At 44.1% G+C, this 72,089-nt stretch overlaps 1 protein-coding gene across 8 annotated transcripts; it reads right to left on the bottom strand.

The window, feature by feature from the left end:
- Positions 1–20,227: 20,227 nt before the first annotated feature.
- Nudt7 (nudix hydrolase 7) lies at positions 20,228–34,568 on the bottom strand. 8 transcript variants are annotated; one of them, XM_063278139.1, is made up of 6 exons: positions 34,412–34,568; positions 31,512–31,665; positions 25,764–25,868; positions 24,538–24,696; positions 21,384–21,458; positions 20,228–20,887 (listed from the first exon to the last, which is right to left on the bottom strand). In XM_063278139.1, exons 1-6 carry the CDS (start codon positions 34,516–34,518, stop codon positions 20,525–20,527), a joined length of 963 nt encoding a protein of 320 aa, XP_063134209.1. In that variant the 5' UTR covers positions 34,519–34,568; the 3' UTR covers positions 20,228–20,524. The 8 variants fall into 8 exon arrangements, with proteins under 8 accessions (XP_063134209.1, XP_063134210.1, XP_063134211.1 ...); XM_063278140.1 differs by lacking the exon at positions 21,384–21,458; XM_063278141.1 differs by lacking the exon at positions 21,384–21,458 and having other exon boundaries at positions 24,598–24,696.
- Positions 34,569–72,089: the final 37,521 nt, after the last annotated feature.

Here is a 72,089-nt window from a genome sequence, read left to right as displayed (position 1 = left end):
TTGGAAATTCCAACAGTAAAAAACTCAAAGGAAGATGTTGTGAGACATGAATTTGATGCTGCCTTTTATGCTAGTTGGTTTGTTGTCAACTTGACATGAACTAGAGTCATTTCAGAAGAAGAAATCTCACTTGTCCTCAAATGCTTCTATGATGCTGGCATATAGACAAGTCTGCGGGGTGCTCTTTTGACTAAGGATTGCTGTGAGGGGCCCAACCCATGGGAGGGGTGCCACCCCAAAGAAGGTGATCATGAGTGCTACAAAAATGGAAACTGAATGAACCATGAGGATTGAGCCCTTAACAGCAGACCTCTGTGCTCTCTGCTTCAATCCCTGCCTCCAGGATCCTGCCTGGCAATCTTGTCCTTGTATTTAGCATACAAACAGGAAACAAACAAATGTGGCTTCTTTGGTAGCAAGCTTTTGTCATAAATGGGTCTGGTATATCATCTATCTTCTCCTTCTAGGAGGCCTGATGTTGTGAGTTCTCCTGTGGATTGAAAATAGTTTTATAAATATGTATGTTGAGTACAGATAGAGACTCCATGTTATTGTTCTCTAAGGAATACAGCAGAATAGCTAGTTAGATAATGTCCACATTGTATTAGGTGTTACACTCATCAGGGTTCTCTAGGGGAACAGAGCAAATAGAATAAATAGACACTAATGGCAACTTAGTAGATTAGCTGGCATGGTATTCTAAGTAGCCCAACAATGGCCCCTTCACACTGGAGAATCCAAGCAACTGATAGGTACTTAGTCCAGGAGGCTGGAGGCCTCAGCTACCCTAATCTGCCACTGAAGGCATAGAGAATACTTGGAGAGCTGCTGGTCTTCAGTTCACATCCAAAGACTGTGAAGGTTGGTAATTGCAAGGAAATCATCCAAAGCAGCAGCAGCAGCAGCAGCAGCAGCAGCAGAGTGGGTGAATTCACCAGCAAGAGTGAAAGCTAAGAGCACAAAACAAAAAAGCTTCCTTTATATCTTTTGTTTGTTTGTTTGTCTGTCTGTTTGTTTTAAATCTGGGCCACTACCAGAGGTGCTGCCCACATTTAGGATGGGTGTTCCTATATCAGTGAACATCAAGACTACCCTCCAAAGGTATGACCACTAGCCAATCAGATGTGGACAATCCCTCATTGAGACACTCCTTCTAGGCGATGACATCAAGTTAGCAAAATTAACCATCACAGAGGTAAGTATTCTAACAAAAAATAGTTCTGGGACTCTGGGCATATGATAGGCAAATACTATAATTCTATATAAGGGACTTGAATAGCTGGATTGGAGTATCTATGAGGGACAAAGTGGGGTTGGATCCTTAAAATATCTGGTCCCAGAGGCCAAATAAAACTACACATTCAAACGTGAGTCTTTTTTTTTTTTCTTTTCCGGGGCTGGGGATCGAACCCAGGGCCTTGCGCTTCCTAGGCAAGCGCTCTACCACTGAGCCAAATCCCCAACCCCCACATTCAAAAACAGTACAGATTTCATTTGGATAACCTTATGCCCCCAGGGGAACACTGAACGTCAAGAAGTCACCTTACAGCATCCAATAGGGCTGTTTCAGTCTTTTACCTAAGATTATAAAGACTATGAAATAAGAACCAAGGTAGGTGGAGGACAGAACTGAGTTGGTAATGAACTTACCTAGTATGAACAAGTCCCTGGGCTCCCTCCCTAGCTCTACATAAACTCCACACATTGTTATCCCTGCACCCAGGAGGTAGAGGCAAGAGGATCAGAAATACAAGGACATCCTTGCCTACACAGTGAGTTTAAGGAGAAAAGGTAAAGCAGCAGAGGGAAGTGCTGTTGATTTTATTTGTTCTTTGTCTCATTTTAGACCCCACTTTACAATAGTTTATGGAAGAGGAAGTCATGGCCAAAGAGTTGTTCATCCATGCAAGCAGAATATGTAAGTCTTTAGAATCAAGGTGTCTAATTAAAACATGCATTTCTTGCTTTGCATTAGCGATCTTCCAAATGAGAAGCAATACTCTGGGTACTGAAGGTTCTGACTACTTTACAGTCATAATATTTTCTTATGTCACTCATAATCAGTCACAATCTAAATCCATGTTGTCAGGTCTGGACACTTGAAACTGTCAAGTTGTTGTGTGGCTTTCCGGGTGTGTGTGGGGGGAGATGAAAAGAAATACTCATCCCAGCTAAGGCAATGACAAACCAAAGGATGGTGTCAGCCCAGCCCAGTCAGGTAACACGTTTATAAGGTATACTGTTTTATAAGTATATCAGTGCTCAGATGGGTCAATGACAGCTCATGGAAAGTTGTATGCCTGAGAGTTCCAACCCTCAGTCAACCTTTCACCTCCTGTATACTCTAACATATCCTTTCCCAAGATGAGTTCAGTTAGGGGCAGGAAGGAGATATGTCTGAAATCTTGGGTAAAGGTCTGGTGTATCTGGTCTGTTGCTACTTTGTGGGTTCTTCTTCCTTCCACCATTCTCCACCTCCTTTTCTTTGGCCCTTTCAAACCCATAACACTAGATAAGAGAGAAAAGAGGATAGAGAGAAATGTAAAGTGATCCCTGAATAAAGTCAGGGGTTAGAGAGGGGGTGATGTTATCATTAGACTACTTCCTGCTGATTAGGGGCATGGAGTTCCTTGGGGAAAGTTTGATCTTCACTATGAGGATAGCTTCTCCTTCTCCTTCTCCTTCTCCTTCTCCTTCTCCTTCTCCTTCTCCTTCTCCTTCTCCTTCTCCTTCTCCTCTTCTTCCTCCTTTCCCTCCTCCTCTTTCTTCTCCTTCTCCTCTCCCTACTCCCCCTCTTCCTCCTCCTCCTTGTCCTCCTCTTCCTCCTCTTCCAGTCCCTCCTCCTCCTCTTTCTGTTCTGCACATAACTACTTAACAAACAGTGACCAACATCAACCAGCAACCAACCAACAACTAAACACCCACTCAACAACCCACACCCACTCAACAACCCACACCCTCTCAGGGGCCCTAGCATTTATATATCCTCTGAAAAGTCCTCGGAATTCCAAATGTCACACACTAGTCCACAGGAACTATCTGCAGCTGACAGAATCATGCCCCTGCCAGAGCACGAGGCAAATCATAGTCACCTGCTGTTCACAATCTGAAGCAGCCCCACCCATATCTCATACCTAGGATTAAAACAAAAATATATTCTTATAATAGTTCTGTGTTTTTTAAAAAAAATCAGAATTCCAAAATTGTCACTACACTCTGATGATCCTCCCAACCTCCGAAGAAGAAGTGGCGTTAACACCCTTATTGCCATTCTTATCAGCATGGTTATCAGCTGTACATCTCTGCCTAGCTCTTTGCCAGGACTGCAGGGCAAAGGTATTCTATTCAAGGGTTATCAGCAATCATTTCTCCAGCATGTCCTCATGCTACACATAGAGGACAAGGTACTGTACCACAGAAGCAGACTGGACATTTTTTTAATAATTGAAAATTTTCCACCTTCTTGATGAGCAAACCTAAGGGGATGATCTTGGAATATATACCCACAGTTGCAAGACAGGTGAGCAGCAGGACTCTCAGAGCCTGCAGTGGTTCAGACTTGCAGTTCTATGAGGATTCTTATCCCTTAAGGTTGTGCCTACAAAACAGCAAAGAAAGTCAAACCAGCACAGTCTCTGTTGAACCACGAGGTGTTGTGTTCGACCAGGTTCCACCCAGTGTGACTTATATTCTTTTTCAATGGATATTCTCCTAGGGAGTCTGTGTTCTCTTGGTAACTCATTTGTAGCAGAGTTACAACTGAGTCCCTCTACATTCCAACATGCCTGGGCATTGATGGATCTGTGTGTGTGTGTGTGTGTGTGTGTGTGTGTGTTTGCTTTCTCAGCATATAATTCTGTCCCATGCAAATTAACTGATAAAATGAGAGGCCTGAAAGAGGGCGAGATCTCTGCCTCACACGTCATTCTTGCACGTAGAAAGTCCAGACATCTCAGATGTGAACTAAAGACACAGCAAAGTGTATAGGGGTGTTGTTAGGGATGTGCAAGGAGCAAGAAAAGGGGAAGAACAAATGAAGCAGTCTCATAGCCATGAATCTTTTATTATGTCATTGCCCAGACAGAGAAAGAAAGTGTGTGGAAGGTATCACTACACCAGCAGGATCCAGTAGCTGAGAATTAGGGTTTTAGAATTTGAACTCTATAATTTTGTACTTGCAATTCTCTAGAGGAACAGAACTATAGAACAAACACTTGACCATTTCAGCTGTTCTGACCTGAACATTTAGATTGTGGCTAAATAGGAGTGATTATTTGAAGATAATATTATAACGAAAAAGTAGTCAGAGCTTTCATTTCCCAAGGCATTGCTTCTTGTTTGGAAGACTGCTAAAACCAAACATGGAATGCATGTTCTGTTGGAACACAGATTCTAAAGACCTCCTTCCCCTGCCTACATGGATCGTGTGGCTCTGTCCATGACTTCTTCTGCCCACTTCATTCTAGAGTGGTGTCTAAAGACAAAGGAGGAAGGAAATATACCATGACACACATTGACCGAATGCACTCTTTGCTTCTTCTTGTCCTCTCTCAAACTCATTATATAATGATCTTCCTACTACTACCTTCTGATTGGTGCAATCACAAGTATGAGCCAATAATCCTAGTTATCCCTGGTGCATGCCGGGTAAAGACTCTAACAAGTGAGTTCTATCCCTGGTCTACTCTAATCCTTCACTTAGTTGCCTTTGTGATTCTATGTACAGGATGGGAATGGTTAACCATCGATTACTTTTCAATGGTCCTCCCAGAACATATGGCTATTCCATTTTAAATTTAGAGATACAAATATAACAGGGAGGCTTTTTCTGTAGTATTTTATACTTCTAAAAGTATTTCATAATTTGTTTGGTGTCTATGGTGTCCTGGGTTTTTCCTACTCTCTATAAATGAGAGTAAATGACTGAGGATAAATGAAATTGACAATTGATGTCGACAATTATGAAATGTAATGATACATAAATGATTCTAAAATCAGCCCAGGTCAGAGCAAATAACTTATCTAACCTTTTAGTTTTAAGAGGCAGGGGCTCATGCTGCCTGTACATACTACGTAGCTAATTGACCCTTTAATTTGTGACAATCTTTGTCCCCCAGCCTTCCTAAGTTCTGAATTTATTAGGGTAACCCACATCCAGCTAATATCTGTTTTTGAGCAATGCTTTATGTATAGCAATACAAATTACATATTAACCAACATTATAATAGAATATTTGATATAGTTTTAAACCAAGGAAAGAAGGTGAAAAATTTCAAGTTATAAAGCTCTACTTGTAAAACAAATACTTTTTTTAAAAGGTAAACATGACAAATGCATTCAGTGAGTAGTCGTGTATAAGGCCTAGCACATTAATTGATCAATTGAATCAAATAGAAAGTTCAACTTCAATACTCTTCAGGCCCAGCTAATATTTTTGAAATAATTAGAATAAAAGCCATAGTATTTGGAAATATTTTACCTGCTTATGATTATTGGGGTTTTTTTGTTTGTTTATTTGTTTGTTTTTGAGACAGAATTTCTCTGTATAGTCCTGACTATCCTGCAATTCACTCTGTAGAACCGGTTGGCCTTGAACTCAGAAATCTGCCTGCCTCTGCCTCCTTAGTGCTAGGATTAAAGGCATGCACCACCACTGCCGGATTACTTAATTATCAATATGATTTCAGTATTACAGGGAACTACTTCTTTGTTGTAAATGATTTTGACCTAGTTTCAAAAAAAAAAAAACCCTAAAAATATAAATCCCGACTCATTTACCCATTCAAAGACTATTTACATTCTTAGCAGAAAGCAAAATAGGATAAAAGGTTGCCATGGTCATAGGGATTGTATTGTGGTGGGAGCATAAGTAGTCAAAATAACAGATATGCAGAATGTAGGAAGTTTAAATGTGCATATACAATAAAGCGATGTCAGAATAAGACTTTCTCAGCATGGACAAGTGTATCAACAAAGGAGGAAGGAAATGGTTTAAACAGATGCTGCCACAAGGAGACTGGCGCCAACCATGAGTAAAGACCATTCTGAGGAGATGGGACACTGAAAAACTGCTGTGGATCAGACGAGATCAGCACGCTTCTGCAGGATTCAAAGAGCCAGCAGGGCCAAGACTGTGTCATCTTGTAAGGAAGAGAAGAAGGTCAAAGTCCATTTTCCTACAACCTTTAAGACACCAGAAGTAGCACAAGGTGTGACAAGATGCTGTGTGGCCTCGAGTGTTGAGTCGAGTATGCAGTGCAGATGATAGTAGGCTCTGGGGAAGGTAGGCTAGCAAACTTGTAGGTCTGAGTAGTAGAGGATGGAGCAGGTGCCCACTGGGGCACGGAAGGAGACATCTGTGTGAATTGCAGTTGAACTCGTGCTAGAGAGCAAGTAGGAGAAATGGAGGCAGAACAAACTGAGGCGATACCTGTGGAAACACAGAATGAATACTTTCTTTGGTGAATATTTGGAGGCCAAGAGAATAACATGTTTGAGTGTCTCTTTCAGCACTGAGCAGAGTATAAAAGTGCTTTCAGGTAATAACAGTATTTTCCATTTATTAAGAACCTAAGTCATACTTAATACTGGTCACCCCCTTTCTTTCATGTGCAGGTGGGGCAAGGATACAAAGGTGTACATTGAGTGAAATTCTATCCTCTTTATTTTGCTTACTAAATTACCAAATGGCCTGTGCTTTCCATATGGCCTTTGCCCCACTGTGGATTGCATTGCCAAGGAAACAGATTGTTAAGCAGAGGCTCTGCGGCTAAATCCTATTAAACATGCTATAATTCAAACGAAATGCGCAAAGCCAACCAGCACCTGGCTTTGGAACACTGGCCTCCAAATGTCTCCTTCCTAATGCCTAGCACTATACTTAATAAGATCCAACGTTTAGACGCCTGCTTAATGCTACCCAGAGTTCTAGGCTTGCACATTCCTTCCTCAAATCCCTGCTCTGAATGTCGAATTTTTAATTAACCCCACCAAATGGTATTTTCACATAATAAACCCTTGGCATGCTGCTGGTTTTAAGTGGTAGGGGGAAAGGAGAATTCATTTATTCATTCTTTCTTTCTGTCTGTCTGTCTGTCTGTCTGTCTTTCTTTCTTTCTTTCTTTTGTCTCAGTCACATTTTTTCCTATGTTAGACACCAAGGACAATTGCCTCCAAACTCCCATAGGTAGTCAAAGGTAGCTGGATAAATCCAGAATGGGATTTTAGCATCGGTGTAGAGGCCACGTACTTCAGATTGACTTCATATATAAGGAGCCGGAGGTTCAGTGATATAGGTTTATTTTCTAAGGTCAACAGCTTATTAATGGATAGCACCAGAGGCAAGGTCAGCTTGACGGGCTGAAAACCAAGTGCTGTTTCTCTCCGTCTCAAGGCTGTTTCTTCTACCTCATCTTAAAAGTCACCCTCCCTACTATTTGTATACATGTTTCACGGTCTGTTCTCTCTCTTACCTACAACGTCTGCCCCCTTGTCTCCCTCACAGACTTGTCCTTCCCCCTCATCGATGCTCGGATGCCCAGACTTCTCCACTGCCACAAATTATTTCAAATCTCACATCTATCACATGAAATCATTCGCTTCATTACCGTGTCTCAGAGTAAGGGCATGAGTGTGCCTTCCTATAAGCTTAGTCACGGGGAAGTAGAGGCAGGAGACTCAGAGACTCAAGTCAAGTTGCCTTTAGTTGCATAGGTGAGAATGGTGGTGGGGTCTGGGAGAAGCTGCTGCAGGGGGATCAGAGGCATGGAATGAATTTGCTTATGAATTGCAGGTAGAAGAGGGAAACATTCAGTGGAATACGAATAGGAGATGTGAAGGCCAGCCTGGGCCACAGGAAACATTGTTCAAAAAAGCCACATATTTGCACATCAAATTATATTTTGCATAAGTATATTTTCCAATCCAGTGCTCATGGGTTCTGAGATAAGCCTGTCCTCACTTGACCCTTGCCATTTCATTAGAAAATATCCAGTGAAGTGAGAAAAATGTAATTGGAACCATTGTGGCACAAACAAATGCTTATATTACGGCAACTCAATGCTAAGCTTACTGGATGCAGAGAATGAATCCTCACGGGAAGGAGATACCGCATGTTAAACAGATACACTCCTTCAAAGGAACTGAGTATGGTGTTAGCAGTAGATGTAAATAGGAGAGGAAAGAGAAGGGTAAAGATGTCATTTCTGTCCAATCAGGACCCAGCATCCCTCTGGGACAGGACATTTTGATTATGAGAAAGCATGATATTTAGATGTAAGTTCTGTTCTTGTACAGCGTTATATACATTAATGTTCCTGGACCTCTAAGTCATCAATGAGTTATATAAAAACACATTAATGAAATCAAGGAGAAGTGGTGTCTATCTTGGGTTTTGGTTGACATTAATGTAAAGGGGAAATGAAAAGTATTTGAGATACAGAACGCTGAGGTAAGAGCCACTGAAGCTAGAAATGAGACTGAAGGTTATTAAAGAAAGAGAAGCCCTGAAGCATTTGATAAATCTCAAGGACACTGAGATTCACATTAGAGTTATAATAAGGATGAAGGTCAAGTTCATCTAGAACTAATACGGAACGCTTCCCAAATCTACATCAAGTGTGCTAGTTAACTGTCACCAAGACAAGATAACCAAGAGATCCTGATCTGCATAAGTGGAGGAAAAAAGCTGAGCCTAGCTTGAGTTCATTGTTCTCGTCTTCTTGACTAGATATGACGTGACAGTTACCTCAAACTCCTGCTGCTGTTATTTTCTTGTCTAGAACTGGGTGACAAAATCAACCAAAATAAAAATGGCTTTCATTGGAGTATTTTACCATAGTAAGACATAGGCACATAGGAGGAAAGAACCCTGTTTACCTCGTGGTACCTGGGAAGCAAAGAGATAGAGGGAGGGATCAGGGTCCAAATATCCTCTTTAAGACCTTGCTCCAAATGACCTAGTTTCCTTCCCCTGGGCCTCATCTCTTAAAGTCTCCATCAGCTCTCAACGGCATCCCAGGAGGACAATAGAGCCTTTAATAAATGAACCTTCAGATCCAAGAATCAGACGGTTCTAGAAGGATGTAGTATAATTTTCTGTTGCTGGGATAAAACACCATATCTAATTGCAACATACAGAAGAAAGAGTTTATTTGGGCTTACAGTTCCAAGGAGGAAATCCATAATGGTGGGGGAGGGGTGAAGAAGCTGAAGCAGAAAGTTGACGGATGACACCTTTACCTGAAAACATGAAACAGAGATAGCAAGTTCTAGTGGTGAGAGGCTATAAACTCACAAGTCCCGCCCTTCCTGTGACATACTTCCTCCATGAAGTCTCCAAGTACTAAATATTCTACATCCTTCTCAACAGCACTACCAACCAGGGACCAAGTGTTCAAATACAGGAGCCTGTTGGGGACATTTCTCAGTCAAACCACCACAGATGAGAAGATCTATCTCTTTTCTTCTGGCAGGCCATTGCACACAAAGAAAATGAAGTGTGAAAATGGCTGTGTTACAAGATAAGCACTGGTTAAAGACAGAAGTCGCTCGTTCTTGTCTGCCTTCTAAGAAGCACTTCACATAGAGTATTTAAGGGAGGTAGTAATGGTTGATGGTGGTGTTTGGCAGCCTGAGGTTGACTTGTACTGAGTGTAGTCTGCTGGGCAGATCTTGATTGAGTTTTGCTTAGTCCACCGACTTAATAACAAATAAAACTTGCCATCTGATTAAAAATAGCTATCTCTCATTAAGTTGTACTTTTAACATTTAGCTAGTATCACTGGTCAAACATAGGGCCAAGGCTTAGAGTACAGTTGTGGATCAAACTAGAGAACTGATTCTGCTATTGTGAAACTTGAAATCTGGAGGGAGACGGCTGTGTCAATCAAAGAAATGAATAAAGAGTATCATACCATCCCTAAGGCAAGACTTATGAAGGATAAGTCCATGGTACCAAGAGAAATTGAACTAAAGAAGCTGAGAAAGGGCATTGATCATTAAAGTAATGAATTACAAAGAGACAGGGAAATGTGAAATACTTCTGGGTTTGAGGGACCAGCTTGTCTGGGAGTCCTTTGGTGTCCATGAACTGAACCAAGGCCAATTCTGATGGGGTGGGATTTAGAGAGAGAGAATGCATGGTACACAGCACAGCACACAGCAGGAGAGTCATGGGGGGCGGTGGTGAGAGGAGAGAATTTGTAAACCCTACCAGTATTTCTAATTACAACCCCCCCCCAAAAAAAACAATGTGACCTTTGGGTCACACACACGCATGCATGAGCGCAAGTACACACGATGTGATCCTATGTAAATGTTAAAAAGTAACGATGTCTCAGTCTTCCTAATGCTGTGGCCCTTTAACTAAATTCCTCATGTCCTGGTGACTTCCAACCATACAATTATTTCATTGCTATGTCACACTTTTGCTCCTCTTACAAATCGTAATGTATCTGATATGCTAGATATTTGATATGCGACCTGCCCAAAGGGGTCACAACCCACAGGTTAAGAACTGCTACTATAGAGGAAAGACAGAATTAAGCAATAGCTACTGGACAGATGTCTGCAGGAATTCCTGAAAGTTTAACCTCTGTTGATTCAGCAAAGAAGGGACACATGAGGATAGGACTGTCAAAGAGTGAAGTGTGTAGGATTTGGTGACATATTGGATACTGAAGGATGGGGAAACTGAGGAAGTCTTGAGTACTCATAGTCTTGAGGGGATATGTGCTGTTACCATGGGTACAATGATGTCCAGAAATAAAGTCTCAGACCCATGGGAAAATGACAGATCCTTCCCTGGGCTCAAGGAAATCTCAACACTTTCCCTTCTAGTCTGAGTGTGAATATTGATGTAGTGTGTAGAAAATGTCCACCATAGTGTTCTCTACCAGATGTTTTTGGCTTAAAGACTGATCCCGTATCAAGACTGCTCCTACTGAGATTGGCTAAGCCCTTCTCCTCAATTCAGCTTTCTGCAGTCATCCTGCATCTCTCTCCAGTACATAATGAATGCTGAGGTTCAGGAATTCACACCTCCTCCACCAGAGAGGCCTGCTCACCCAATCCCAGCTTCTCTGTGTGTCTGGACACTGATGTTGTTATTGCTTCCAGACATCTGGCAAACAGGCCCTGGTGCCACTGGATTCTAATCCCCAAAAGATTTCTATAGAGTTAAATCTGATTAACTGAGTTTAGGCTCCATGGCAGTCTCTAGATTGTCCACAGTGGTCCATTGCCTGCTAATCCCAAGACGGGGGAGGGGGATGCAGTGATAAATAGGGAACTATTTAGGAAAGGGAGGGGAGTGTGCAGTTTGTTCTAATGAGTTACCACAAAATCAGTGGCTTCACTGATCTTCCACAAAAATCTGTAGTCTTCACTCTGGAGGCCAGAAATCAGGCATGGAGACATCTACAGCAATCCCCCAACACACACCACCACCACCACCACCACCACCACCACCACCACCACCACCACCACCACCACCCACCCACACACACACACACACACACACACACACACACACACACACACACATTCTCTAAGGGATCCTACTGCCAGATCCTGGTGGCTGCTAGCATCCCCTTGCTTGTGGCATAGAACTGTGATTTCTGTCCTTGTCTTCATGTGGCTTTCTTTCCAGTGTCTTGAGCTTGCTTCTCCTTTCATTTATAAAGATGATGGTCACTGAACTTATGGACCCTTCCTCCTAAAAATTAGGTCAATTACATCTGCAAAGACTGTTCCCAAGTGAGATCACATTCACAGAGTCTTAGGTCCTTCCTCAACCCCTTATAGTTAGCCTTTGTTCCTCTTTTTGCTTCATGTTTGACTGTATTCACATGTGTATTTTTATAATATATATTTTAACATATATTAATATATAAATTATAATTATATATTATATAATATATACTTTAATACACATTAATATAAAATATATAACAACAAATATATAATATATAATAACATATAGCATATAACATAACATATTTATGATATATATTTATAACATAATACAATATTATTATATAATATATCAAATAATACAGCAATGTAATAAATATAATTATATATAATATAATATATGAAATAAATATAAATATATATTAACTATATATGTTCAATTTTATAATATTTAATATAATATAATATTTAAGTATATATTGACATATATACTCTGTCACATAGGATTCAGATTCTTCCTGTGGCATTTATTTAACTTGTGATGGCTACATGCATGCTTACAGCAGGTTAAGAATGCTCACAAAATGTCGCCACTGTCTTCAGTTGATCGCTCAGCCTGATGTAGGGCTGTACAAACTGATAGTGGAGCAAAAGAAAAAAAATGTCGGTCACTCCCCGGGAGGCCTTCCAGGGGCCATGAAATATAGCAAGTATAAAAGAGAAACTTAAGGCAGGTAGGAAGAAATGAAATGGATCCAGAGTCAGAAAGTGCATGGGAGTTAAGCCAAGATGAAAAATAATCAGAAGCTTAAAGTCTCATAGTGACAATAAATGAAAAGAAAAACGGCACGGCCCTGCCGATGACGCCATGATGAAGTGTGGAATAAGTCCTCGAAGATGTGAGAAGAGAGAAGTGGAGTCAAGGGACATCTGACCAACTCCACTGCCATAAAATAGAAATTTATGGACTTGAGGATGAGACTTTAAGAAGATCTTTAAACTGCTTCAGAAAATATTTCTTCTCCTTCCAGATTTACAATGTTAGAATCTCTAACGGGGCAGCACTGCTTGGAGCAGAGACACATTTACGCCGATTCTTGACCACCTGACCTTTCACCTCCGGCTGGCGGGGCTCACGCCAGAGCCTTTCTCAAGCACGCATCATCTCTGGTATAGTTCAAAGTGTTGGGAAAACAGGATAGATTTGCAGCACTTATTTAAGAAGGTCCGAAGAAGTCATCAAATGAGGGCGTTGCCCTGAGGTTTGCTGTGGCCGTTTACTCGATGTCAGGGGAAGTCAGTCTGAAGGGTCTCCCAGGACAGAAACCGTTCCTTTTGGGGTTGTTGGGAGAGAAGAAGAGCCAAGCTACAATACAAGTGAAGCATGTCAGACTGACACACAGGTCCAGGGCTGTCCACGAAGTAAATTAAACTGAAGGCAGTTAAAGAGGTTGTGGATGGCATGACCTGCTGTGGCTGGGTCAGCTGAGGTAACTGGGGATGGCTGGTGGGTACCCAACCGTCCCATAAATTCACTGAAAACTCAATCCACTGGGATTGAGGGGGAAGCAGCAGCAACTTGGGTGGTTAATCACTGTGTTTAAGGGGTGGGGGACACTTCCTCATTTCAGTTTATTGTTAAGGTTTATTTTTTTATTTTTTAATTCTCCTCTCTCTGTGTCTCTTCCTCCTTCCCTCTTCCTTTCCCCCGTCCCTCTCCCCCTCCTCTTTTCCTCCCCTCCCCTCTGTGTTTTCATGGGAGTGCCAGAAGAGGGTATCTGATGTCCCAGAGCTGGACTTACCAGCAATGTGAGGTGTCCAGCGCAGGCATTAGGGAGCAAACTCAGCTTACCCTGCTGAAGCTGTACTTGTTGCTAACCACTGAGCCATCCCTCTACCTCTGACCCCATCCAGATCCTTTAACCGAAGCTCTGGTGACATGAATGAATTGTGAAATTAGCAAGTGTGCCAGCACTGTCTTTATTAATTGGTATGTTTCATTTTAATTAAAACCACCCCAGCTAATTACTCATTTCACTGGGTGTTAATGCCAGCCAAATATACTGGAGGACATGGGTTTAGGCGAAAAATAAGCTCCTCTGCACTCTTTCTGCTTCGTTGACTTTTCAACGTGTTTTCCTTCACACGTGTGGCGATTCTGGAGAAGTGTAAATTTAACCTTCTAGTCCTTCATCATCATGGAGTAAGTGAGCAGAGCAGAACAGAACATGAGCTTTGAAATGTGCACATTTGGTTCATGATGTTGACTTCACTCTTTATGAACTCTGACCATAACCTTCCAGTTTTGTCATCTAGAAATAGAGGCCTGTGGTGGTTTGAATAAAAATGCCCCCCACAGGTCCATAAGGAGGTTTGGATTTCCTTGTTGGAGGGGCCGACTTTGGGGGTCTCAGAAGCTCAAGTAGGTCCTGGTGGCTCACAGTCTTTTCCTGCTGCCTGCTGATCCAGATGTAGGACTCTCAGCTCCGCCTCCAGCACCATGCCTGTCTGCATGCCACCATGCTTCCTGCCATGATGATAATGGACTAAACCTCTGAACTGTAAGCCAGCCCCAATTAAAATTTTTCCTTTATAAGAGCTGCCATGGTCAGGGTATGTCTTTATAGCAATAGAAACCCTAAGACAACACCATATCTGTACTTGCTATAAAAAAATAATGTGAGGGTTCAATGAAGTCACAAAAATACAGGCTGGACATATAACAAGTATGGTGGTTTCGGTCTAAAACTGTCTTCCACAGGCTCATTTGGGAATGCTGGCTTCCCAGCTGGCTTGCTACTTTAGGGAGGTATAGAGTCTTTAGATGATGGGACCTCCCTGGAGGAAATATTTCACTGGGTGAGGAACGGGAAAAGGGGACAGTGAAGTTTATACTCAACTCTTTATTCTCCTGCTCCCTCTGAGTCCTTATGGGCCACCACATAGACAGCATACGTATAAATGTCCACTGCCATGGACCAGGATTCTCTACCAGCCTTCTCCACTGAGATAACTAGCTGGGACCCTCTGAAACCAGGAGCCCAAAGACATCGTTCTTCTCTCAAACAGTGAGGTATCTGGTCACAGGTACACAAAAGTAACTTTAAGAATCCGTGTTTAATGAATCTCAGTCTCCATTAGTAGCCACCCTGCCACTGGCTTGAATGTCATCTCACTATGTCTCGCTTAGTCACCACAGTCTCCTGAAGGCCTTTGCTGTGTTCCCAATCCAGTCTATCATGTGACAGCACTTACCCAAACCTTCTATTTCTTGTAAGTGATAAACCCTTGAGGTTAAGGCTGAAATGAAAAACAGTATTTTTTTCTTTCAGCGTGTGTAAACTGCATTTTCAATGGCTATCAAGTTAGGAGGATATAAATACGTATTAAGCCGTTAGGATGGGGCTGCAGAACAAATAAAATCGTTAGGTGTTTTGATTTTTACCTAGAGGAGCCTTGGGAAAATTACTGAGGTATGACAGGCTCTGAACTGAGAAAGTTCTAGAACCCCTAGGGTAGGAAAATGGTGAAGCTTTAAACTAGAAGAACATCAGTGATTATTGCCATTGTTGTTTACAGGTTATAATTATGGAAATATTATAATTAGCTATTATGATTCTAATTACTTTGGAGACCGAGGCAGAAGGATGGCAAGCTCAAGACCTATTTGGGCAACAGGATGACTTCAGAGCTAAGTTGGGTTAAAGGGTGGCAGGAGACGTAGTTTAGAGTTTAGTACTTGACTAGCAAGTATGAGAGCTTAGCCTCAACCCTATAACCACAAAACAACAACCATATTAAATGACTAATAGGAAAATAAGCTGTTACTCACGCCAGAGTCTTGTGTGTATTGGTTTATTTCATACCTTGACATCTGTGCTGGCTAGTTGGTTTGGTTTTTGTTTGCCTTGCCTTTTTTTGTTTTTGTTTTGTTTTGTTTTGTTTTGTTTTTGCCAACTTGACACAAGCTAGAATCATATGGGAAAAAAGACCCTAAGTTGAAGAATTAACTCCATTAGTAGGCCGTTCTGTAGAGCGCTGTTCTTGACTTATGATTGATACGTTCAGCTCAGTATGGATGGTTCCAGCCAAGCAGGGAGCCCTGGGTTATATAAGAAAGCAGGCTGAACAAGCCATGGAGAACAATCCAGTAAGCACCATCCCTCATGGCCTCTGCTTCAGTTCCTGCCTCCAGTTTCCTCTATTGGGTTCCTACTCTAACTTCCCTTCGAAATATACTGTTACTTGAATGCAGAAGATGAAATAAACCATCTCCTCCCCAAGTTGCTTCTGGTCAGTGGTTGGTTTGTTTTTTGTTTTTTGTTTTTGTTTTTTTTCACAGCAACAGAGAAGCAAACCAGGACAACATCCCTAAACAGAATGTTCTTCCGTCAGAGAATGGAAAACATGCTTGGGTCATGGGCTGGTGGTGAGAGAGTTGATGCTCACACTTGTGCCTTCTGTCCTTTACCAGAGCTGTGGTCTACAGAGTTGTGGAGTTGAGGTTGTCCGCTTGACCGGACCATGTACAAAATCAGAGAGTGGAGACAGATGTTTTGAGTTATGTGAGCACCCCACACTGACTCCTGCATGCCACAGGGTCCTAGAATCTTGGCATGTGACCCCGATGGGCAGTGACTTCTTTTAGAAATGTGGACTAGGGCACTGGTCTTTCTGAGCCATTTCAAAAAAAAAAAAAAAAAAAAGGGCATGAAGCTACAGGTTTCATAATGCGATTTTTGTTTAAGCATATCATAACTTTCTTTGACCAATTCACTTGCATTACCTGGTTCTTGTCCTGTCCTGCCTCTTCCAAAATATCCCCGTCTTAGTTAGGGTCGCCGTTGCTATGACAAGACACCATGACCAAAGCAACTCGGGGAGGAAAGGGCTTTTTGGGTTTACACTTCCATATCTCTGTTTATCCACAAAGCAATCAGCACAGGCAATCAAACAGGGCAGGAACGTGAGGTAGGAGCTGATGCAGAGGCCGTGGAGGGGAGCTGCTTAGTCACGTGTTGCCCATGGCTTGCTCAATCTCAGTTCTTATAGAACCTAAGCCCCACCCTCTCAGGATTGTTCCCACCTACAAGGGGCTGGGCCCTCACCCATCAATCACAATGAAGAAAATGCCCTACAGGCTTGCTTATAACCTGATCCTCTGCAGGATTTTTCTCAGTTGAGACTCTAAGCTGTGTCAAGTTGACATAAAACTAGCCAGGATATATACCCACTTCTATATATATACCCACTTCTATTCTCCTGGGCCTCCCTCTTTCTTACACACACACACACACACACGTGCACGCACACAAGCGTGACCATCTTTTTCTGAGTCCTAGTTCTCTTTGCATCGTGCTCTCCTGTTTCATCCATTTTCTTACCAACGACACGATCTCATTCCTCCGTATGACTAAAATAAACACCCCTGTATGTGTACAACCACATTTTCTTGACACGTTCTTCTGTTGATGGCTTTATAGCTTGGCAAACAGATTGCTCTTCTCTGTCTACATCAGTTCTAACAGATGGCTCTCATGACAATCATGGCAGGATGCAAAAAGAAGGCCCAGGTCGTCCTGGTGATGAGGTCCTCAGCAGTGTGTGCACCTGCTATTATTATCCTTGAGGCTAATCCGGTCAGTAGCACACTACAGTGTTAGTAGACTCCCTGAGAGCCACACCGTGCCAATAATACAGTAATATGAGAGGGGGAGGGGATAGGGGGAGGGGCAGGAGGATAGGGGGAGAGGCAGGGGGAGGGGAAGGGGAGGGGGAAGGGAGAGAGGGAGGAGAGGGAAAGAAAGTGGGAAAGGGAGAGAGTGGGAGAGGGAGAGAGAGTGGGAGAGGGAAAGAGAGGCAGGGAGGGAGGGAGGGAGGGAGGGAGGAAGGGAGAGAGAGAGAGAGAGAGAGAGAGAGAGAGAGAGAGAGAGAGAGAAATTGAGTATCTGGAGTTCAGAAGCCAGTCTTGGGCATCATTTCTTAGGTGCCAGCCAGCTCGTCTTTGTGTACATATGGGCATGGCATGATGGGGTACATTTACATGCACACATTACACATGATTGCACATGGAAAGCCAGGTACTGACCTCCAGGCGTCCTTCTCAATCACTTCTGTTTTATTTCTGGTGGTCGCTCACAGAAGCTGAAGGTCATCATTTCAACTAGATTGCCTAGCAAGCAAGTCCCTGACATCCATCCCCCTTCTCTACCCCGAGCAGTGAGTTTACAGACTTGTACTGCCTTCTCCAGGTTTTCCATGGGTTCTGGGGATCTGAACTTTGATGTTTATTGCTTGGGCAACAAACAACTATCTTAACAAAACGCAACCATCTTCTCGTGCTTGGGCAGCAAACCTGTTACTAGCTGAACTGTCTCTTATATTCTGAGGCAAGGTCTTTCTTCCAGTGGCCTGGAGTTTACCCATTTAGTTTTGCTGGCCAACTGAGGCCAGTGAGCCTTCTGAGGCTCTGCCACTTTTACCTCCCTAGCTCTACGATTACATACAAGTGTCCAGCTTTTTAAACAAACAAACAAACAAACAAACAACCCACTCATGATTTCTAAGAATAGAACTTTGCCCACAAAACTCTCTCCTGCCCCCCAAACTTCTCTTGATTTGATCTAGATTTGATGTTTATATTAGAGCCCTGAGCATAGCTATAATAAAATATTGATAAAGGACAGGAACCATCATGCTGCTATTAATAAATACTCACTCTCTAACTTGGGTGCCTTTAAGTTGTCGAGTTCGGCTGCCCCAATGCCTTCCAGAAAGCAGGCAAGGCCCGTGTAGTTCACATCAACAGTGTGAAGGGAGGCTTTCTGCACTGCCAGAGAGGTCAGCCATCTAACCAGCAATTACACTGCTGTCAGATTGTAAATACACATTTGCAAATGCCTCTGTAATTGTTCAGAAATGGCTCAGGCTTGCTCATGCAGGGCTAGTTACAGAATGTTAATGGGGATGCTCACCCAACATCTGCTTTCCTGGTTGGATCCAGATTTGCACCATTTAAACATTTATGAGCATAAAATAGTGGACTGGGTACTTGCCTCTGCCAACTTTGAGAGGGAAAAAGAAAACAACCAAAACTTAGTAGCAATGGACACTTCTCTGGCAGATTGACAGGTTGAGGAAGGGCATCAGGTTTCAGTTATAGTTATGAAAATCTAATAATACAACGCAGTAGGATGTGAAATTAGCATCGTAGAGTTGTGGTTTATACGGCTGCACTTACCAGCCTCTCTGACCTTGGCAGTTAATATCCTAATTAAACAAAGATATCCCTGCTGGGAATGAGGCCTGGTCTGTGGCGATGGCCACTGAGGAGACAGGAGACCTGAAAGCATGGTTTGGAATGCTTGTCTCTCTGATTTGAGATTTGTGCATGAAATTGGTGCTTTATTTGACGTCAGCACACTGGAAGGTGGCTGGTTGTATTTGGAGGCACGTGGGCCTCTCTTGTTCATCTGTTTCTGTTGCTTGGGAAGTCATGCTCCCTCCCACACACATCACAGAGTTTTCACACAGAGTCAGAGCTGGGACGTCAATTTTGCTTTCAATCCCTTGAGCTTGGATGAATACTCATTTTGTCATTCTCAAGTATCATAGTATATAAGATAAATACATTTAGTATATACATAAATGTACATGTATTTAGGGTTGTAGCAGTATTGCAGTGAAAAGGCCCAAAATTACAATGCAAAAAGATGAGAGAATTTTACCACTGTCATCCATCACTGACCCCTGTGAAGGGCTGCTTTGCTTCAAAGTCTCTCAGAGAGCCAGGCACTGACCATTCTTTGCTTTCTGCCATTCCCTTAGGGAATTTCTTCCCCTACCTGGTCACGGTTGGGTTATAGACATATCTACACTGAATCTCATGAAAGACAGAAAGTGGGGCTCCAGGGGAGCTGCCTTTCACTCTTAAATCGAATGTAACTGGCAAAGTCATCTTTCTCCCTGATCACATTACTTCAAACTGAATGCCAGGGGTCCACTTCATGGCAAAAGATTCTGGGAAGACTGCTGACCCAGCTTAGCCCCTACTGTCATGGAATGGGGGGAGGGTAGTGTGTGTGTGTGTGTGTGTGTGTGTGTGCGTGTGTGTATGTGTGTGTGTATGTGTGTGTATGTCTGTGTGTCTGTGTGTGGACATATGTGCACATGTGTGTGGAGGTCAGTCTTATATACCATTCCTCTGGTACTACCAACCTTTATTCAAACAGAGGCTCTCATTAGCCTGAAGCTTGCCAAGTAGGGTAGACTGCCTGGACAGAAAGCCTCAGCGATGCCTGGTTCTCTGTCCCTAATGCTAGGATTGCAAATGTACACCACCACACCTGGGTCATTGTTCATGGGTGCTCAAACTCAGATCCGTATGCTTGTGAGACAGGCACTATGTTGGTGGAACTATCTCCCTAGTCCCAAGAGGGAAGGTTTGAATGGTTAGCCAGAAGTTTTTGCCAGATGAAACGATGGATTAAGAATATATTTCAAATACTTTAAAATAAGATGAGTGTTGCAAGCCTTATATTTGACAAATATTTATTAAGTGCCTACTATGTGACAGACACCCATAAAACAACTAAAAATAGCGACATTTTAATGGGTAAAATTAGACTACCCTGCTCGTGCTTTTTTTTCCAGTTCTGAAAGACTTATAGTGTTCAAGGTGAAAAATTGGCTACTGGAAACCAGGTAAGGCCCTCACAATCACGGTGTACGAAATATATTCACACCTGTCAGATACCACTCGCTAATGCTGCTGTTCTGAGCATAAGCTCATGCAAAAACCTCGTGTATGTTCTTTTGGGTTTCGGTGACTTCACAATTTGCTGGAAGAACATCTATGAAGAAAGGTCTTCTCACAAGATGGTATCAGGTCATGGAGATCAAATTCGGTCTCGAAGGAAGGACTTTTTTCAAAAATAATTAAGGCAGCCAGCACAGCCAATTTTGAGGTCATTCCCTTGATGAGGTACTTCGAGCCAGTCTCAGGGTCTGTGTATTCAAAGCAATGCAAAACAAAATGGTAGCCAGAATGTGTGAAGTGACTCTGGTAGTAGACTTGGGGACAGAGGAAATAGTCCAAAGGCACGAGGAACACATCCTTCACTTCATCAGCATTAGGCTGGGCCTGGAAGTCGGGGTCTAGAAATCCCACTACGGGCGTTACCAGGTCATTGTTCTGAAAGCGGACACCAAAGTTCATAAATTACAAAGTATAATGATACAATTTCAAAGATTAAACTCAGGTCAGTTCCGGGAGAGGGAAGACCAAAGCTATGCTATATGGTATATGGTGGGCGGGGGTAGTGATCCAGACACAAATATGTCCCCTCTGGGAGAAAGATCCTCCACCTGTGTTGGCATCTAAGAAGACTCTGAAGGTGTGTGTGTGTGTGTGTGTGTGTGTGTGTGTGTGTGTGTGTGTACACATGCAAACGGTGGTATGATTGTAATGACTATGAAATGGTGTTATTTAGACCATGACCCCCTTGACTTAGGAATCACATTTGTGTGAGTATGTCTACTTTATAAATCCCACCATGCAAGTAAAGATACAGGAGCAAAGCAGAAGCACTATCTAAAAACAACTCCGAACTCCACAGTGGCTACTTCTCACTGACGGACACTTAGGTTAAACTCTGATGGAAGTCATACATCGGAATGATGTCACATACCCTTTCCTCTTGCTGTGGACAGGGGAAGGATGTCACATCAACAGAAAACGGCACGATATTACTTAGGGCATACTTCTATTTAGAGAAAATAGATACAGAATTGCTTACAAACTACATTTTGATAATATACATATTTGTGCTATGAAGATTTATTTAGGAAGTACAAATGCTTACAAATGGCCCAGAATTTCTACTGAATGGAGGGTCTTCACCTCTACTGGAAAGTCTGAAAGAGGCAAGGACTGAACACAGGTATGGTCGTCTCTAGTTTGAAGTTCCCGGCTCATTAAAAATGTACTAGGGATATCCAGAGGCAGGTACACTGTGAGATGGGCATCTAGAGAAAGGTTAAACAGGCCTATGGGAACCTCTCATAGGGGGATACAGCCAAAGAGTCTAAGAATGGAAACAGGTCATACTATTAACTACACCCAGGGTAAATGACAACCTTCAGATAGAGAGGAGGCAAGAGGGACATAGATCTTAAATGGCCTTAGGGCAGTAAATCTGAGGTCATGGGTCACCAAGACCCTCTGCCTTGCTGACTCTTGCATAAAGGCACACTCTCAGAGGTAATGGGGTTTCTTAGAGCAGATACTGAGCCAAAGTCTTAGATACAAGCAATTTCTTATCAAAATGCTGCCAGGGGAAACTGGTGAGAGGCTAAGGAGGGTGTTTTGGAGAATACTCTGGCTAGAGACAAGGAGTCCCTTGATCAGCCTCAGCCACTGGTGGAGGACGGCTTTGCAGAGCACCAATCCAGGGACTTCTGACCCTCTGTGTGTGATGTCCTTCAAGGTATCTCTACCTACCCAATGGTGCATTCTTAGCAGAGAGCTGCTGGCTACCAGAAACACAGAGAGGGTTGGAAGGATGGATGAAGAGGTCTCAAAAGAACTCCAACAGGTCATGTCAGAATGAGCTGTTTTATTACGGTGACCAAAGCAATGGGGAAAACTAACCATGGGATCAGTACCTCCAAATCTAGGAGTTGAACTATATCTTCCTTCTATGTTCTAGTTACATTTCTACTGCTGTGACAACACTCTCTCCAAAAGTCATGCTGAGCAGAAAGAGTTATTTGTCTCACAACTCGATCATAGTCCATCACTGAGGGAAGTCAAGATAAGAACTCAAAGGAGGGCCTGCTTGCTATTCCACACAGCATTACCTCTGAGCAAGGAATTCAGTTCACAGCCAAAGAAATAAGTCAAGAACTGATGATGCTGTCTGCTGGCTCTCGGGCTGGTTATGCTTAGGTAGCTTTCTTAGAGCCTAGGATCACCTGCCTAGGGGATGGTGCTGCCCATAGTGGGCTGAGTACTCCTGCATCCATTAACTACAAAGGCATGTCCTACCCTGACACATACATACATACACACACACACACACACACACACACACACACACACACACACAGAGAGAGAGAGAGAGAGAGAGAGAGAGAGAGAGAGAGAGAGAGAGAGAGGCGCCAATCTGATCTGATCTAGATAATTCCATTGAGACTCTCTACCCAGGTGATTCTAGGTTGTGGCAATTTGACATTAAAAACTAACCATCATATCCTGTAAGTTGCTTAGCTCAGGTAATTGTTAAGAGCAATAGAAAGCTGACTGAGACATCTGTGAACTCCCTTATTCTGTCCACCCATGTATAATTCAGTAGCTCTCTGGGATAGTGGAAATGAAGCTACTCTGATTTGAGGAACTTTTACCAGTATTAGCTTAATCAGTCAATAAAGGTCTAAAGCTCAACTCCCCAAAATAAGTTGGGAAATTTGCAGAAAATTGAAAATCACCCCATGAGAAAATGTGACTGAAGAGGAAGAAGCTGCCATATTTCCCTCTCACTAATGCTCTCTTCTCTCTGCCCGTGTCTCCCTATCTCTGTCTCCCTGTCTCTGTGTATCTGTCAACTGGATATAATCCGAAATGTAGGATGGGGCCAAGGGCAGAAGGGAAGACAATAGGAAAAGTAATAAAGAAGGAGTGGGTTTAGATCACAGTAATGTTCTAACCTTGTTTCTTAGTACCCCAATGTATCCCAGCGGTGTCAGGCATTATGGGAGATCCTGGGTGTCATGCATGACATGAAAACAGATGGCTTCTAATCTGTCATTGTTTTAGACACACAACTATAGTGATAAAAATGATGCTGATATACGAGTTAAAATTGGCAAGTGACCCCTAAAGTCCAGCAGTGCAACAGCCAATGGCTATCCCAGCTCTAGGCTTCCCCATGCTGCTTGGTTTATAGGAAACAGAAGTCCTTAGCTGCACGGGAGTGCAGGGCAAACAGCGGAGGTTTCTAGGCAGCTTGTCAAATACTCTTGTTCTTCTCCCAGACTCTTAAAACCTAGTCTAACCAAGAGGGGCCCGGGGGCTGGAGAGCTGGTTCAGCGGTGAAGAGCACTTGCTGGTCCCATAGAGGGCCAGAGTTTGGGTTCTGAGCATCCTTCTCAGGTGGCTCCCAACCATCTACAACTCCATTTCTAGTGGATTTGACACTCTTTTGGTCTCTGTGGGATTCTGGATGCCTAGTCACCGGTGCTACTACATATACATAAATAAAAGTGAAGTCTTTTTTTAAAAACTTCCTTAATCATGAGGTATTAGAACTGAAGGACATCCAGTATATCTTAAAACTGCCATGATAACATCAAGTGTGAGAGATCCTTACAGATCCAACGACCACAGCAACCTGACAGTCAATGCAGGGGGTGGTATGTAAGGTGAGGCCTCCAGTCCTGCGATAAGAAGACTCTTTATCCCAAGGTATGCGCCAAAAATGAGTGACATTAAACAGAAAGCACTGAGCCCCTCCAAGGGGATGCCATTTAGTGCGCTGCATGATAATGCATTATTTCCAACTGGGTTCTTAAAAATCGATGTGTCCTGGAGAAAAGTACACACCAACAGAACATCAGCGGAGCAGTTCTGCATACACCCAGAGTTCCACAGCACCAGTCTGAAAAGCACTGGGGTTAGCTCCGCTCTTTCTTCTTGGATGCGTGAGAAGGTCTACAGAGCTCACAAGGGGCAGAGTCCACACAGGGACCCAGTTCTCCTGGCTCTGCACCCAGTGCTCTTGGGAGTTGTGTTTGAATGAATGTGGAAGCCCCTCAGAGCCCAGGAGGGCCCACTCGTATCCTTACATTAATAAAATATGGCACCAGGTGAGAGACCACCTCCACTTGGTGGGGATGCAGCCCCACCTCCTCCTGGGCTTCACGGAGAGCAGTCGCTGTGTCATCTGCATCCACTGGGTCCCTCTTTCCTCCAGGGAAGCAGACTTCTCCAGGTGCCCTTCTCAGCTGGGGGATTGAAAGAACGAAGTTACAAAGCAAGAATTCAGTTTTGGAGCATTTAGTCATCTAACAAATATCAGCTCAGCATCTACAGAGTCCAAGATATGTTTCTCCTTGAGTCCTTAAGACAAAACAAAACACCAAACCACCAGGACTGGTGAGAAGGACTCAGCAGGTAGGACACACATGAGTTTGAATCCCAATCCAACATGGTTGAAGGAGAAAAGTGTGATGCTTGAAAGTTCTGGTCTGACCTCGCATGAATGCCATGGTACACGCACATTCACACTCAGTGCATATATATGCGCATGCAAGCACACTCACAAAACTTACTTTATTAATTATTTTGAACACCAATAACTTTATTAGAAAGGTTGGACAATATCTGTTTAGAAAAATCCCCCATCATGAGATTATAAAAACATTTTTACTCAATATTAATATTAATTGAAGTTGCTCCTTATTCATTCATGTCGTGTGTGCGATACTTTTTATATTTTACCACGTATCCCTTTTTAATATATCTAGTACATATAGGTCATGAGACTATCCCTGATGCAAATGATAATTTAATTATATGAATAATGTGTATACTTGAGGAAAAAGTATTACTGCATAGAAAGCACACCTCAACATGCAGGTTTGTTTTGTGTGACAAACTCACAAGTCCATAAAAGTTTTGCTAACTTCAACTCATTGATATGTTTTAAGTGTTATTTATTCAAGATATTATATTGATATAAAGTATATAGAGCATAATTCTCTTATATCCTCTGCCCCCATTTCTCTTCCTACCTATTAGCATTTCCTTAGTCTCCCTAAGCAGTTTTCCTTTTCATCATATAAATGTACACACACACACACACACACACACACACACACACACACAAATCCGTGCGTGCGCACGCCACGTGAAGAACTACAAGAAAATGAAAACAGTACATGGTTAAGTCTAGTTTGCACTCATTTTTCTCCCAAATGGTATGCTTTCTTAAAAATATTATTTCTTCTAATTTTCTCTTGATATATATATATATATATGTATATATATATATATATATGTATATATATACCTTACATTTTTCCTGATCCATTCCTTCTCCGATAGCCATCCAGGTTGATTCTGTAATTAAGGTACTGTGACTCGTGCTGCCAGGAATATTGATGTGGAAAAATCTCTGCCATTCATTAGTTTGAAATACTTTCATTAAAAAGAGTGGAACATCTGGGTCATATGGAACACCATTACACATGGCTTAATTTTTTTTTTAAACCTCCAATACTGACAACCATAGCGCCTAGACTAATTTATGTTCCTACCAACCACGTACAAAGCTTCTTTTCCTCTCCCAACCCTACCCCCTTGAACTGTTAGAAGAAAATGTCAATGAAAATATTTCAAAAAATGAGGTTGTGATTGAGGAGGACATCCAATGTTGACCGCTGGCTTACACACACACACACACACACACACACACACACACACACACACACACAGAGAGAGAGAGAGAGAGAGATCTTGCAGTAATAACCTTGCAGACTTCTCTCATGCCTGATTTTCCTCTACATGCCTGTAAAAGACAACATAAGCAGACTGACACCAATGAGAGCTGTAAAAGCTAAAGGAAACAATAGTATAAAGATGGCATTATCAACAGATTATTTCGTTAAATCCTTTATGGGTGATTACCATACTCAGGGCATGTATTGCATAATTCTATAAGCTGCTATGTTTGGGGAGAAAGATTGAGATGGGTTGTCAGACAGCCCAGTCTAGCCTCAAATTTGCTATGTGGTCAAGAACGACCTGGATCTTTGACCTTCCAGATTCATTTCCTAAGGGCAGAGATCGGATTGCACCACCGTGCCCTGTTTTAGGCAGCGCTGGGGATGAGACATAATGGTGTGCTTGTTGTTGTAATAATGATGTGCAACCATACCTAATACCTAGTTTCAGAACACTTTCCTATTCCAAGAGGACACCCATTAAGCTTTTTTTTCCCTACTGCCCAGTCTCTGATATCTGTCCAGATGAATCCAGTTTGTTTCACAGGAATGAAACCACATGGCATGTGACCTCATGTGTCTCAGCATCTCCTTTGTGACATTTTCCAATGCTGTATCATTGATCAGTGCTTCAGTTCTCTATGACTGAATGGTATTCCTTTGTTTGTATGGATCACAAATTATCTTTGTCACCACACAATCTATTTATTAAGAGTTTCTAGGGCCAGGGGGATGGCTCAGCTGGTAGAAGGGTTTGCTGTGCAAGCCCAATGACCTGAATTGGATCCCTAGAATCCACGTAAAAAGCCGGATCTGACAGCATGCGTCTTTAGTTCCAGAACCCTTAACATGCAGAGGCAGGAGAAATGTCTGGAAGTCTGAACTTTCCTCTATTCATCAGTAATTCTTCTATAGAATGTGAGCCTGCCTAGCATAAGCCCAAAGAGTGGTGTTTGGGATCCCATGGCTGGGAACGTAAGAGATAAAGTCATGAGAGAACCTGTCCAAGGACAAGGTAGAAGGAGAGAAGTGACTCTCGAAAGTTACCATCTAGCTCCCTTACAGCAGGCCATGGCACATGCATGTCCATACTCGTACATGCACATATTGGATGGATGGATGGATGGATGGATGGATGGATGGATGGATGGATAGAAAGACAGATAGATAAATGACAGAAAGCAAGATAGATAGAAGAAAGATAGATACAAAGAAATATAGATAATAGAAAGATACAAAGAAAGATAGATAAAAGATAGAAAGATAGAAGAAAGAAAGAAAGTTACAAAGAATGATAGATAAAAGAAAGAAAGACAGACAGACAGACAGATAAGCAAGCGTTTGGTAAAACCCAGTATGGCCGAGGATGCATCATGATTGGTACCATATATTTCGCCATCTCCATTTATTTTTGCTGACTCACATGAAGAATGGGAAGTTCTCTTTTCTTGTGTCTGTACCCACATCCCTGAATCCAGGCCTTTCTGGTTTTAGGACCGTGTGTAGCACCCCAGTCATTTCTTCCTCTCTCATCTCTGAGAGGGGCAGCCCTCACCCCTCTCTTCCCAGCTGGCCTAGTCCAGTTTCTCTTACACCCTCACCTATCCATGTCATTGTCCTCTCCAGCCATCTGCTGCGAGATCCTGACACAGCAGGGCTCTCGGGCCAGCTTCTTGCCAACTGTGTGCAAAGATCATGGCAGCGTTCACCTCTTAGAACCACAGGGTGGTTACATGAGCTGAGGCTGCCATGAGTGGAGTTGTGACTAGCTCCCAGGCAGGATGATGTAATGAGGTCCCCTTAAAGTCAGCTCTTGATGGCCAGAGTTCAACCGAGATGTCTTGTTGGCATTTTTAGCAACTAGGGTGACAGAGCTGTGTAAAGAAAGCTAGAAGCCTGCTTCGGTCTGAATAGCTGAATGTTGAAACCCTCAGTTACAAGGCAATACCATTCAGAGTTGGAGCTCTTGGGAAAACAGCTTGAACAAAGCCCTACCAAGGAGTGAAAGCATTTCTAAAGGAAGGGCACAGAAACCTATTGCTCCTTTCACACCATGAGCACACAGGGAAAACCATCATATGTGAAGTAGAAAGAGAAGGCAGCACTGGGTGCTCTATCTGCCGATGCCTTAATACTGAATTTCCCAGCCTCCACAAGCACAGGAAACCTTTGCTGTTCATAAGCCATCCAGTACAAGGTATTTTGTTACAGTCCTGTGAGAGGGCTAAGGCTGTTACGAGCTTTATTTAGTTTTCTACAGTTGATTACTCTGCGTTAGCAAGCTTGTTTCTTTTACCCATTCATTCATTTTTATTTGGTGGTGCTGAGGGTTGAGCCCAGGCTTTGTGCATACTGGGGAAGTGTTCTGCCATTGCACTCTACCCCCAGCCCTAGGCAACTCATTTGAAAACCTGAAACATTCGCAGTTTGTCCCTGCTATAAACGAAGAGTTCTACAAGATCTGCTTCGGCAGGCATGGCCTCACGCATCCTCTCATCAATGACAGACACGGGAGTAGGGAGAGGAAGGTGGGACCATTTTCTGTCATCTGCAGCATGTCTTACAGAAGACATAAGAACACAATTCCTGTTACATCACCTCTAAAACGTGATTTATTGTTTGTGCATTCAACACTAACAGTAGCTGGTGACAGGGGCATCCTCAAGGACTTCTTGGGCTTGATTGGAATGCAGACCTGATTTAAAATGTGTTTTGAAAGCTCTTCAAAGAGACCCAGAACATGCCAATTCAAGTGACCTTCCACCTCAACTCCAATTAATAGGGAACGAGGACCTTTTGGATTCCCGAGAACTCTCTACTCTTCGAAAACATTCTCCTGCGTTGAAGCAAGCACATTAAAAAAAAACCCAACCCAATTCTTCACAGGTTGTTGGGACCAGAAAGGGCTCTATTGACACTTGGGAGCTCATAATCTTTTCCCTCTGTACATAGTATAAGCTGCATGGATGTCTGTTGGGTGTATATGTGTGTTTGTGTGGGTCCCCATGTTTACATGTGCATGTAGAGGCCAACAGTCATCTTTGGGTACTATTCCTTAGCTGACATCTACAATGAGTTCTTTTGTTTGGTTTTTATTGATTTTATAAGGTTATACTAAAATTAAATCACCTCTTCCTTCCCTTTCTTGTTTCCCCAAACCCTGTCATATACACTTTTCCTTGCTCTCTTTCAAATTCATGTCTTTTAAAATTTTTTCCTATTGTTACTTTGTGTATATATGTTATCCTAGCCTACTTGATAAGCCCGGGGTCAGCAAGAGACTGTCTCAAAAAACAACGTAGCTTCTGACATGACTAAGAACTCTTCCCAACATGATGGCCTAAACTTGAGTTGACCAGGGATGGCACCAAGAGATAAGCCAAAGAGGAGTGGGCAAAGCCCAAGAGGCCTCAACTCTACACAGAGAGCTGCAGACAACTAAGGAGTAGTGGGAAGAGGGGAAATAGTCCTCCCCAGAGAAGAACACATCAGTTGGTTACCCAAAATCAAATGGTCAGCTGTCCAAACATGTATGAGTAACATAATATGGACTAAGGAGGTTGTATTCAGGAATACACACACACACACACACACACACACACACACACACACACACACACACACACACACACAGAGCAGGGGCAGCGGGTGTTCATAAGTACTTCATCTGTGCTTAGGAGCAGGAGCAGGGCTGAGACCAGGTCCCCATTTCTCCAGTTCCGGCTGAGTGTCCTTCCCCTCTGAGAAGCTGGATTTTGATCACTACGTGGACTTGTACATCACTTACTTGTCCTACAGTAGAAAGGATCACCACAGTTCTCTTGAAATGAGGTATTTGAGGGATAGAGAGACAGCTCAGCAGTTAATAGCACTGGCAGCCTGGGTTCAATTCCCAGCACCCACATGGCGGCTTATACCTGCCTGTAACTCCAGTCCCAGGGCTTCTGACACCCTCACACAGATGTGCAAGCAGGCAAAACACCAATGCCCATAAAATAAGAGTAAATTATATTTAAAAAGTATGAATCAGGGCATTTATTTACACACATTCTTTATTTACATATATATGCTGTCAGTGAGACATTTTTTTAAAAAATTATTCCACTTGAAAGGCCATGCTATTTTGTGGTCTATTTATTTCTATCTTGGGATAACCTTGAAATGGCCATTTCTCCAATTCTCTCTGGTAAATATTTCCAACAGTAAGGAAGGGTAACTACACGGGAGAGACAGGAACATATGGCCTGGTACGACTGTAGATTGAGAGGGTTCATAACTTCAGCCCTGCATTCAACATGGGCAGCTGGCTTCAGGGGTAGGCCGCTAACCACATGTTCTAGTGTACCTGAGGTGGATTAGTCTAACAGACTCATTGTTGACGGGGTAATTTTCCACCCCCATTCTGCCAGGATTACTGACACTGTCTGGAGACATGACGTCATCACACGGATGTGCCTGTGTGTACTGTTGTCATGGCAGAGGTCAAGGCGACCCTAAATATCCCACAGTGCCCGAGAAGGCTCCTCAATACAGAGTGGGTTGGACCCAAAGGCTGTTTAAGCACCGACATTAAGAAACCCTCGTCTAAAAGTGTTTTCTAATTTTATAAGAGAAATCTCTTTTTTCTTCTTTCTGAAACCTCGTCCACAAATGCTGTGTTGGGTTGAGGAGGAGGTTCAATGAGTAAACATGTCTGAGTGTCCACGTTTGTATCTCCATTTTATGAGGTTGACACGGCTGTGCATATCTGAACCTCGACTTCTCTGGTGGGGTGGAGAGAGATTGTGGCACATACGAGCCATGCCTACGCTAAAACCACAGGCTTCAAGTTCAGTGAGAGGCTCTGTTTCAAGGTAACGAGGCAGACAGTAACAGAGGAGGCCACTCGTTGTCTTCTCCTGGTCTCTATGATCATGTACACACACACACACGCACGCAGGCACGCACGCAGGCATGCAGGCGCACACGCGCACACATGCACATTAAAAAGTAAACACCAAAACTTAAGTCAGCACTTGTGAAGCAGAGATAGGCAGTTGGTCATAAGTTCAAGGCCAGCTTAAGCTACAGAGCAAACAAACCTGTGTCTTAAAATCACCAAAAAAAAAAACAAAAAAAAAAAAAAAACAAAAAAAAAAAAAACAAAACAAAAAAAAAAAAAAACCACCAAACACAACCCCATTTCATCCTGTGCTTCCCTTCACCACCCTGATTTCAAAAGTTCATTGGATCAAGGCGGCCTTGAATGAGGACGAAGTAACAGAAGGGTATGTTTTAAAAAGCCCAAGATGTCACAAGAGCTTCTTGTCACCTACCTTGTCTGAGCGGACCGTGAACAGCAAGTACAGCTTTTCTCCTCTGGCCAGCAATGGCAGAAGAACAGAATACTTACTAGGGGACAAGTGGGAATATCTGGTCCCAACATCAAACTTTTTCAAGCGAGCCTTGGCATCGTCAATCAGATTGTTTCTAAGAGGAGGACAAAACAAAACCTTGAGTAAGCAGAACTGTGGCACCAAGCACCTAGCCCTGCCAATCTCAATCTCTCTCTCTCTCTCTCTCTCTCTCTCTCTCTCTCTCTCTCTCTCTCTCTCTGTGTGTGTGTGTGTGTGTGTGTGTGTGTGTGTGTGTGTGTAGCTTGGATTTCATTTCTGAGTCTCATTATAGTTTTCCAACAACCTGGCAGAAATCTCACTACTTAAATGGCATGTGTTAGCAAGACTGACAGAGGCAAAATAAAACAACAAAAAAACCCCCACCAAGTCCATGTTGCATACATGAGTTGGCTTTGAAAGTCACACTAAATGTAAAATTGCAGTGTAAGCCTGGTTATGCAGGTAATGCCTGCATGTGAGAGGCAAAGGTGGGAGAACCTGCAGGGAAAGGTTATCCTCAGTAACCCGGTGAGTTCAGGGCCAGCCTAGGACACATGGCACGTTACCTCAAAAAAACAAACCAAACCAAACAGCAAGTACATATGGTAAAACATTCCCCCGATAACCCGACACTTGAACTTTGATATCTGTCAGTAAACTGGATCTCACTGTAGTCCCAGCTATTTGGGAGGCTGAGGCAGGAGGATGACAAGTCAAGGCATCCTTGGTTTATAGAGTAAGTGCAAGGTCAGTCTTGAACTCTAGAATGAAAAAATATATATATATATAATGTGGGGCTTGGGATGTGGCTCGGTTTAGAGCATTTGCTGAGCAAGTGAGGCCCTGGCTCTGTTCCTAGTCCTTTAGGGGAAGAATTATAATTGCTACAGGCAGACAGGACAGGTGGACCAAAAACTCTCTATGAGGCTTGCCTGGTCCTTCGGCTGCCATGTTCACCAACCCAGATACCCTGTAAAAGTAATTCTCAAGCACACAGCCACAGGATCTGCTACAAGGCTGTTCCCAACAGACCTTGGGACTTATCCCCAAAACCCGACTCAGTCACTTTGAGGTGAGGCCTGAGGATGAGCGTTTTATTCAACTTCCAAAGTAGCAAAACTCCTGGCAGCTCAAGAGACTGTACTTAGAGAACCATTACTGATTCACAGCCACCAATGGTTCCGTTTTCATGTAGCTCTGCCTGAGTCCCTCGGACAAGCTTTGTGCTTTATGCTGCTGGTCTGCACGGTGTGTTGGATGGTGACCTTGTTCAGGAGGACTCAGAGCTTGGGAATGTGACTTTACTCAGAAATAGGATCTTCATAGTTGTAAGCAGTTAAAGCTCTCGAGGTAGTGTTACCCTGAATTTAGGGAGAACTCCCAATCCAAAGACAGGTGTCTTTGAAGGAAGAGGCTATACACACACACACACTCACACACACAAAGAGGGGGGCAGAGACAGAGAGAGACACATAGAGACCCCCTCCCACACACAAAGACACAGAGACACACAGAGAGAGACACCCACACATACACACACACACACACACACACACACTCACACACACACAGAAAGAGACAGACAGACAGACAGACAGACAGACAGACAGACGGGGATCCAAGAGCTGCTGCTGCTGCTATAAGCCAGAAGTCACCAGAAGCTGGAAAGGGCAAAGGACCATGCCCAGAGACTTCTGATTTTCTTCCTGCCCACACCTTAATTGTGGATTTCAGACCGGATTATGGGGCCTTCAGACCCAAGAGAGGCCAATTGCTATTCCTTAAGTCAGACAGTTCGTAGGACTTGGTCACAGTGGCTGTAGAAAGTGTACGTTAGTTTTCATTATTCTGTAGTATGACTGTGCAAAAGCAGGCGTTTAGGTCAGCCAGAATTCCTTTCTTCTCAAAAAATACGGACGGAGCCAGGTATGGTAGCTCACACCTTAATTCCCTAGTGCGTGGGAGGTTGAGGTCGGAGGACTACCAAAAGTTTGAGATCAGCCTGGGCTACACATGGAAACAAATACTGACATCATCTCAAGGAGCCTGGAAGTCCACATCTGCCACGTCCTTGAAGGAAGCCGTGAAGATAAAATGGCCAGTTCATGCACAAGGTAGCCCTCAGCTGTGAGTGTTAATCACTAACTAGGGTCTCCTTGACAAGCCTTTGGTAACGGGGGTTTGCTTATTCTCGCTGCCCTGCCCCCTCCATGTGATAGAGCTGGCTGTAAACCAATCAACTGTCCTGGAAAGGGTCCGTGACAGCTGGCATATAATACAGTCAATGCTCACAGGCCTCTGTCCAGAAAAAAACAATTATCCAGACAAGCAGGAAGAAGTCTTAAACAGCCCAGAGGCAGCAGGGAAACAAAAATCTAGAAACAGTTTTAGGACTATATCATCAAAATAGGAGTAACAGCTCTGAGCCGGGCTGGCTCACTCTGTGTTGAGTTTTCAGGGTAGTCTGTAGTCTATGTGAGCCCAGGCTGGGAGCAGTGCCTTGAGCAAGAACCTCGATCATGCGAGGAAGACGCCACCCAGAAACTTGAACTCTGATGGGGTTCTGAGGTTCCGCTGTGGGGGTTACTGAAGAGTGACTCGGATTGGCAAAAGGGAAACGCTGTGACCTTGGGGGATGAGGACACGCCTGCGTCTGTGTGAATCTTATTAGGGGAAACCCCAACTCTGTCTCCAGGAGCAGAGGACCAAAGTTCCAGCTGGAAAGGACCCCTGATGAACCTGAACTGCAGGGTGGATATGCAGGGCGTCAGACTCAGGCCTGTGCAGTGATCGGAGCCCGGCTAGGTCAGGCTCCAATGTCTGGAGCCGGAGAACTTTACCTGACAGACTCCTGGAGTCCACAAGGTCGCGGCATCGGCCCTGCTGTACCTTTCCTACAAGCGGCTGGAGACTTCGGGAAGCAACGAGTTCTGACGCGCACGCGCATTGTAGCCCCAGCCGGGAGTGAGGGCGGGGACTCTGCGGGAGGAGAGGCTGAGGGCGGGGCGCTTCATAGACTCCCGAGAAGGGGCGGGGCATCTAGGTGGAGCTTGTTCTGGGCTGAGTTAGGTCGGAAGTGGTGCTGACCCGGTTTAAAGTGTTTAATACACTAAAATAGTTTGCTCTCTAGTTGCGTGGGCTTCTTCAAAACCATGGAGCATGTGAGAAAATTTGCCATGAGTAATTGTCAAAAGTACTTAATTAAAAAAAAATATTGCACTTGCTGGGTGTGGTGGCACAAGTCTTTAATCACAGCACTTGGGAAGCAGTGGCAGGAGGATCACTGTGAGTTCCAGGGCAGCCTGGTCTACAAAGCAAGTACCAGAAAAGCCAGGAGTGTTACACAGAGAAACACTCATGACTTGAAGAAAAACAACAAAACAAAACAAAATTACATTTTACTTACGTGTGTGGTGTGTGTGTGTGTGTGTGTGTGTGTGTGTGTGTGTCACAGCATGCAACTTTCAGGAGTCAGTTCTCTCCTTCCACCCTGTGAGTTCCAAGGATGGAACTCAGGTAGGTAAGCTCAGAGGCTGGGAAAGGAAAGGGGGGCTGCATGGAGAATTGGGGGCTTGGAAAACCAGGCCGAGCTCCTCACTCCTGGCCAAAAGACGGTGTCTAACATATGGTCCCGCCACCCCCCACCTGTCCCAATGTCTCCAGTGTCCTACTGCTACGTGGACCGCCCAGAGGCACACCTACTGAGTCCCAGGAGGGTGGCAGGTCCCAGTGTAGCTAGATGCTGCTGTCTGACACCTGCACCTGCTTTCAGGGATGAGCTGCCTAACAATGGGAGAGCCGAGTACGCTCAGGGGGCACGGGAAGTATGCCATCACCTCACCCGGAGCTGGATAGAGAGTGTGCAAGGATACTGGTAGGACCAGAGAATGGAGGGCAGGGGAGCAGGGCAGGCTTCCCCAAAGACTGGCAGTGTCTGACACAAACTTAACATGTTTACAGTTTATCTATTCTTCCATAATGTCACACATGAGTGCAATGTATCTAGTCTTGTATACACGAGTACAATGTATCTATTGTAAATGATTACACTAATATCCACCTCCCATACACCTCCTCTTTTTCCTCCCAGAACCCCCAACCAGTGAATCTGACTCCCAAATTCATGTCTTCTCCTTCCTTTTATTTCTCTTTTCTTCTCTTAAAACCCAAAGAAGTTGAATGTAAAATTAATTAAGTAATATATAAGAATGAGTCAAAAGCTGAATTACATTCATCTTTACATCAGTATAGTAAAAAATACAATTTGTTGTATATTATTTTTTAATGGGGGAATAATTCCATTAAAATCAAGAGTACTTAGGACTCAGGAGAATCCCATTATGGCTAAGGGAACAGTGTACCACAGGTCCCAAGATTTTAAGTTGATTTTTATTTATGTATATAGGTATAAGTCTTTTTTGCATGCTTGCTAGAATTACAGGCCCGGTGTGCCTTCTGGGAACTGAACTCGGGTCCTCTGAAAGAATAGATTGTGCCTTAACTGCTGAGCCAACTCTCCATTCCCAAGACTTCCAAAAGGCAGTAATCCTGGCTGGGCATGATGGCACTCACCTTTAACCTCGCACTTGGAAGGCAGAGGCAGGCGGATCTCTGTGAGTTCGAGGCCAGCCTGGTCAACAGAGGTCTAGGACAGCTGGGATGTTATACAGAGAAACTCTGTTTTGTTTTGTTTTTAATCACTAACCCAGCATCCTGTGGTTTATCTAGTTATCTGAGCAGTAAAATACCAGGAGAAGCTGGGGAGGGTCCAAACCAAGAACACCGTGACATCTTAATAATACTGATGGTCACCCTCCATATACCTCAGTGTCAATCCTCAGAGCAGGGTGCTGGGGAGATGGCTCCATGGTTGAGACTCTTGCTTGTAGGAATCCTCAAAAACCATATAAATGCCAGGTAGGCATATTGGTCTACCTGTAATTCCAGTCTGGGAGAGTAAAGACAAGGTATTCCAAGACCACTAGCAAAATGAGCCGTTATCAGTTAGCTCTGGGTTTGATTGAGCTACCTTTGCTCAATGAATAGGGTAGAAGATGTTTGAGGCTGATTCTCAGCATAAGCCTCAGGGCACCAAATGCACCTGCACATATGTACTCACACTGACACACGTAATCATACACACACCACACACTCATGTGTGCATGTGTGCACATGTGAAAGTGAAAAAAAATTTCTCAGAGAGACAGTGAATAGGGTTACTTTTTACAATAATGGTATTGCCATCCTCTCTCTCCTCTCTCTCTCTCTCTCTCTCTCTCTCTCTCTCTCTCTCTCTCAATTAGAAAATAAAAACATCAAGGTCATAGGGCTCTGGTTTGAGGCTACCTCATTCTGACCTCTGAGCCCGTGTATTTCAACACACCCAAAGGAAACAAATGGCCTGTGAATTAGGTGTGTCCGACTATGCAGGAGAAATAATGACTCCTCAGGCAATGTCCACTGCATATCTGCTTGTGAGAAGTATAGTCCATGGCTGAGACACGGAGCCTTGACCTTCAGGCCTCTCAGTCTCGAGGAATAATTGCAAACGCAACCTACATCTCTAGTCATTTACTATGTGAACAGGAAGGGGCGGTGACCAGGGTTCAGAGAGTTGAATTAAAGGCTGAGAATTCCATCTGAGAAGTCTCTTTTCTTCAGACTTTTTTTTTGGTGGACTCTGCCCTTAAAGGTGTTCAAGCTGAGACTTAAAGGTTTTAAGTGTCTTTACACCAACACATGATAAATTATTTCTCTGCCATCAAAATGAGCCAGTTCAAGCTAGGTTAGAATATATAAAGGTGGGTTTACTGGGAAGCAGATCTTGGATGGGTTTACTGGTCCCAAGGATCGAGGCCAGGGAAGTCATCTTTGGGGTGGGGGGAGACAGAGGGGAGTGTGTGTGAAAGAGAGAAGGGGGGAGGGAGGGAGGGAGAGAGGGAAGAGGGGAAGAGGGAGAAGGAGAAGGAGAGGGAGAAGGAGAGAGAGAGAGAGAGAGAGAGAGAGAGAGAGAGAGAGAGAGAGTAGCATCCACACACAGAGAGACAGAAAACATAGAGGAGGGGGGAGAGAAAAGAGAAGTGGGGAGAGATCAAAATGTCTGCATTATATAGGCAAGAGTCTCTGGGGGAGGGGAAGCCCAGAGCCTGGACTAGAAAGTTCACGACAGTGGATGGGATATGTCCTGTTACAGGTAGGGACTGAGGAGAATCTCAGGCCAGGTCTGCCTTTGTAGGTAAAATATGCACCTCAGCTGTTTGTCCTGGGTTACAATCCCAATGCCACACAGCAAGTAAATGGTAGAGCCACATATTAACCTCATCCCATCTGGACTAAGGCATCTAAGGAGATAAAGACAACACTGTAGGCTGAGGGGACAGCAGAAGCCAGCTTGGCTATGGAGTCTTGTTTAGAGGGCCTCACTGTGCAGTAAGCCTGCGGGGGTGAGGTGGGGGAAGCATTCTGTAGATGTAGACACTGCTGGAAGTGCAGGGAATGCCCTTGCCTGTCACAGAAAGATGACAGTTAAAGATCTTCACCAAAGACCAGAAACTAGGAATCTGGGCTTTAGGGAGACCCTGGCTGCACCATGGGTAATCAGTTGGCATCAAGGAGAAGTTGGAAACAATCAGGAATAAAGGTTATCCTCAGACCGACCTACCCAAAGGCTCATGTACCCACGTCTACATACATATGCATGGCCTTCATACACAATGCACATGCACCCACACGTACACGTACACTTGAAAACACATTACGCATACTACACACAGGACATGTTCAGCTTTTGTAAGAGTGGTTGTAGCATCACACCGTGAAATATGTCATGGTGTGTGTGTGTGTGTGTGTGTGTGTGTGTGTGTGTGTGTTCGTTCAGCAAGCACTCATGTAGTTAACAGAGCCTCGTGGTCAACTGGTAGCCTTTTAAAAAAAGACTTCTCTGAGCAGCTCTGAGTAGCTCTATACAGGAACATAATTTTTAAAAAAAAAAATATGTGTGGAAGAAAGACTTCGGTGCAAAAGGTCAATCCCCACCCCCACCCCAAGCTACATCCCACAGGCACAGGTCTCTCAAAGAAGCACATCCCAGGAGACAGGGTCAGCTTCTCCTGCAGACCACCCAAGACCTCCGGAGCAAAGGTTACCTGAAGAAGAGCTCACAGCTCACAATTAGAGGAACACCCTTAGGAGCTTTATCAGTGCAAAGGGATTTAAGAGCTCTGGGGAGTAAGGCACAACAGAGAAGTAATTAATTTCCCTGGTTGCTGTGGGCAGTGAAGTGGGACCCAGGTAGGCTGCTGAGAAACAGGAAGTGCACTCTGGGAAAATAATGGTCAGAGGATGTGAGTTATCTCCATTCCTTCCTCGATTTAGAGGTGTACCAATCACTAATAGCTAAGTTCCTGGAGGAAAGCTCAGAAGGATTCCAGAACAAGCCTCACACATAAATACCATACAGCTTGCTGATGGCATTTCTCCCTCCTATTCCCACCAACTCAGCCCTTATTCTCAGCTCCATCATCTCATGCTACCTCCCCCTATGCCAAGTGATGTCCCCATGGAAAGAAAGATAGTTGAGAAGGAAGGTCACGAAGGACTGGGTTATAAACAGGAATTTCTCTACAAATAGTTCAGGGGCCAGTGATGTTAAAATCACATAGTGTGGACAGGCATTGTCTAGACAAATCAATCCCTGTTATGGGATACTTTTCCTGGAGAGATGTGACATACATGTCTGTTCACCTCAGATATGAAACTGATGACCTACCGAAGTAACGATACCACTTGAGTTGCTTTGTATATGTTTGGCCCACGGGAAGGTGTGGCCTCATTGGAATAGATGTGGCCTTGTTAGAGGAAGTGCATCACTGTGAGGTGGGCTTTGAGGTCCTGTGCTCAAGCTCCGCCCAGTGTGGAAGAGACCTCCTCCTCCTGGCTGCCTGCAAATGATAGCTCCTTTCTTGCTGCCTTTGGATCAAGATGTAGAAGGCTCTGCTCCTTCTCCAGCATCTTCTCATCCTGGACTCTGCCAGCTTTCCTGCCATGATAATAAAGGACTGAACCTCTGAAACTGTAAGCCAGCCTCAATGAAATGATTTCTTTTATGAGAGTTGCCTTGGTCATGGTGTCTCTTCACAGCAATGAAACTCTAACTGAGACACTACTAAAGTCCAACTTGGTAAACCTGTGAGTTTCTTTGGGTTCCTTACTGAAGGAAGGATAGTTCAAAGGCAGCTTCATCACCAAACTCTCACCCCAGCATGGGTGATAACAGCTGATGAAAACTAGAACCTTGGGGTCCCTGCACAATTTGTAGGCACGTGGGCAGTGTCAATAGTTTGTTCCAGGCAGCTCAGCTACTCTGAGTCTCCTCAGCAGACCTTACTGCTTATGTAACTTTAGAGAGGAGGCTTCATGTGTCTTGTTGGTCTCAGGGACTTCCTGTGATTTACTTGATATTTACTTCCATTGTGTAGCATCTCTGTAGGACTCCCCCAGTGTTAACAAACTTTCCTCCAGATGGAATATTTCAAATTACTATAGACCCTGTAGGTTCTCATTTTGGGGTAAATTTCACCAAGGATCATGTGTTCCTAAACTTCTGATAATTCTGCTCTGAAGGTCAAAGGAATTCAATCAGAAGCTCCAGTGAGGGTTGGTTAATGCTGAGAAGATAAAGCCACCTGCCCTGTCACCTTGGTGATATGGTAGCCCCAAAGGGAAGAAGAGAGCTTGGCTATGGAGGACTATAAGTTACCATTCCTCAACAACATGGGCAGGCCCAACTCTGGAGAGGCTCCAGGATTGTTGAATGGACTGCTGTAGAAAGTGGAGGGCTTCCTACATACTATGGCCATTCTATTCTACATAAGTCTATTTTTATCAGTGTGTGAGTGTGAGTGAGTGAATTTGAATGTGTGTGTATGAGTGTATGTGTGTGAGTGAGTGTGTGTATGGGTATAAGTGTGTATAGTGTATGTGTATGTGTGTATGAGTGAGTGTGTGTAGAGTGAGTGTATGTATGTGTGTGTGTAAGTGTGTATAGTGTGAGTATGTGTATGTGTGTGTATGAATGAGTATGTGTAGAGTGAGTGTATGTATGTGTGTGTGTAAGGGTGTATAGTGTGAGCGTGTGTATGAATGAGTGTGTGTGAGTGAGTGAATGTGAGTGTGTGTATGAGTATGTGTGTGTGTGTGTGTGTGTGTGTGTGAGAGAGAGAGAGAGAGAGAGAGAGAGAGAGAGAGAGAGAGAGAGAGAGAGTGTGTGTGTGTGCAGGTGAGCATACCTTGGTTTTTGTGACAGGGACGTGGGACTCTCTGATTTATCCGGGTTGGCTGGCCAGCAACCCCAGAGATGCTCTTTTCATCCTTAGTGCTGAGGTGTGCTGCCCGCCTGGCTGTGTAGGGGCGTGGTGAGGACCGCTCAAACTTAGGTTCTTTTTCTTGTGTGACAAGTACTTTACCAGCTGAGCTATATCTCTCTCGTGTCACTTTTAAAAAGGTATCTTTTATTTACTCTTTGACAGAGTCATCCATGTAAACAGTGTATCTTGATCAGCTGCACCCAACTCCTCTCTTCCACCCCTCCAAAGCCTGTGACACATCCCTCTCCTCCTTCATTACCCTTCATGTCTTTATTTATTTATTTATTGTAACCCGTTGAGTCCAGCAGGCACTGATAAAGCCGCCTGACACCTTGGGGATCTGGTAGCCCCAGAGAGAAGAGGAAAGGCTGGCTACTAAGGAGCATAATGTACCATTCCTTAACAGCACAGGCAAGTCCAACTCAGGAGAGGCTCCAGGGTTGGTGAATGAATTGTTGTAGAAAGTGGGTTGCAAGTGGAGAAGTTGCTATACAATATGGACTGTTGAATGTTGGCTCACCTTGTTGGCTATACCCTGTGGGTGTGTACAGGTCTTCTACAGGGAACCATGGTGAGTTCATAGGTATGATGGCCATGTCATGTCCAAGAGACACCATTTCACACCACTCCTCCCTGTGCCCCTGCTCTTACACTCTTTCTGCTCCTTCTTCCTCCATGTTCCTTGAGCCTCAGGGAAGGGTGATCGAGATGTCCCACACAGGCATGAATGCTCACTTATGCTTCTGTTCAGGTATAAGTCTCTGACTTAACTGCTGTTCACAGAAGGCAGAAGCTTCTTCCTCTTATTTTTAGAGATCCACTAAGAAGGGAAGATGAGAATTTGGTCCAGCACATGCTTTGATTCAAGGCTGGTTCTTGCTGAGGCATCTCATTGGATGTTGGTGATAGAAAAGTCCTGGAGTCAAACACTTCCCAAGAGAATCTCCTCACTGAGGCAGAAGGGCTCTGGCCTCAGGGATACTGACCTGGGGCAGCCCAAGCATCTGAGTTTGCCCTGAGAGCCTGAGGTAATTCTGAATCAGAGAGTACTCTTTGAAGAGTGGAGAGTAGAATGAGTTGGGGATGGCCACTTGGTAGAGCGTTTGCCCACCATGCACGAAGCCCTGGGTTTGATCTCTAGCATACCACAGCAGTAAAGGCTTGTGATCCCAGCAACACGACACTTGGGCGATGGCAGCACCAGAATCTGGTGTTCGAGGTTATTCTTGACTGCATAACAATCCCAGCAACTCGACACTTGGGCGATGGCAGCACCAGAATCTGGTGTTCGAGGTTATTCTTGACTGCATAACAAACTTGACTAGTCTTGAATGCCTGAGACTCTATCTCAAAAAAAGAAGAGGGAGAGAAGGAGGAGAAGAAGAGAGAAAAGTATTGAAAGGTTAGACATCAGCTGCCAAGGTTAAGTGAAAAGAGACTGCTGGAGAAAGGTCTTGAATGATCATCAAGGGTTATGTCTGAGTCTGTGCTGCTGGGATAAACACTGTGACCAAAAGCAACTTGGGGAGGAAAGGGTCTATTTTATCTTACAACTTTGTGTCTATCATTCAGGTAAGTCAGGGAAGGAACCCGGAGGTAGGAACTGATGCAGAGGTCATGCAGGAGTGCTGTTTCCTGGCTGCTAAGCCTGCTTTCTTACTTGTCCAGGACCCCCAGCCCGGAGGTGACACCCCGCCCCCCTACAACACAGTGAACTGGACCCTCTCACGTCAATCATAGACGAAGAAAATACAGCACAGGGTTTGCTCACAGATCAATGCGGTGGGGACATTTTCTCAATTGAGGTTTCCTTTCGAAAAAATGACTCTAGCATGTGTCAGGTTGACATAAAACTGGGCAGTGCAGGTCATTATAGGAACTATAAAGGAAATGTCCGCAGAACAGCTGTGGGTTACAAAAGTCTGGGGATTTATTTCCAGGTGCCTCAATTGAGATTTGAAGCAAAGCCCTCTCCAAGATTGTTGAATTTTCACAGGGCAATAGTAAAACAGACATATGCTTGCCTTAAATCTTTGAGCCAGGTCTGCCGCAGACTGACACACCTCTGGGTGCTGCCTTCACACAATTCACACCACTAATGGTCTGCACACACTTGGAAATGCGATAGAGATTGGTGATGTCTGATTGCTTTTCTGTCTTGTAATCGTTGTGTAATGGAACAATTAAGAAGACTTAATTACCGGTGACAAGTGTACTGGGAAGTTTGTCATTTGAACGAAGGCTCCATCTAGCAGCCATGTCGTGGTATGGCTGTGTCTCCCAATGAGGCACCTTCTGCTCCCAATTAGCCGGGAAATTAGTTGTGAAATTGGCTCAAGATTTTCCAGGACTCATGGACGGCTCAGCTTCATGACAGAAACAGAAGCTGTTTCACTGGAAACTTGCCCTCTGCGATCTCACCTTGGTCTTGGAGTCATCGTCTCACAAACCCCTAACTCAACCCCAGTTGAAGTCTTTGACCTTCATAGGTAATTGAAAGAGGGAGTGTGGTGGCTTGAATGAGAAATGCCCCTGTAAGCTAGTGTATTTGGATACACTACACACATACATCTGGGTGATGGACCTGTTTGGGAAGGTTATGGAACCTTTAGGAGGTGGAGTCTGGCTAGAGGAAGTACTTCACTGCGGGCAGGCTGCAGGGTTCTATAACCTGGTTCCACTTCCTGATCTAGTTCAGCTTCTTGCTCCTGCTACCATGCTGATACTCCTGTAGCGATGCTTTCCCAAGCTGATGGGCTGCATCCCCTCTGGAACCACAAGCTATAAAAACCTCTTTCTCCCTTAAGTTGATTCTTGTAAGCGCACTGGATCACGGCAACAGAAAGTGAATTAGCATAGGCAACAGCCCACATCCCTGCCTATAGCCCAGACTTTTGTCACACTGAACCTCAGTAAAGGACCACACCATCTGTACTCTATTTCCAGGAATGCCATTCGACGTGCGTCAACTCATTTTATAACTTCAATGATGACATCACATTGTAGATAGAGAGTTGGTCCTGCCTTTTGGGAAATATGCTATCAATTTGCTACTGGCTTCTAGCTTCCTGTGTGGCCTATGCTTAGACTGGCCACAAAACAGTCTTGTTGGGTAAGGAAGTCAGTGCCTGTTGCTAAGAAGACTGATGAGATTGGGAGATGCCCTGGTGTCATTTCCAGTCGTTGTGGAAGAATGTTGCTGGCATCACAGTCTGAGGGACATTCTGTGGTAAAGAACGTGCTCTCCATCTGTGCTTAGGTGAGCAGTCATGAACTATCTGCAGCCTCTGAGCGCTTGCCCTGCAGCCAGAATGGCTGAGAAACTCAGTTTTTAATTTGGTCCCATTTCATTAACTTAAGTTTAAATAGTCACACGCCGCTACTGTACTAACACAATCTAAGTATTATAGCTTCTGAGTTTCCTGTCACCCTGATGTTCTCTGCAGAGTGACTGCTCCTCCTCTACAAGGACAGCAAGACCTAAGACAAAACTCACACTTTGGGGCAAATTCGGTTTTTTTTTTTTTTTTTTTTTTTGGTTCTTTTTTTCGGAGCTGGGGACCGAACCCAGGGCCTTGCGCTTCCTAGGTAAGCGCTCTACCACTGAGCTAAATCCCCAGCCCCGCAAATTCGGTTTTAATTGGATCATTTACATTTCAAATGTTGGGGGCAAATTCTTAAAGGATTTCCACAGTGATATATATATATATGTGTGTGTGTGTGTGTGTGTGTGTGTGTGTGTGTCTGTGTATATATATATATATATATATATATATGCTTCATTAAAGAGACTCTTTAGATTTTAATTTTAGGTGTGTGTGTGTGTGTGTGTGTGTGTGTATATATATATATATATGCTTCATTAAAAAGACTCTTTAGATTTTAATTTTAGGTGTGTGTGTGTGTGTGTGTGTGTGTGTGTGTGTGTGTGTGTGTGTGTGTGTAGGGGTTACACACGAGTAGAAGGTGCTTGCAGAGGCCAGAGAACAGTACTGGATCCTCTAGAACTGGAGCTGTAGGTGGTTGGGAGTCCCTTGATTTGGGGACAGGGCTGTTAGGAGCAGAACGTGGCTCTTCTATAAGAGCAGTACGATGCTCTGAGCCACAGAGATGTCTCTTCATCCTTAAAAATAAATCTCTTAAACAAGAATTAATACATATCCTACCACGTGAGCCCACCCCAATTCCACACTCTACCAGATTAAGGGAGAGTTTTCTGATATAAAACAGATCTTCCTATTTAGCCCAGACAATGAGCTGTTATCAACAAGTATTCTTCATTTTGTGTGCTTACCACATGGTCTGAGCTGAACTGTATTTACTGACGTGGTGGCCGGGGAAATACATTTTTGTTTCTCAAAATGTGTTCTGATCACCGGTACAAGGGAAGGGTGCACTGGGACAGAGCTACGTGTGGTGTCCTTTTTTTGCACATGCAGAATCTGTCGGTGAGTTCTGAAAAGTCCAGCTATAGAGCTGACTTTGTGGGACTGCAGAGCAGTGGTTCTCAACCTGTGGGTCGCGACCCCCTGCGGGAAGCAAACGACCTTTTCACACGTGGGTCATATCACCAGATATCCTGCGTATCAGGTACTTACATTACAATTTCCATCAGTAGCAAAATTTCGGTTTTGAAGTAGCAACGAAAATGACTTCCTAGTTTACCACAGCATCTTTTGTTCTAAAGGGTCGAAGCCTCTTAGAAGGACTAAGGTCCTCCTAAGGTCGAAGCATTAGGAGGACTAAGAACCACTGAGAGTTGGCTCAGCTGTTAAGAGTACTGATTGCTCTTTCAGAATATCCAGGTTCGATTTCCAGCACCCACATGGCAACTCGCAACCCTCTGTGACCCCAGTTCTAGGCAAATCCGACACACTCTTCTGACCTCCACAGTTGACAGGCATGCATGGGGTACGCATACACAGATGCAGGCAAAATACTTCTACACATAAACTAAACAACAACAGAATTAGAGCTGACTTTGTTTAGCACCAATATTTCTTCATGTTCTCGGTAGAATTCTTTTGATCCCTATGAACCCAGAGACAACCTGTATTGGTACACAGTACAGAAGGTTGCTTTGGATAGTACCGTGTGTGAGCCATGGGTAAGGACAGGGAGTTAGCATGAATTATTGCCCCTGAGAACCAAGGAACATCTCATGGAGAGTCTGATACTGCTATGTAAGACAGGATCTGAAGTATATACTGTCCCCAAATTAAAATTGTCCTACTCACCTTTATAGTGGTGCAAAAGCTGTATGCATTCAGGAGACACTGGACTTTGACATTGAAGCTTTGTGATTTTTTCCTGGCCTTTTGATAACTGTTAATATATTCTCTACGCTAAGAGCGGCAGGGAGACAAAGATTCCAGTGACCCACATGCTCACAAGAATAGACAGCCACGGCTTTATAGTGCCCTGTATTACCAAACAATGGTGTTTGCTGAATTATAAAAACGCATTTTCAGATAAGCTTTTAGTAAGCAGCCTAGACTGGCCTCCTCAACTTTGAGACTCTCTTGTATGAGCCTCTCAATTTATAGGATTCTAGATATCTGTCATCACACCTGGCCCATGTACGAATATTTGACCTAACAATATTTAATGAGCTTATGGGAGGTACTCCTACCGTGAGTAAAAGGTAATCTGTATTTTCATTTCTTACTTCCTCGCCTGTCTAGTTTTTCTTACTAACATTCATTCATAAATAAAACAATACATACCTTGTTTTTCTTGATCCCCCCTCCCACATACCCAAAATTTAGCTTCAAGAGAGAAGGAGCTATGCCCTGATCCCGTCCTCCTGTAGCCTCAGCACTCAGGTAGTCAGCACGTGTTTGCTGATTGAATATGGAAGTGAAGAACCAGTCGAAGAACTCGAAGGAAGGGAGTCCTTTCAGAAGGAGGGAGAAAACTACGACTCAAAAGAGGGTAAGGCACCCAGCACTGGGAGATGATGATTCTGCAAGAAGTTGAAGCCAGCATGTGGAAGGAGAGAGGAGAGCTGGCTCAAGTTATGAGAGCAACATGTGAAGTGGATGTGATATTGTAGATGTTTTGTGTTTCCAGAGGGGGAAACATTCTTTACTGCTGAAGAGGCAGCATGGGAAGTGGGCTGGTCTCTTTACAGGAGTTATGGTCAGGTTACCAATTCACGAGTATGGATAAACATATGGATGCACACACCCTTCAATGTATATATCACACCCACATACACTCACGCATGCATGCACACACACACACACACACACACACACACACAGAGAGAGAGAGAGAGAGAGAGAGAGAGAGAGAGAGAGAGAGGCACAGATGTGCATGCGCATGCACACATACATATCTGACATCCACTGCTACAAATTTTAAAGGGTTTTTCCTACAAAATGAGCTTGTTTCAGTGTTATCCACATAGAATCAAACGGCTGCTGCACAAAACACTGCAACTAGAAGTTCTGTGAGGATGCTGGCCTTACAAATGACGTCAGTGGGATACTGACAGAGGAGGTGAATCATCTTTCTGGTAAGGCCACTGGCTGGCTGTCCAATTGTATTTTCTTCCTGCTCTGTCATTCAGAACACAGACAATGCTTCTAAGGCAGGGATAAAAACCAGAGCGTGTTTCTTTGAATGTAATCCTTCACATTTGAAAGTAACATTTTGTTCCCCAAATAGGTGCAGGGCAGCCACCAGGCTAATTGGTTTAGCCCCATGGAAAACAAGGTATTTATTTATAGCTTCCTTCATAAGCCTTGTCCTCCTCTGAACTTGTGTAGCAATTTAATAAAATCTGGGTGAAATGGTGTTCCCCATAGCAAACTCCCCTTCACCAGAGTAGCCCTAGGGCTATGGCTTACGGTGGTTTGAATTAGGCTATCCCTCATAGACTCACATGTTTGAATACTTGGCCCCTAGTTGGTAGAACTGTTTGGGAAGGATTAGGAGGTGTGGCCTTGTTGGAGAAGGCTTCAAGGTTTTTAGAAGATCATGTTATTCCCATGTGTTTGTTCTATGTCCCTACTGCCATGTCTTCATGTTACCATCATGCTTAACCCTCTGGAACTGTGTGAGTCCGACTAAATGCTTTCTTTTGAAAGCTGCCTTCACCATGGTGTTTTATCATAGTCATAGGAAAGTCACTAAGACACTACCTTTTTTTTCCTCTAATGCCCTGAAAAAGTCCACCACGCATTCCAGTCCATAAACCATGTGAATATCACAGGCAATAACAGCGAGTTGCTAGCAACAGCAACATATGTTCCAGAACCATGGAACAGGAAGGGTAGGGCATTCGCATCCACGGCTTTTGTGTTGATGGAATTACTTCTTTTTCACAGCCAATTTCAAAGCCCACTTTGGAGGGGGCGCTTGCTTTTCTCCTTGCTTTTGAGGATGACCATGGGAGAAATAGAAGAACTTAGATTGCAAAGTGGGCTCCTAATGGATTGAATAGAAACAGTTTCACTCTATATTGGCTACTTCTCTCCTCACAGTGACAAAATACATCAAGGTGTGACAGCTGGAATGGCTCCATCCACTGCCATAGAAGAATCTCTCATGGCTCATTCACAGCCTGGCAAACCAGAATGCAGAGTGTGGTAGCGTTAGCAAACTTAGAGGCACAGCCTGTACCCCAGGAAGCCAGATTCGATCACCCATCCTCACTAACACAATCAAAACAGCTAAACAAATAGCAAAAGGCAGAAAAGGGTTCAATGTGGTCACATTGAGAAGGTAGAGATTCAGCAGTGTCTCTGAGTCCATCCTTAGGATCCTGAAGTAAGATTTAGGTTTAAATACAGGGTCAGGGGATGCATGGATAATCACTCCCAGCCAAGATATGGCCCGCCCATCATGCTCTTTACTGTCTCTCATAAGGCAGTGTAACAAATGGTAAATCTTTTTCCAGTTGCCCCTGTGACTGGCCCAGGCATCTTGTGCTCTCTGCTCCCAGCTTGAGATTGCTGAGGGAATTCCACTTCCTTTGGGTCTTGGTAGTTTGATAGCAAAGATAAGGAAATCAAGAGTCTCATCAAAATCCCCCTATGCCTGTTAGTCAGGTTACAGTAGGAAAGAGCAGGATGATACACTCCTGCAGAGGTCCTGTCCCTAGTGACCTACTTAGTCCAGCCATGCCTCCTAGTCCAGGGTCCTACAACCTCCCACAAGAGCACCATTGGCTGGGGAACCAATGGTTAATATACACAAGCCTGTTGGAGGATGTAAGGGACTCCAACCACAGCAGTCAATACATCTGTAGCCATTTTTAAGATAGCTTTCTTAATCAACATGATGCCCAGAAGTGTATGGCCATCCATTGTCCTCTCTCCACTTGAGTTGAGAAGGAGAGTCTTGGAACCACACAGATAGATGCAAGACTGAGAAGGAACGAAGCAGGAAATGATCTCTGCATCTCCCTACTCTTGAAAGCCAATTCTCTCTCAGGGAGAGGCAAGTTCTGAATGGCAATGTCATGTCAGACTTAGAAGATGCTCCCAAGACAAGACATCAAGGAATGAGCCAGATAACAACAGATATAGTGTGCCAAGACCAACACTCTATGCTGGCTGCCCTAGCCCTCTCTAAGTGGTGAATTAATTGTGTTTAGTAGAGTCCTGGGTTCACCTGCCCACACAGGTTGCTTTGTACTCTCTCATTCCTTCTTGCTTCCTTTCTGCAAATCCATCTCCTACTATTCCGGTCAAATATTGATGAAAGAAAACCCAAGGGAGATTGATGACCCACCATGTCTTGGTAACATCACGTTTAAATTCTATGCTCAGGGAAATGCCTCCCTGGTCCATTCCAGATCCCAATAAAGACTCCATCCACTCCACTCAGTTTGTCAGTCTCCTCCTCTCTGCTGGGCCTTGATGTTACCAGGCACTCACATCTTTGATTATACTACCTCAGTTTTTCTGTATCTCAAAAGAAATTTGGAAATAGAAATGGCTAGAGGAAAATGAATTTAGTCACAGCATGGCTAGAGGAAAGTGAACTTCTCAGTTTTCCTCCATCTTGCCTGTGGCAGCATTGAAACTTCATAGACATGATGAGCCCAAACCCAGGAAAAGCATACAAGATGGCGACCTAGCCATGAGGTGTATTGACAGAATCTCTTCCCAAGAGCCTGAGGCTTCAGCCTGTTCCCCCTCCCAATATAGGTCTCCCTAGGTAATGTTCATTCTTCAGGGTCCATTGATGAATCCTTGGGAGTCTGTGTTCCATCAACCATTTGTCTGGCCAGCTCTTATTTTAGCAACAGTTCCTTACCCTTCTGGTATTTTCCCACCACAGGCCTCCTCACGCCCAGGAAAGCTGTGTTGGTTCAGTTCTCCCAATGCCCCTGCAGTCATCTCGAATCAAGCCTTCCTTCAAATTTTCACACATCTGACCATTTGTTTGTATAGTGAAAGGACAACTTATTATTTCACATGCAGTCGGTGGGAAAAGCATTTACTGATATAAATTGGCGATTGTGTTGGGTTTTCATATGCCCCAAGGGTCAGCCCTGAATGAGCAGCCAGTCACCCTGTGCTATCCGTACCTATGAACAATGATTGTTTTATATGGTGAGAGGCAACACTGCATTCTTCAGCCTCACCCTTGACTTTAAAAAATAAAGTAAAATTTATTCCGAGATCAATGCAGATTAATCGGTCTCCCAACCACCTTCCTATTACTTATCTACTCCTCCAATCTCTTCCACACATTTATGTCTATTCATTTGCATTTGTGACACACTGCAATTAGTCAGAGTCATCTGTGTGACATAGCTAAAGATAGTGGTGGCCCCTCTTCCCAGAATCTATTAAGGGCCAATAGTTCAGAGGTAAATGTTTGTTCTAGGGTCTGAAACCAGTAGTCTGAAACCAACTCTTTGTTCCAGGCCCTGGAACAAACAGTAAAGAATAATGCATCGTAAGTCCCTCCCCTTTTCTTGACTGATTGCTGATAGAACCAGTTCGATGTAGGCCCAGAACAGGTAACTACAGTTGTGAGTTATAAAACAAAACATTATAAATAAACAACAAACACACCTTGTGCCCACTCCCCCAACCTCAAAAATATCCTGGAATATCATACCTTTCTTGGAGTCTAATTTTGTGTCTCATATATTAGTTGAGCTTAGGGGTCCCTGGACCCCTTCAACTTAGTTACCAAACCATGTTGTGGTGGCTTTGTAATGTCCTCTGTTTGCTCCTCATGGCGGCACCACACACAGCACGGCCACTAACCACGATGAAACTTAACGTTCAACCCTCGATGATGGAAACATATTCATGATTTATATGTATCTCCATTAAATGAAACACTCGCCAGCCTCCATGGAAAGGCCAGAAGGACAAAGCCCTTAGATAGAAAGGTTTCCTTCTCTGATGGCCTCTCTCCACCCCCACAGTCATTTAGATCTTTGTGGTCTCCACACTATCCAGAAGCATCCTATGGGTGACCTCAGCGGCTGATCTGTGATACATTTTATTTCTGTTTCTCTCATTTTAATTATTTTAATTTCAATTCAACATTGCGCCTTCCCTGACAGAAACCCTGGAACCCAACACCTCTCTGTCAGAGCTCTCCTAGAAAACCGCCATCTTGAGCTGTGGTGTGTAGCTTAGTAGCAGACTGTTTGCCAAGCAGGCATGAGGTCCTGGTCCTATGCTAGCACTGGGCTGAGGGAAAGACCATCAATAGTTATCCAGCTCATGATCACTGTCCAGGGTGAGGCCTCAGCGAATTAGAGGTGACCCAGTAAGTGACACAGTGACAAACAGGTTGAAGGCACACAATAAGAAATGGTATGGTGTTCAGACCTGAGGATGCTCCCCTGTCTAGCTTGGCAGCCCTGGGCTGATCCTACCCTTTCTACCTCTCTGAGCTACATTCCCCTTGTCTAGAAAATAGAGATGATGACTTTACTCCTTGGTTTTTGTTTAGTGGATAGATAAAAGATGTATGAAATGCATTTAATTTTGGGTCTGGTGCCAAGTTGTATATAAAAGGAAAATCATGGAGCATGCACCAGACCCTAAGCCCAATAAATAAATAAATAAACAAATAAATAAGTTCACGACTGTCAAGTCATACCTGGGTTTTTATTTCGCACAAGTACTTGTTAACTAGCACCACAATCCTGGCCAAATTGTGTAATCTGTGAACCTGTTCTTTTTTTTTTTTTTTCTTTTCCCACCAAATGAAAAAGAGTCTGTTAAGCCCAAGTTGTATAGCAAACAATTGAAGTTGTCTATCTAATAGACAGCCATATATTTATTCATATAGCTCAGCAAACAAGGAGGGAGGCACAAACAGTTCAGAAGACGTTAGACGCAGAGATCAAACCCAAGAGTGGTTCTCCTTAGTCACTTCTCCCACAGAAATAACTATATACGTTTGCACATCAGTGGGGAAATGCATTGTAACAGGCCACAGGATTGAGGCTAAACAGAACAGGTAGATTTTTAGGAAAGCAGAACTCAAATGGGTCCTATTGGTTGAGAGAAGAACCAGAGACCTTGACCTCCACGGGAGCACCAGGAAGCAGATGGTTGCAGGTAGCGAGTGCGGGAGGGAGGGAGGGAAGGGAGGGAGGGAGGAAGGAGCTGGGAGACGAAGGCGGGGCCATTTCACACAGGCTGTCTTGGGTAGTTACAGAATTTAGGGCTTTGGTTTCTATTGCAATATAAGCATCCCTGATGATCCCTCCATTAGCTGCCTACATTTTAGTCGCCCTATTTGTGAAAACTGTGTTTATGTGGCAGCTGCTACAATGAAGCTTTGGTTTTGTGATTACTCCTCCTGCTAACAGCTGTCTGTTCCTCACGAACCCTGTTTACCTAATTGGCTGAGGCTGGTATGCAGACAAATGGGCTTTGATATGATAAATGGGCCATGAAAGGGAAAAGAAAAGACGTTCAGAGCTCATTTCCATTCCATCCTGGAATAAAGCATAAAAGGTCCCCAGCTGTGAAAACCCCAGCAGATTAGAAGCAGGTTTCTTATGATTGTCAGCCCTGCTGGGGGATAATCCTGCCAGCCCCAGTGCTAGCTACTGGAAAATTTTATATTGCTCTTTCTCTTAGGACACACACTTTCTAAACCTTTCCCCGAAACTCGGGAAGGCGGAGAGGCTAGGGTGCAGTTAAACAGTCATTTTAGAAGAACTGTTTTAATAATTGTCACGGGCTGCATGGCTGAAACTTCTTCAGGTCGAGTTGCTACCTGAGCACGGGGGCAGCTTGGGGCTTGACCATATGGTATGTCCTTGGTCCGTGTAGCATCCGTCCAAGGTGTGTGGTCATCCTGTCTCGATCTCCGTCCTGCGCCCCTCCCACCTCCTCCCCATCTTGCTCCTGTTCTGAAGCTGCCCTGAGTGGTTCCATTAGGGATGTAGCTGCAACTCCCTAGAGGTTGAAAGTCTCAGTTCCTTAACCGGGAGAACTGAGGCAGTTTGTCTTTTAGGGGAAGAGATTTATTAGCCGAGTTGTTGGGGATGCCCTCTAGGACTGTAGGAACGGGTTCCTTTTCTCTCGATTTAAGAATAAGAAGGCAAGAAAACAAGGTCTCAGAACTCAGGATTTTATTGAATGCAGGCTGACATGCGCGCGCGCGCGCACACACACACACACACACACACACACACACACACACACACACACACACACACACACACACGAGCAGAGTTTTTAAAGTGAAAAAGGGAATCCAACCCTAGAATCCAAGTTCGTCTGGAAACACAGAGCTTTGAACAGCCTAGGGATGTATAACGCTGCCCACAGTGTGCTGGGCCCTCCCAACATCAATCATAAGTTAAGAGAATCCCTCACAGACATGGCCACAGCTGCTCCCACGGTGGAGGGCAGATTGTAGAAACTTTGAGGGAGGAGGCATGACTGGTGGAGGTGAGACACTGGGGAAGGGCCTCTGAGGATTGCTTTCTGGGTCCACTTCCTGCCCAAGCTCCCAGCTTCCAGATCATCTGAGGTGTGACAAACCTAGATCCCCAGCTGCCATGTTTTCACAGATTGTGATGCACTGTATCCTTTTAGTTGTGAGACAGTAAAGCTCCCATAATTTGGATTCTGTCAGATACTTCATCCCAGCAAAGAGGAAATGAACAGAGCAACAGTGACTGTCTATCACCATCCATCATTTTATACGAAGGTGCTGGAATAATTCCTGGGGTGGAATTCACTAGTTCCCCTCTGGTTGCTGGCAAGGGTCCCTATCAGTTACTATAGGCATTCCATTAACAGTACGATTTCTTTTGTTGTTGTTATTCAAAGATTTAGTTTAATGTATATGAGTGCTCTGTCTGTCTGTCTGTATATATACCTGCATGCCAGGAGAGGGCATCAGATCCCCGTATAGGAGGGTTGTGAGCCATCATGTGGTTGCTGGGAATTGAACTCAGGACCTCTGGAAGTACTTTTAATGTATGAACCATCTCTCCAGACTTCTTGTTTTCTTTAAGCCAGCAGGACATTCGGACTACTTGCAAAGGCCAGTGTGAGTAGGTCAGACACATCTTAAACAATGTCCCTTTTGATTAAAGTCCCTTGACCAATAATAAGCCAACATTGCATGTTCAAACAGAGATTCTTAGGAAGGCACAGGCAGACACTATTGGGGTACAGGGATCTTTGGCATCTACCCCGAGAAGGGACTCTTCATATGGTCTCCAAGTGTTACCATATTAGAGCATCAGCTCTAGTCCAGGATCCTGAGTCTGAGATTCTTATGGAGAGTGTAGTGAGCATTCTTCATGGCTCTTGGGTTTGACCCATGCTCAAGGGCAAGGCACCACACGGCTGTGTGCCTAACAGTGTAGGAATGTCAACCCTCTCAGCATGGGTGTCATCAGAACATGTAGCTATGAGTTCATAAGTGAATAAGAAGTTGGTTTTGCCTGTGGCACTCCCATCTTGGAACCTCTGATCATCTGTGCTGCACTCAGCAGCCAGGGACCCTCTGTCTTTATCTTTCATGTGATCGGATTTCTGGCTTCCCATTGCCAAGCCATTTCTGAGACAATTAGTGTTATAACGGGGGTGGGGAGGGGGAGTTCTCTCTGTGGACACTTTTGGAAAGTGAGCTAATAGTACTGCACCTGTCCAAAGTGTGCCCTTTGAGGCTGCGGGATCCTGGCAGGAGCTCCTGTCCTCTTCTGAGCACAATGAGAGAGACCCTGATTTTGCAGGTGTTGGGGAATGGGGACGATGGCCAGGGCCACCTCTTCTCTCTCATCCACGCACACCTGTTTCACATCGAGGACGACACACTGAGAAGGTTCCATTTCTCTCGCTTTTCAATGATGCCTCTTTCTTCTTCTGTACTGGATTTCAAGTCAAAGGCAAAGAAGCCTTCAGGAGTGTTTGTGATTTTTTTCTATTATGTTTGAATCTCTGACTCCATTTAAAGGTCATTCGCCTAAGGGAGAGAAATCTATTTCACACTCTCTTGAAACTAGGAAAATAGTCTTTTATCATATTAATGGACTTATAGATTAAGTTTAAAGGAAAGATAACCTCACTGCTTCCTAATTCTTTAATACATTGTATGGGCTTCTAACATTTTTTTCTTAGATAGTCTGTGACATCATTACAATTTTATTTGATTTTCAATATTAGGTCTGAAATCATATATATTAATTCACATATTACAATTAAGGTTTTCCAGATAAAGCAATATTACAGATCTTTCTAGGAAACTTGGAAGACCTAGGATCATTAAAGTAGAAAACAGAAATAATTCTAAGTATTTATCACATAGAAATACTTATTCTATATTTTCCTATAATTTGTGAATGGCTCATTTAAACTCAAACATAGGTTAAAAAATATTTCCCTACATACAAGGTGAAATGTGCCAAAATATATACAATGTTGCATCTAGTTTTAAGAGTTTTATATATCATACATTTTTTCTCCAGGCCAACTTTTTTTTTAATGTGTTTGAAATTGTCAGGTGAAAATTACATTTTTGATAGGTGGAAGGTTTGAGATACTCTTTTTCTAATTATTTACTTTTGAAAATCCCATACATGTACAGAGTCTATTGTGAGCAAACACACCATGACTTTCTCTTGTCTCTGTTCCATTCCTGTCTCTCTTTTTCTCAGGCCCCTCCCACCTCCCCCACGGAAGGTAGCCATAGTTGTGGTGTGTGTGTGTGTGTGTGTGTGTGTGTGTGTGTGTGTTTGTAATGGCTATGCCTAGAAGGCAGCAGAGCTTGTAAAATCTCATTGATTTTGATAAAACCTGAGCTTAAAAGGAAAGATGATAGGTAGATGAATTTCAGCTTTATGCATTAGAAAACGTGCTGTCCAGGAGTGTTGGCTAAAGTAAATTTGTGAATCTAATTGTTCCTCATTTCTTCTCTCCTCACATGGAAACAGATGCTACAAAGAGTCCTGCAGCAGATCGAGCTAAGGTTGGTGTAGCCCCACCCTTCCCCAACCTCTTTACTATCAGGGAGATGCAAACCAAAACTATACCAAGAGTCCATCTTACCCCAGTAGGAATTGTCATCACCCAGAAAACATGGGATGATAAATGCTGGTGAGGACACGGGCCCAGCAAACTTGATTTCCTACTGATAGAGATGGAAACTGGTCCGGCCACTATAGAAATGGATATGGATGTTTATTAAAAAAATTAAAAATAGAACTGCTGTATGAACTAGCTATACCTTTTTAGGGTATGTTGCTTGAAATATCCAAGCCAGTACAGACAAACACACACACACACACACACACACACACACACACACACACACACACACACGTGTCCCCCTGTGAGTTCTGTCTTGGAATTCATCCTGAACCATCTCCACAGCTACCGCCCATCTCTAAAGACGCTATCGTCTTCCCACGTGCAGAACAACACAGTGCTTTTACTGACGTCTTAAGCTTCTGGACAGCTCAATTTGTTTCTTCCCTCAGTGTCGGAAGGGAGCCTCTAACATTTGAATCGCCACAGTCTTCTACCTCAGGGCCTTTGCATGTGCTGTTGTCACAGGCTGAAATTCCCTCCCCCAACTCCTTCACCTCCCTGAGATTTCACATGTGCAGGGACACCTCTATTGTCTCCAGCTCGGTTGCTATTATTTCTTCTGTCCACAAATCTTCATTGTTTGCAATGGGGACTTTTAATTGAACCTGGTACAAGCTCGAGTTGCTTGAAAGGAGGGAACCTCAACTGATAAAGTGTCTCTATAAAATCCAGCTGTAGGACATTTTCTTAATTAGGGGTTCATGGGCATGGGCCCAGTCCATGGTGGGTGGTGCCATCCCTGGACCAGGCTGAACAAGCAAGGAGGGTGTGGTGAGGTAGTAAGCAGGACCCCCTCTATGGCCTCTGTATCAGTACCTGTTGAAGATTCCTGCCCTGCTTGAGTTCCTGTCCTGATTGCCTTCAATGATGAACAGTGACCTGGAAGTGTAAGTCAAATAAACCATTCCCTCCCAAACTTGCTTTCTTGGTCATGGTATTTCATTGCAGGAATAGAAAGAACACTGATTAAGCAACTGCCGGTATCAAAGCAGAGCATCTGATCTCCCCCTAGTCTGTACTTGCTCTGAGCAGGTTATAGAGACGGACGGCGCCTTATTCGCCACCGAATCTGGGACAGAACACGAAACTTAACTGTGTACTTCTGATTTATTTTTGCCAACAGGAAAAATGGCCACAAATGTGGTGGCTTTAAACAATACACCATTATTCTCATATAGTTATGGAGGGTAGATATCCAAAAGGGATCCACTGGGCTAGAAGTGATGTGCATTGGTAGGTGCTAGGGACTCTGGATCCAAAGGAGAATCTCTTTTTTGCTTTTCTTATGAACATGTCTTACATGTGTCCTTTGAATTGAATCTAGGCAAAGGTAGCAATGAATGTGGCTTAACACAAAATAGTAAACTCGCTTAAAGCATTACACAGGTGTGGTGGTGGTGGCTGTGTGTGGGCACTCGTGCATGCGCTTGCCCATAAATGAGGCAGAGGACATCTTGTAGGAGCTGGTTTTCTTTTTCCACTATGTGGGTCCCAGGACTGAACTCAAATCATCAGGCTGGGTGGGAAGAGTCTTTCCCTGCTGAGCCTTCTCCCCTGCCTGAATTGTGTGATCACATCACAAATGTTATAAATATATGTATCTGTTTCCTATCAGTTCTCAAGCCTGTACTTTGTAGATGATGACACTGGTGATGTCAAAACGTTAGACACCCCTCCAGTGGCTTCCCTTGTCCCTTGGCCTGGGTCACCTTTGTCCATCTTTAAAGTCGGACATGTACCTCTGTGTACCATTTTTCCTATCAACTACTGCCTTTTCTTCATTCTTTTTTTCATTTTTAAGAACCTCTGTGATTATGTTGAGCTCGCCTGGATAATCCAGGCTAATCTTTCTGGTGTGAAGGCAATGGATTAATGTTCTGAATTTCACCTGCCATCCTTACTGTCTCTGGGGCCATGCAATTAAACAGACAAATTCAGGGGATTAGGAAGTGGACATCCTGGGATCCCATTACTCTGCATTAATAAATATTTATGGCATATTTGAATACAGAAATGGCCAGCTAGCGTGGTCGAAGTCCTTTGTAGGCAAATGCCTGTGGTTACTTCTTTCTTCCCAGGATCTTGTGCCTTCCGCAGCCAGGCCAGTCTTTAGGTTCAGTAATTACTCTGATGGGCACTTGCAGCTTCCCAGAGGAGGAGGGAGGACTTGTGGGCAAGGTCCTCCTTTAATTATCAGTCTCCGAAGAGGATCTGGAGACTCTTACGGTACTGGGTGAAGAGGGTCTTCGGGATCTAATTAAATATCTAATATTCTTCACAAGGCTTGAGATTTATAGTTGAGGCTACCGTAATTGGCACGGTCTCTCCCAGAGTGATGAATGTAAGTATTCTAAATGTGTACACCTCAGGTGATTCCTGCCAAGGTGATTAATTTCTAGGAGATTAATATAGCAAGGCTGAAGGCCATGTTTTGCAATCAAGTAGAGTGTTCACCTACATCTCAGCAGCAGAATGGAAAAGTAAAATGCGAAGATAGAGATTTCACGGGACCTGGATGAATGCTGGGTCTCAACGATGTGGGTCTCAACGATGAGCAGAATGAAGCAGGGTGCTTTTGGGGAAGGCTGCGGGCATCCGGTATCCTATTTTATAATTTTACGTTTCCCCGGGGACAATGCAACCACAACATTTGGTCCTGCAAGATGTGTTTTTCTTCTCCAACGAGACCCTGAGCTTATCTGTCATCTCTTGGGCTATTTTTAGTGATTTCACTTTATGAAAAAACTTGAGGAGCCTATCTCCTGTCACCACGCTCAAACACAGGGTTGCTATGCAACGGGACCATTTCCCTGGTGGTCCTCACACTCTTTTCTCACAGAGATTCAGTGAACTGGACCTTGGCTGTAAACAGACGATCGAACCAGAGCTGCTCATGCAAGAAAGAGCAATGGCTTTGGAATCTTACCCTCTAGGGTCCTTGTTTCTCTTGCTGCTGGGATTGAAGCCTTGGGCACATTTATCTTCCTGAAATTTGATTTACCGTGTGTAAAATGGGGATGCATTGATGTACATCTCATGAGATAACGGTATGAACAGATATGCTGGTCCATGTACATACTCGTGTTCAGTCCTTAAACACAGTGGCTCTGAAATGGTGTTTTAGGTTTCATTTGCATGGGCTGGGTATTACCCAGTCAATTAGGATATGGGGGGAATTCTTTTAACAGATCCATCTTTCCTTACCTCCTGTGTTTATTGGAATTGGTCACTACGGTACATGCAACAGCAGAATTAACAGTTAATATGTTATAAACACAGTAAACATATAAACACATAAAAAGGTTTCTTGGCTTTGCTTTCTGAACACACTGGAGATGAGATGTCCCAACAAGTACCAACCAGACCCTGGGGACCTCCTTATAGGGCCATTGCAAAGATCTGTAAGTCGTCTAGGAGTGATGGACTCATGTGGTTGCCTGGAAATGCCGATCAACTTCCCATCTGCAGACCTCATCTGTGTGACAGCCTGCAACAGTGACTGCACTTGTTCAGAGCTCACGGTGGGTCCACGTGTGGCCATTTGCTTTTTGTATGTTGGAATACTTAATCCTTGCATGTGAGAGGTGCTCCTGTCAGATAGAAGGCCATGCCCAGTCACCGGAGCACAGCCTGCAACTGAGCCAGTGTAATTTGAGTCCACTTTCCTGACCTCCCTTCTATGCCATTCCAAAATATATACATCAGATCGCCCCAGTGAACCATACAATAAATACAACTTTAATTAATTAATTAACTAACTAACTAATTAATTAAATTAATTAATTAATTAATTACAATGGACGTTTTAGCAGGGCATGGAACTGTGCAACTATATCCTGGCACCTGGGAAAGAGAAGCAGAACCACTGTTGTAAATTGTTGGCAAGCCTGGGCTACAGAATGAGACACTATCTCAATAAAGTTAAAATAATTTGAAGGGCGATTTGTACAGTAACCGTTGAATCCTGAGGTTATTATTTGCAAATATAGTTTTGCTCTTTGGCATGGAGATGTGGTCTTACTATGTCACCCTGGCTGTCCTGGAACACACTACGTGGACCAGGCTGGTCTTCCTTCGAGTGCTGGAATTAAAGGTCTGTGCCACCATGCTTAGTTCTGTGATTATGATTTTGTGGCCTTCAGACCCAATGTGGTATGTTTTCAAATCCGCATCCACCCTATATGTGGAGCTGTGCCTTTCCCACAGGTGGAGAATCTGAGACCTAGAGAGTTGATACAGCTTCTTTGTCACAGAGCCAGAAAGTAGAAGGACTTGGCTTAGTCCTTACATTTCTCATCACTTCTTGGCTCTCTCCCTCTTTCTCTCTCCACCCCTTCCCCTCCAAATGCAGCCCAGGTCCTTACGCAGGCTGGGGTAAACCTGCACACCATCTCCTGGGGATTCAGTGAAGTCTCTGGGTTGGCAGTCAGGCTGGTTGATTGTTATGAATATGTGGACTGACAACTACAGTGCTCTGGCAGACTCCTAACAAAAGGTTGAGTTCTTTGGAGTTCATAGTAGACACTGACTCACCCAGAGTAATAATCCTCTCTGTACTCATGTCCTTAGAGGATGAAGAACACACATTAGAATACTCAATGGAATGAAAATCAAGGTTTCAGCCTGTCCCATGGGGAGGTGTAAACCCCCAAAGCCTGTGTCCGAGCTGGGTAGCAGCAGTGGGAACAGCCATTGTGCCACATTGTTTTAAGGACATAGTCTGTGTGCTAGTGCTGAACTTAGAGTCTTTGGCGGCACAAGCTCATGTCTTTGTCACTTATATGGAAGCAGGTAACTTGCACAACTTCTAGCATTTCCTCTCTCTACCACGGGTTAGAAAAGCCAGTCGCTCTCCCCGTAAGAGGACAAAAGATCAATGTAAATATGAACGTCATTTCTCAGTATTGGGGCTGGTCAGGCTGTCCAGGAGCATGGGACTTGGAGTGAACTGGATTTGTAATGCCTGTTAGATAGAGGACAGGTACTCCAGCCACAGTCACAAGGACTATGGATATAGAAAACCACATTTTCTAAAATCCTTTTCCTGAGAAGCTGGACATTTCTAACTTGATTGGCAGTCTCTTGATTTTAAAAACCTTGGCTCTGTTCAGTTTTCTGCATTAGTTTCTTTTGTGTGTGTGGCTGCAATTCTGGACAGTTAAAGAAAGCACACCTGCAGGCCAGTCCATCCTTCCAGTGGCTGTACTGACCTGTGGTTTCTGAGCTATCCCAGCTATCTGACTTCACAGGTAAGGGGCACCCAGGGAAGAATAGCTCCTCTGTGCAGGTGGGCAGTGAGTGGGAAGGAGAGTTGAGAAGGAAACCAGGCTCCTGCTTTGAGTTTCTATTCTCACCCTAAGCTGCTGTTCTATTAATTTCACATTCACTAGGTGTGTGTGTGTGTGTGTGTGTGTGTGTGTGTGTGTGTGTGTGTGTGTGTTAGCACTATGGTTGTTCTTTAAAGTTTATTATTTCATGGGTAATTTGCCTGTAGAGACTGCCTGCGCACTAGATAAGAGAGCATTCGATTCTTTGGCACTGGAGTTACAGTGGACTATGAGATACCATGTGGATGTTGGGAATCAAGCCCAGACCATCTGGAATGAGAGCCACTGCTCTTAACCACTGAGCAATCTCTCTCCAGCATCTACTGTTACCACCACCACCGTCATCATCATTATTATTAATTATTACTATTTTGAGGTAAGAATTCTCATCGGCCTGGAGCTTGCTAAGTAGGCTAGAATGGCTAGTCTAGAAGTCAAGGATCCATGCACTTCTACCTTCCTATTGCTAGGGTCACAAGCACATGCTAAGGTCTTATCTGCTTATTTTATTTTTTCAAAATGCATTGGTTCTGGGGGTTTGAACTTGGCTCCTTATTCTTGCAAGGCAAGCATTTTACTGGCCAACCTATCTCTCTAGCCTTAAACTTTGCATTAAGGACGTGTCACATCCTTGGAGTCAAGCACCGCGGAAGGGAATGTGAATACTGGAGACAGTTCTTCCACCAAGTGCCAAAGGTTCAAGAATCCTTTAGGTGACATCTAAGTGCTTAGCCATCACACTGTCTCTGGCAGCAAGAACAGACACTCGGATTTCCCAGTGCAACCTCCCTCGGTACCTCCAGCACAATGTGTGGTTCTCATGAGATAGTGTGTCTTAGAGTGTACTGCGTTGCCCAAAGCAGTCAGGCATGAGTTCATCATTCTCTGCAACATTCTGTACCAAATCCATCCAAATAAAATGGTTTGAGCTGTCCAAAACCAGAAGTTCTTGCTGCAAGATTTCATTATAGTTTAATGCCTGCAAGACAGCTCTGTAGCTGGATAAAACCTACAGCAGTGGGAAGGATTTGCTAGCATTTCAGTTTGGGGGCTTTAATGTGGTCCATTGAATTAATGGAGCAAGCATATCTCTCTCAGGGGATACTCAGAACACAATGTATTGATTTTCCATATTCTCACACAATGCTTCTGGCCGGGCTATCGGCCCTAGAGGGATAAACAACAAAAAAGTGAGGATTATAGAATATTCCTCTCAAATGTCAGAATGAGCAAGAACATGTGCAAAAACTAAGGAAACTGAGAGAGGACACAGTGATATTGTTTGAAGAGGCGAAGAATGCGCTGTGTGCATTGACTCAAATAACAAGAAAATGGGCAAAACCCTCTGTTACCATCATCAGTGATGGTCTTGGTGGCTTACCATGATAGGAAGCTGGTCAGTGTATATCTTTCCCACCAATCCCAGCCCAGCCCCCATCCTAGGACCTGCTACACCATAAATGGTCCAGATGCATCCTAAGTCTCCTTTTATTGTAAACATTTAATGGATTGCTGTGTTTTAGGGCACAGTACAACCTAGGCTGAGAAAGAGGGGCTCAGATGTATAATACCTTTGCTAGGTAGACACATTTATTGATTTTATTTTGCAGTGGACAATATCTGTGACTGGGAAGGTTACTAAGGTCTCCACAGTTATGAAGCTGCTACCAGTCTGGCAGGAATAAAGTCTCTAAGGAGACACCCGTGTCTCTCAATCGGTCTCTCAGTCCATTGCAAGAGGGGAACCCAAAGAAACAGATGTTTTCCCAGGAATCTCATGCTGGGAGAAGGCAAAGGCCTCAGCAGAGGGGAAAGCTTGTGTTTCAGAAAGAGATTTCACGAATTTCTAGTGACCTCTCAGATCACCTAACAGGATGAGACTAAAGTCCTGACAAGGATGGGTCAGTGGTAGGTAAGACCACACTTTGATCAGACTGTGTAGATGTGTATGTCCCTGACCCTCTATTTAAACATTAATCTCACCTCAGTACCCAGAGATGGGCTTGGTGGGGTCTCAGAGGATCTCTTCCCTCCTCCTTTTTTTCCTCTTCCTCCCTCTCCTCCTCCTCCTCCCCCTCTTCCTCCTTCTCTTTTTCTTCCCCATCTTCCTCCTTCTCTTTTTCCTCCTCCCCCTCTTCCTCCTCCTCTTTCTCTTCCCCCCTTCCTCCCCCTTTTCCTCCCCCTCCCCCTCTTCCTTCTCCTCTTCTTCCTCCTCCTTCTCTTTTTCCTCCTTCTCCTCTTCCTCCTCCTATTCCTCTTTCTCCCCTTCTTCCTTCTCTTCCCCCTTTTCCTCCCCCTCTTTCTCCTCTGCCCCCTCTTCTTCCTCCTTTCTTTCCTCCCCCTCTTCCCCCTCCTCTTGTTCTCCTCCTCTTCCTCCTCTTTCTTCATATGGCTACATTGAAGCAATCTCATTTTCAGTTCCCACTGTTAATTTTGCCCTTTAGCTGTCTTATGAGGGCAGATACCCAGACCTAACTTGGGAATGTAAATTGTGACCTTCCTCATGCTCAATAACAGAGAGAAGAGAACAGTGTGAGAGGTTGAGCTGATCTCACAGCAGCCATCACCGGACGTCCTTCCTTTGCTGAATGGAAGCCAGAATGCATCGGTGGAAGGACGTCTCAGGAGTCGCTTGTATCTGGTATCCTGACAGGTCTCACTTTGTTCAGACAACACAGAACTGTTCAAAATTGATGGCCACTGCTTGGGAAAGGAGAGCTGGTAGTGGTACCACACTGGCTTACCATCTCAAATACGATGGTAGCAGATGTCTCCGTGAGAGCTTAATTTCCTGAACTTGCTGCTAAGCACATCCCAGTCCTTGCTCAGAGTTCATTGGATGGCCTTGGGAATAGCTCAAGGGCTCCAACTCTTAGACTCATCTTTCTGAAACATGAAATCATTTCTATGGTGGCTAGGACTGTGAAATGAGATATGTTCACAGTTCTTAGCATCATGCCTAAGAAAATATCTGTTTCACAGCTGGCCTGAGGTTCACTCAAAGAATGGAGACTAAAGGGACGGGCGGATCCTGGGCTGGCTAATTCTATGCTGTGAGGCTGATCTTTGTGGTATGGGGTATTCAGTAGCAGAGCCTACCTATAACCTATAAGATTCCAGGGGCACATTGTACTGTGACAACCAAGATATTCCCAACTGTGCCTACACCCACAATGCTGCCCCAAGTAGAGAGTCACCAGCACAGGTGACTGGGTTTGTGATACTTTGGTCTGATTTTGGCCTTGGCCCCTAGCTCAGCTGAGACCTGGGTAGGTAAGGTATTGAATCCCTCTTTCTCTTTGGTTTCTCATCTGTCTACCAAGAACTGAAGAGCTGGGCCATCCTTTTGTGTAGCAAAATGAATGTGAAAACGTGAGAAAACTACTTGGAAGTGTGTCTGGCTCACAGGATGTGTTTGTTGTCATATTGCTGGTGGGACTCTCATTGAGAAAAAGATAGCATGTAGGAGTAAGCCTCGGAAGTGCCAGCATCCAAGATGAATGGAACAGGAGGAGACAGAGCAGAAATAAAAAACTGGAGCTGAGGAAGGGATTTGCAGTGGAGCGGCATCACACGTGTGGGGGAGGGTAAACCCATAGGTACAGGCTACTGTAAAGGCAGTTTGAACCTGGGGTGCTCCTAATTAACATCTCCCTGACTCTACACACCGGAAGGCTGGGAGAACACAGTGCAGTATATTTCATCAAATGAAGGACGCACTTGGAAACACTTGGTTAATTAACTAGAGTCTAGGATTGCCTAGGAGTGATTGTTTTATAGCATCTGCAAACGATGCTCAGATGTACTCATGACATTTGGTAAAGAATCCTCTCTTGGACTCAGGTGGATAGTCATTGGGAACAATGCACTTAGTGATGAGTGAGTGGTGAAGCCTGAGAAGTCGGCAAACCATGTGGGGAGATATGGCGGTGGTAGCTCTTTGTCCTTTGTGTAGAGGGCAAAGGAGGTGTGGTTAATGCATGATGGTCATGCATGTTTGGAGCAAAACGACTTCAGTTATGTAGTCCAATACTTTTGTTACCAAGGGCAACAAATAAGCCCCTCTGTGATGCTTAGTCTCAGTTGTTAGCCTCATGGTCCCTGGAATCAACTGAAGGGCAGGCCAATGGACACCCCTGTAAGGATTTCTCCTGATCTGATTATCTGGAGTGGGAGAACCCACCCTAAGTGTGTGCCTGTGGGAGCCTGGATAATTGAAATGGAAGAAGGACACTTTTTGCCTACCTTCCTTCACTCTTACTGGCAAATTCATCTACCCTGTTGCTGCTTCTGCGTCTGCATTCTGTTATTGACATTTGATGTCAGCTTCAGGTCTCCCGTGTGAATTAAAGATCAGCAGCTTGCCAGGAATCTTCTAGGCCTATAGTGCAAGACTGGGGCTGCTGAGACCTCCAGCCTCATAACCTGAGGAACAACTGGGTTCTGGTCTCTTTGCTGTGGTACAACCATTGTTTGACTACCAAGACTATTATTTTTTTTTAAAAAAATCCTCATTTAGTATTTATTTATTCTATTCACTCTGTTTCTTTATTTATTGTTTGTATGTGAGTACACTGTCGCTGTCTTCACACACACCAGAGGAGGGCATCAGAATACATTACTTGTGAGCCACCATGTGGTCGCTGGGACTTGAACTCAGGACCTCTGGAAAAGCAGTCAGTGCTCTTAACCGCTGAGCCATCTCTCCAGCCTCATTCTGTTTCTTAAGAAAACCCTAATGTACCTCTCTGCCTCACTTTCACCTCTACCTCAAATGATCTGACACATTTTCTGGTAACTGTCAACGTGCAGAGAACACTTTTAACAAAATTAACAAATGTGGGTGGAAGAAGCAAGATCCCTGGTAAGCATGGTTTTTCTTTTTTTTCCTCCCCCTTCCTCCCTCCTTTGTTCTTCCACTCATTCTTTCTCTCCTGTTAGATACACACCATGTCTCTATGGTGGTTCAGATGCTGACCTGAATGCTAGGAGCAGAGCAGAGAGCTAAAGGGTCTTGGCCAGACTATCCATCTCTTTGTTTGCTTATTTGGTTGTTGATTTATTTATTGAAATCCAGGGACCATTTTATTAGGGGTTGAGAGAAAAGCAACAGGACAGGTAGCTGTAAATCTTGGCAGTTGTTGGGAGGAAAGAGATAAGGGGAAGGGAGAAAGACATACCCTTTTGAACGTAGGGGGTCTAAGAAAAAGAGCATGTTTATCAGTGAGTGGTCTATGAGCCGCTGGGTTGAGTGTGTATTTGTGTGTGTGTGTTGTGTATGTGTGTCTATGTGGTGACATGTGTAGTGTTGTTGGTGTGTTTGTGTGTGTATGTCTTGGTGTTTGGGTGTAGCGGTGGTGGTGGTGGTGGTGGTGATGGTGGTGTGTGTGGTGGTGGTGGGAGGGCATGGAGAGTATTCATAGAAAGAATGGAGAGGCCTGGAAGGTCAGGAAAAGCATGTTTAGGATTTTTGCCAGAACCCAAAACAGGGATAGGAAGGAGGAAGAGTTACTCTTTTGAGATAGGAGTCAGAAAGGTAGGCAGGGTTGGTAGTGAGGATTTGAAGAGAGCTGCCTGCCCTTTGTTTAAACATGTAAAACAAAGGACTTGAAAAGACGATACAGGTGTCGGAGAGATGGCTTGATGGTTAAGAACTCACACTGCTCTTTCAGAATTCCGAGGTGCGGTTCCCAGCACCTCATGCTGGATGGCTCACAATTGCCTGTAACTCCAGCTATGAGAGATCCAGTGTCCTCTTTTGGTCTGCAGGTGAGCAGGTGCACACACACACACACACACACACACAAACATACACTCACACACACACAAACATACACTCACACATATGTACACACATAATTAAAAACTTTTTTTAAAAAAGGTAGCACAGAGGTACTTACAAAAGTGATAAAGAAGCACTAGAATATGTCGATGCAGAAGTGAGAAGAGACGGTCTTTTCTGCAGGGCAACAGGAAACGCACAAGCAAGCTCATTACAGTAAGCTAAGAAGACGGTCTGGGAGCTAATCCTCAGATACAGAATGCACACAGGAAGGAAGGTTCTAGAACATATGGTAGTATGGGATAGGGAAGCAGCATGTGATGAGAGAGGAGTTTGGAGCCTTGATGGCTCAGCCATAAAGACTATCTATCATCACTGAGGGCTTTGGAGGTTGCCCTGAAGAGCAACAGAGTTGGCAGAACTATTGTGAGCAGCCCCATGACTTCAGGATGTGACTGGGGAGAAGAGACAGGTGCCTGGTCTTAAGGAACATTCTGTGATCGCCCATCTCCATGTGACCACACTTGCCATTGACATTTTGACACTTTCGGTAACTCATGATGGCACCCTCTTCTTCAGGCTTACAGACTAATAACACTGTTTACTTCCTCCCTGAAGGGCTTTGGAACTCTAAGGATATTGCTCTTGTGTCTGTCAGTCTTGTCATTTCTCTGAAAGGCAAGGAAGTTTGCAAAAATACCCACCTCCACTCGGTTTCATGGTCCTTGGTGAACATCACATTGCTTCCCACAGACTCCTTTGAGGAGCGCGTCAACATCAGAACAGCAGTGGGGGTGGAGGGAGGGAACGAAATGAAAGGCTGCTTTTGCTGTGTGATTCATTGGAAAAATTGTCCTTTCACCCAGTAAACACTTATTAAATGTCTATTAGAAAGGATGAGTAAGGCAGGCTTGGGAGCGTTGGGTCTCATCCTTGTTGTGAGGTCTGCCAATGCCAACTGATTACAGTTGGAGGAGAGCGTGTACTAAGAATATCAGATGAGGCACAGAGCAGGAAGTTAATTCTGCCCATTGAGACTAAGGAGAAGCTGGAGGTGGTGGTGTAGGCCTGTGATGCTGACTTCTCAGCCAGCCTGGACTACACAGTGAACCACGTTCTCCATGGTGAGAATAAGACAAGGCAAAACAAGAGACAGGGATGTCCTGGGGGTGATGAGAGCTGAGCCAGGTCGCTAAGTCTACACTGTGGCTTTCTGGGTAGGAAGGGCAAATAAGGTTCTTCAGCCATGAAGAGACAGGGCCAGGGAGATAGGTCAATCAATAAAGGACCTAAGTGCAGATCCTCCAGCACACATGTAAAAAGCAGAGGCTGGTGGCCCATATCTGGAATCATATCACATAAGAGATGAGTGGATCCCTAAGGTAGTCACCCTAGTAGGTTCAGCGAGAGTCCTACCTAGAAAAATAAGCAGAGAGAGATTGGGAAGATTTGTGATGAGGTCCTTTTGCTTGTATATCAGCATGCAAGCAGGTACACACGCATGAATACACACTCACAAAGAAGCAGTGTGAACAAAGAAAGCCCTGGAGGCACAGAGAAGTATGGTGGCACTAGGCTAAGCTGAGTCATCCTAAACATGGTGCAGCAGCATTCGTGGAACTGAACAGCACAGGGTAGGCTGAACTGCACACACATTCCCAGGAGTTTGAAAGCACATTTGCAGGTTTGTTTTGAAACCTCAGCTTTAGCCATGCAGCCGCCATTTTTCCTTGCCCAATACCTGTACACATAATCCTGTAATACGATTTACCCAAGGTTGCCCTATCTCCATTAACCTGACTCATACTTAATTGCGCTTAAGAGGATTTTAAACAGTATTTTAAGGAAACCCTGTGATTCAATTGAAATCTGATCTGATAGGCTAAATCATATCTTCATTTGTTTGATTTTGGAGTCAAGGTTTCTCCTGTGTTGCCCCAGCTGACCTCAAGCTCAGGATACTCCTTCTGCAACCTCAAGTGCTGAGGCCATGGTCGTATACTGCCGTGTATGATTTTTCTATGTGTCTTGAGCTTGTCATGGGCTTAAGCTACCTTTTCACCCAGCACAGTTCTATCAGTGGGGCTATGTCCCAGATGATGATATAAGGGCCATCCTATTTTTGTCTAACCTAGGCTTATCCTCATTTTTGGAGATCTACAATACTTGATCCAATGTGAATGCTACAAGGACACTCATCACAGTGTATTGCTTAAAGAGTAATGATTAAAAACAAATAACCAAAAAAAAAATAGTCTACATGTGTTTGATAAGTTGTTTTTTTTCCTGAATATTTTCAGTTGAATCCATGCATGCAGAAGTAGTGGCCCTGCGTTAAATTATGCACGAAGTCACATTGCCTCTCGTGGCTATGCCTACCGTTAGCAAAGCTGCAGGGGAAGCGGGGAGATGAGGATCCCAGCAGAGTGCATGATGCTATCACGTCTGTGTGGGAGACACATTCCTCAAGTGGCAGTGTGAAGAAGCTTGCAAAAGGGGAATTAGATTGCTCTCTCCATTCGTTATCAGAAAAGTTCAAGTAATTACACAGACAAAGGAGCTCCTATTGTCTGAGGAAGTGTAGCACCCGGGGAAGAAAGGCAGCATTTGAGGTTTCTGCAGCGGTCTCTCTCAACCCTCTCTGCCTTCTTCGCCCTGGTACCAAGAGATCTTTAAGCTTGCCCTATCTCATATGAGTTTGGGAGAAAGACAAGCTTCAGGAGCAAAAGTGGTATCCTTTCACTGTAGGAGAATACTATGGTGAAAATCATATAGGAGAAGATGCTCTAGTCCCCTAGGGATCCTATGGCTACTCAATGGGACACGTCTCTTTACCAAATTCAGGAAACACAAAGACCGAGATGTGGCTTATTTTGACCAGCTCCCTTCTCAGCAAGATTATGGAAGACCAGCATGGTGTGATTACCTACTACCCAAGTTTCATTTCTGTCACTTTGATAAAATTTCCTGACCAAGAGCCTCTTAAAGGAGAAGAGTTCATGTCAGCTCACTTTTTCAGTTTACAAGTCCATCATGGTGGGGTGTCACAGTAGCAGGACCCTCAAACAGCCACTCCCATCATGTCAAGAGCAGAGAAAAAATTAATGCATGCATGCTTAACATTCAGCTCACTTTCCCAATTTTATGCAGTTCAGGACCCCAACTCAGGGGGTGGTGCCAGCCGTGATGGAAAGCCTTTCCCATTCAAATGAATGCAATCGAGATGGTCTTCTAGAACCACGCCCGTAGGCTGATGGGACGTAGACAATTCCTTGCTATATCTCATTTCAGGGGATTCTGGACTACGCCAAGTTGAAAAAAACCAAGCCATTGCATCTGCCTTTGAACAGCATCTTCGCTTGGCATGTTACTCCAACATAAACTATGTAGATGCCTTGAGGACCCAGCAGGTTCTTGGGATGGTGAGTTAGAAAGCTGCATCCGTTTGAAAGGATGCACAGCTGCTCAGAAATGGCAGGGGAGTCACCTAGTGTTGGTAAAAGAGCCTGTCTGGTCTTTAGATCTCTATATTTAGTTTCTTCAAGCAAATTTGGGAATTTTTGTGGTCATTTCTTTCTGTTCTTTGAACTGACCCCCAAAGAGGCAAGAATACCTGCAGGTCCAAGGAAATTCACGAGCCACATAGTAACCGTGTGGAGCAGTTTACATTCTCATCCGATTTCACACCACTGCTGTCTCTGATCACCCCCAAGAGCCGGGAGGCTTGCTACCTTCCAAATCATTCCACTGAATGGTTAGGTAAGATATTGTCTTTACTCACCAGGAGATTTGTTTAGAAATATCCAAATGATATAGCCTGGATTCAAGACTCACCTTTAGAGGGAATAAGGGGGAGGCAAAGACTCACCTTCAGCCCATTGTGGAACCCATCCCAAGACTGACCCTGTGTTCCTTAGATTGTCCTGTCTGATCCTTCCTGGGTTTAGAATCTGATTTTCCTTTTCTTTCTTTTTAAAAAAGAAATCCTTGTTTGTTTGTTTGTTTGTTTGTTTGTTTGTTTATTTATTTATTTATTGTATATTAGTACACTCTAGCTGTCTTCAGACATATCAGAAGAGGGTATCAGATCCCATAACTGATAGTTGTGAGGCACCATAGAGTCGCTGGGATTTGAACGCAGGACCTCTGAAAGAGCAGCCAGTGCTCTTAACCTCTGAGCCATCTGTCCAGCCCAGCATCTGATTTCTTAACATACAGGCTTTGCTTACACACTACCCATGTCTAGAATATCTTGGGGTCTGTTCCCAGATGATCTCAGTTCAAAGGCTATTTTAAAAAACCAACAAAGCCATCTTGGAAAAGGTAATACAAACTACGTATTTTGAAATATGATCTGAACAGGATCTTAAGCCAACATCACTATTTGAACATTGCAAGTTACAATCAGGGGTGGAAATCTAAAGAATATAAAATAAGATGAAATTTGCATATGGTTTCAATCCTAACACATGCACATGTACACATACACACACACA

The sequence above is a fragment of the Rattus norvegicus genome, chromosome 19 (genome assembly GCF_036323735.1).
Source record: "Rattus norvegicus strain BN/NHsdMcwi chromosome 19, GRCr8, whole genome shotgun sequence".
Classification (NCBI taxonomy): domain Eukaryota; kingdom Metazoa; phylum Chordata; class Mammalia; order Rodentia; family Muridae; genus Rattus; species Rattus norvegicus.
Note: the sequence above shows the minus strand (reverse complement) of the source record. Positions and strands in the feature narration are given on the sequence as shown.

Coding starts and splice junctions, on each gene's coding strand:
- Nudt7 (XM_063278139.1), bottom strand. CDS start 34,518: ATGCGCGTGCGCGTCAGAACTCGTTGCTTCCCGAAGTCTCCAGCCGCT. Junction 31,666..34,411: donor GGACTCCAGGAGTCTGTCAG/GTAAAGTTCTCC, acceptor TCCTCCTCTTAG/AAACAATCTGATTGACGATG. Junction 20,888..21,383: donor GTCCACAGCAAGAGGAAAGG/GTATGTGACATC, acceptor GTCCGCTTTCAG/AACAATGACCTGGTAACGCC.